At 34.9% G+C, this 72,089-nt stretch overlaps 1 non-coding gene across 1 annotated transcript; it reads left to right on the top strand.

Annotated features, from left to right (window-relative positions):
* Positions 1-43,663: 43,663 nt before the first annotated feature.
* Positions 43,664-43,826, top strand: LOC126002690 (U1 spliceosomal RNA). The gene has a single exon (XR_007493364.1). It is a non-coding gene; the product is annotated as a U1 spliceosomal RNA (small nuclear RNA).
* Positions 43,827-72,089: the final 28,263 nt, after the last annotated feature.

The following is a 72,089-nucleotide window of genomic DNA, read 5'->3' on the forward strand; positions in this document are numbered from 1 at the left end:
TAGAGTTGTGGATTGTGGACATTTGGGGTCTTCTCCTGGCATCCCCTGACGGCTTGCCTCGGCTGAGGCGTGTCTCCTGAGGCGTGGGTTTTCTGTTGGAGTTGTGGATTGTGGACATTTGGGGACTTCTCCTGGTATCCCCTGACGGCTTGCCTCGGCTGAGGTGAGTGTTTGGGGGCCGGAGTTGCAGATCAGGCTGACTGCTGGAGCCCTTGGCCCAGCGGACATTTTGGGACCTCCCCAAGCCTGCATCAACTTGGGAACGTTGACCTCCTTCAGCATTAATCTCTTCAAGGCGAGTCTCCTGTGGCGTGTGTTTTCTGTTGGAGTTGTGGATTGTGGACATTTGGGGAAATCTCCTGGCATCCCCTGACGGCTTGCCTCGGCTGAGCATTAATCTCTTCAAGGCGTGTCTCCTGAGGCGTGTGTTTTCTGTTGGAGTTGTGGATTGTGGACATTTGGGGACTTCTCCTGGCATCCCCTGACGGCTTGCCTTGGCTGAGGTGTGTCTCCTGAGGCGTGTGTTTTCCTTTGGAGTTGTGGTTTGTCGACATTTGGGGACTTCTCCTGGCATCCCCTGATGGCTTGCCTCGGCTGAGCATTAATCTCTTCAAGGCGTGTCTCCTGAGGCGTGTGTTTTCTGTTGGAGTTGTGGATTGTGGACATTTGGGGACTTCTCCTGGCATCCCCTGACAGCTTGCCTCGGCTGAGGCGTGTCTCCTGACGTGTGTTTTTTCTGTTGGATTTGTGGATTGTGGACATTTGGGGACTTCTCCTGGCATCCCCTGATGGCTTGCCTAGGCTGAGCATTAATCTCTTCAAGGCGTGTCTCCTGAGGTGTGTGTTTTCTGTTGGAGTTGTGGATTGTGGACATTTGGGAATTTCTCCTGGCATCCCCTGACGGCTTGCCTTGGCTGAGCTTTAATCTCTTCAAGGCGTGTCTCCTGATGCGTGTGTTTTCTGTTGGAGTTGTGGATTGTGGACATTTGGGGACTTCTCCTGGCATCCCCTGACGGCTTGCCTCGGCTGAGGTGAGTGTTTGGGGGCCGGAGTTGCGGATCAGGCTGACTGCTGGACCCCTAGGCCTGGCTGACATTTTGGGACCTCCCCCAGCCTGCATCAACCTGGGAACTTTGACCTCCTTCAGCATTAATCTCTTCAAGGCGAGTCTCCTGAGGCGTGTGTTTTCTGTTGGAGTTGTGGATTGTGGACATTTGGGGACTTCTCCTGGCATCCCCTGATGGCTTGCCTCGGCTGAGCATTAATCTCTTCAAGGCGTTTCTCCTGAGGCGTGTGTTTTCTGTTGGAGTTGTGGATTGTGGATATTTGGGGACTTCTCCTGGCATCCCCTGACGGCTTGCCTCGGCTGAGGTGAGTGTTTGGGGGCCGGAGCATGGCCGATCCGCTGCACTTCGTGGCCGCGCACTCCACCCAGCGAATGAGTACCACCACAACACGTAGAAAAACCCACAGCGTAAGCATGACAATGGGGAGACTACGCAGACCAACTTCAACCATAGAGAATGAAGATGGAAACTCTGATGACCCAACAACGACCAACTACCTAAGCAGTCTTTCAGAAATGTAGTTTAGAGACGAAATATGGAGGTTGCTAACAGATATCAAAGAAAGTATAAATCAGAGCACTAATAAAAATCAAGAGAATATGAAGATAGAAATCTGAAAACTCCAAACTGAAATATCAGATCAGATAACAGGTCTGAAAAACTCAGTAGACGAATTGAAGAACATAATGGATGAGCTTTCCAACAGGTTAATAGCAGCTGAGGATAGAATTAGTGCTTTAGAAGACGAGATGCATAACAACTTTACACAGCAGAAGAGATTGGAAAAAAGCCTCAAATCAAATGATCAGACAAAGGAAAGTTTACTCATAGAATATGAGAAGATGAAAATAGAAGTTTTTGATAAGCTCAACAGAAACAACTTTAGAATCATTGGAGTTCCAGAGACCCAAGAAGAAAATCTTCAGGAAGAATCAATGGTTAAGAACATCATCACAGAGAAACTACCAGAGTTAAAGAAAACATGTGACCAAATCCTGCATGCCCGAAGAGTACCAGCTAAAAAAGACCCCAGTAGAAACACCCCAAGACACATCATAGTCACCATGATAAAACCCACCGATAGAGATATAATACTGCAAGCAGCATGATCGAAAAGGGAAATTACATTCCAGGGAGCACCCTTGAAATTTACAGCAGACCTGTCACCAGAAACACTCAAGGCCAGAAGGCAGTGGTGGGACGTAGTGGCAAAACTCAATGAAATAAATGATTGGCCAAGAATATTGCACCCAGCAAAACTAAGTTCAGGTTTGACGGATGTATACACGGCTTCACAGATAAACAGCAGCTCAAAATCTTTGCAGACTCAAAACCAGCCTTAAAAGAAAAACTGAAAGATCTACTCTAAAAACAAGACAGAACAAAAAACACACCAAACTTCTACACCAAGATGGCAATAAATCCCATGACAACTATTTCTCTCAATGTCAATGGACTAAATGCACCAGTTAAGAGGCACAGAGTGGCGAAATGGATCAAAAAACTGAAGCCAACCTTCTGCTGTCTACAAGAAACACACCTGAATAGTCAGAATAAACATAGACTCAAAATCAAAGGCTGGAGGAAAATCATTCAAGCAAACAACACCCTTAAAAAAGTGGGGGTGGCCATACTAATATCAGGTGACACAAACTTTATACTCAGAAAATTTGTAAGGGACAAAGATGGATATTATGTACTAATCAAGGGATTTGTACAGCAAGAAGAAATCACTCTCCTAAATATATACGCACCGAATGAGGGTCCAGCAAAGTATTTAATACAATTGTTGACAAATCTGAAGAAGGATATCAATAATAACACAATAATTGTGGGAGACCTCAACACAGGCTTGTCAACATTTGATAGGTCAACCAAATGGAAACCCAACAAAAATATACTAGACCTGCAAAGAGAAATGGATGAAAGAGGCCTAGTAGATATATATAGGGCACTCTATCCTCAGAAACCTGGATACACATTCTTTTCCAATGTACATGGATCATTCTCCAGGATAGATCACGTGCTGGCACATAAAACATACCTCCATAAAATAAAAAAGATAGACATTTTGCAGGCTGCCTTTGCTGACCACAAGGCTCTGAAGTTAGATGTGAACTGCAAAGGGACACAGAAGAAAAAATTTAACACCTGGAAGTTAAACAGCCTCATACTCAATAACCAGTGGGTCCGAGATGAAATCAAGGAGGAAATCAAAAGGTTCCTGGAAACAAATGACAATAAATACACAAACTATCAGAACTTATGGGACACAGCAAAAGCAGTACTGAGAGGAAAATTTATAGCTTTGCAAGCACACATCAGGAAGGAAGAAGGAGCTTACCTGAGTAGCTTAATGACACAGCTAATAGAACTAGAAAGTGCTCAACAAAAGGACCCAAAAATAGGGAGACAGAAGGAAATAACAAAGCTGAGAGCAGAAATCAACGAAGTGGAAACCCAAAAAACAATCCGAAAGATCAATGAAAGCAGAAGTTGGTTCTTGGAAAAAATAAACAAGATTGATAGACCATTGGCAAAACTCACAAAGCAAAAGAAAGAGAGAAACTTGATAACGCGTATTAGAAATGAAAAGGGGGAGATCACTACAGATACTGCAGAGATTCAAAGGGTATTCAGAGAATACTTTGAGAAACTCTATGCCACTAAATATGAGAACCTGGAAGAAATGGATAAATTTCTGAACTCATATAACCTTCCACGGTTGAATAAAGAAGAGGTAGCATATCTAAACACCCCCATCACTATTGAGGAAATTAAAACTGTAATCAAAATTTACCCAAAAACAAAAGCCCAGGCCCTGATGGATTCACGAATGAATTCTTTCAGACCTTTCAAGAGAAACTACTACCAATTCTGGCCAGGCTCTTTTATGAAATCGAAAAAACAGGAATACTTCCAAATAGCTTTTATGAAGCCAACATCACCTTAATACCAAAACCTGATAGAGATGCTGCCAAAAAAGAAAATTACAGACCAATATCCCTGATGAACACAGATGCAAAGATCCTCAACAAAATCCTGGCGAACAGGATCCAGTGCCTCATCAAGAAGATCATTCACTTTGATCAAGTAGGTTTCATCCCAGGAATGCAAGGATGGTTTAACATCCGTAAATCTATCAATATAATACACAACATAAACAACAACAAAAATAAAAATCACATGGTCATATCAATAGATGCAGAAAAAGCATTTGATAAGGTTTAACACCCATTCTTGATGAAAACTCTCAGCAAGATAGGAATAAAAGGAACCTTTCTCAATATAGTCAAAGCCATCTACCAGAAGCCAGTGGCAAATATTATCCTCAATGGAGAAAAACTAAAATCCTTTCCTCTAAATTCTGGTACAAGACAAGGCTGTCCTCTCTCACCACTCCTATTCAATATAGCACTGGAAGTACTTGCTATAGCGATTAGGCAAGAAAAAGATATCAAGGGAATCCAGATAGGAAAGGAAGAAGTCAAGCTCTCACTGTTTGCAGATGACATGATACTCTACTTAGAAAACCCTAAAGACTCTACCAAAAAGCTTCTAGAAATAATAGATTTGTATAGCAAAGTGGCAGGATACAAAATTAACACACAAAAATCAGTGGCCTTTTTATACACTAATAATGATAGGGAAGAAATGGACATTAAGAGAACAATCCCATTCACATTAGTTCCACACAAACTCAAATATCTTGGAGTCAACCTGACTAAAGATGTGAAGGATCTATACAAAGAAAACTACAAAACACTGCTCCAAGAAATAAGAGAGGACACGCGGAAATGGAAACACATACCATGCTCATGGATTGGCAGGATCAACATCATTAAAATGGCAATACTTCCAAAAGCATTGTACAGATTTAACGCGATTCCTCTAAAGATACCCATGACATTTTTCAAAGAAGTGGATCAAATTCATCTGGAACAACAAACAACCTCGAATAGCTAAAGCACTCCTTGGGAAAAGGAATATGGGAGGCATTACTTTCCCCATTTTTAAGTTGTATTACAAAGCAACAGTTATAAAAACAGCATGGTATTGGAATAAAAACAGACCCTCAGATCAGTGGAATAGGCTTGAGTACTCAGAGAAGGTTCCTCAGACATATAACCACCTTGTTTTTGATAAAGGAGCAAGAAATCCTAAATGGAGCAGGGAAAGCCTATTTAACAAGTGGTGTTGGCACAACTGGTTAGCCACTTGCAAAAAAGCGAACTCAGACCCACAGCTAACACCATGTACAAAGGTAAAATCCAAATGGATTAAAGACCTTGATATCAGAACTGAAACTATAAGGTATATAGAACAACATGTAGGTGAAAAACTCCAGGACATTGAGACTAAAGGCATCTTTAAGGAGGAGACGGCACTTACCAAGCAAGTGGAAGCAGAGATAAACAGATGGGACTATATTAAGCTGAAAAGCTTCTGCATCTCAAAGGAAATAGTGCCCAGAATACAAAGGCCACCCACTGAGTGGGAGAAATTATTCACCCAATACACATCAGATAAAGGGCTAATATCCAAAATTTACAAGGTACTGACAGAACTATACAAAAAAAAAAACAACTAACCCCATCAAAAAATGGGGAGAAGAAATGAACAGACACTTTGAAAAAGAAGAAAGGCAAATGGCCAAAAGGCACATGAAAAGATGTTCAACATCACTAATCGTCAGGGAGATGCAAATCAAAACTACTATGAGGTACCACCTCACGCCACTGAGATTGGCACACATCACAAAAAAGGAAAACAAGCAGTGCTGGCGGGGATGTGGAGAGAAAGGAACTCTTTTTCACTGCTGGTGGGAATGCCGTCTAGTACAACCTTTATGGAAAGCGATATGGAGATTCCTTCACAAACTGGAAATTGAGCTTCCATACGATCCAGCTATACCACTCCTAGGAATATACCCAGGAAACACAAAAATACAATACAAAAATCCCTTCCTTACTCCTATATTCATTGCAGCGCTATTTACAATAGCCAGACTCTGGAAACAACCAAGATGCCCTTCAACAGATGAGTGGCTGAAGAAACTGTGGTACATATACACAATGGAATACTATGCAGCCATCAGGAGAGATGAAGTCATGAAATTTTCCAATACATGGATGTACATGGAATCTATTATGCTGAGTGAAGTAAGTCAGAGGGAGAGAGAAAGACGCAGAATGTTTTCACTCATCTATGGGCGTTAAGAAAAATGAAGGACATTTTTAACAGTATCTCAGAGACAAGAGAGATGAGGGCTGGTAGGTGCAGCTCAGGACATGCAGCTCATCACATAGAGTGATGAGTGCAGTTGCAGAGATGACTACACTGAAAACTATCATAAAATGTGAATGAATGAGGGAAGTAGAAAGCCTGTCTCGAGTACAGGTGTAGGGGGGTAGGGAGGAGGGAGATCTGGGAAATTGGTGGTGGGAATGTTGCACCGGTGAAGGGGGGTGCTCTTTACATGACTGTAATCATACAACTATAATCATGTTTGTAATAAAAAAAAAAAGAACCTTTGCAGCCCTTGGAATTCTTGCTCAAACATTTAATCAGGTAATGAAAAGGAAATTACCCCAACCCTTAAAGGAACACTTAGGTTTTTACAGATAAATGATATTAAGTAATAATTCATATGGCTCGTAGCAATTATAGGAAAATACAGGTGAGATTGGTTGGTCTTAGGAAATCATACAAAATTGAGTTGGATAAAATAAAAGTAACATCAGTTTTCTGCCTTCATATTGTGATAATTTTTTTTTAAGTTTTTGTTGTAAAAGGTAGGTAAAAGAGACCACAGAATATCTCAAGAATCCTGTCTTGTAAGGCTATGGATGCGGTCCTTAGCATTTGAACCACATACCCACATGCTTACAAATCTACAAGTGTGATTCTCAACACCACTGCAGTGTATAGTCTCTGGCAACATCAGATGGAATGGGAATAAATAAAAAATAAAATTATCATTTAAAAATATGAAGGAAGGTGCCAGGGTGGTGGCGCAAGCACTAAGGCATTTGCCTTACATGCGTTAACCTAAGACAGACTGCAATTAGATGCCCTGGTGTCCCATATGATCCTTCAAGCCAGGAGCAATTTCTGAACAGATAGCCAGGAGTAACCCCTGAGTGTCACAGGGTGTATCTCAGAAAACAATATATATATGTAAATTATATACAGACCATATAGATAAAATATATTCTATATAAAATAACAGCAAACATTTATTTTCATTGTTCTAAGGGTCCCATTATTTTATTAGTAGTAAAATAAAATGCAAAATTATATCATTGTTCAATCATAATCACAGCATCTCTATAAAAGAATCTCAAAGGGTATCTAGAAATGATGCTAAGGAGATAGCCACAATGGAAACTCTCCTCTTACAGCCTATAAAAAGAACAAAGGAAGATTCTACCTTGGTGATCCATGGGGCAGCTCAGCTGGAAATTTTAGAGATGAGTTTGAATAAAGAAAGTTTTTCTTCTCTTGCAGCTGCTGCTTCTATTTCTCCATTGTCAAATTTGCAGGTTTTTTGATGATTGACTTTTGACTTGCATTGTCTTAGGCAAAGCAGGAAAAGGCTATATATCTTTAGTATTTTATCTTTCTCAAATTAAACTATAGTCAGAAATTCTTCCTGTGTTTTTATATAAAAAAGAAACATTGAGGCAAAAAATGGTTTTGTTCTTATCAACTGTATCTGTAAAACACAGACAAAAAACTCCTTTCCTTTTCTGCTGATATTCTATTGATTCAATGTATTCCAATCATGCTGCTTTAATTCTCTTCTAAACTTTAACCCAGATTTTAAAATGAGTTACTTAAAAAATCACTTTCTCATTCATATAAGTAAAAGTTAAATCTGGTTTTACTCACTATTACCTAAGAAAATACATTTACATACACATGTAACATATGATTAAAAAAAACTCAGTAAAGATTTGGTGAAAGGGCAATAAAACAGCAGCAGGGCATTTGCCTTGCACATGGCCAATCTAGGATAGACCTTGGTTCGATTCCCTGGTGTCCCATATAGTCTCCAGATCTAGGAGCGATTTCTGAGCTCAGAGAGAGGACAAACCCCTAAGTGTCACTTTTTGGGTGTGGCCCAAAAAGCAAAAAAAAAAAAAATTGGTGAAAGATTTCTTAAACGATGACTAAGTAATTCCAATAATATCTGAAATAGTGATTGTCAATTATACTCCATCTCTTGGTCTGATTCATAATTTTCTATTCAAACTTCAAATTCAACCATTATATTTATAAACTCATGCTTAAATTGCAGAGAATTTTTGTCCAATAACCAAAATATAAATCCCATATTTCAATATGTGTTTTGATTATAAGAACCACTCACTAAGTCAGCCAATATGTGCCATGGAACCATAGTGTGTGATTCAGAAAAGTTTGTGTTTCTTTTACTTCTGTCTTCTTTTTACATAGGCAAGTTCGGTTTACATGGAAAAAAATAAGTAGTTTAAATGCTGTCAAAGGGTAGGAGAATTCTCTCAATTGGCTCAGTATTTATACCAATAGTCTTCATTACCTAATAAAAAGAAAAAGGGGTAACTCAATCCAAACTAAATAAAATGTTTAAATATGCTTTCATAGCATTACCAGCATTATCGAAAGTCTATTATCATTCAATCCCATCAGCTTCAGAGTAATGCGTCTGTCAAATCTATCCACTTTGTTTGGTTTCTTTCTTTCCACTTTCTGTTATTCATATTCCTATAATCTTTCACCTAGAAAACTGAAATAGTTTCATAACTGATCTCCATAGATCCACTTTCACCATGATATACTTTCACCTTGGTATTTCCAATTCTTTCATCGCAGTGCAGTCACACCAGTTTTCTGCAAAATGCAAATCATGTATCTTGGCACTGTCAAGGTTTCTCTTTGCAACTTGGAACAAAACAACACTCCCTAACATGTTGTTAAGAGGCTTGCATTAGCTAATGTCCTTCTGCAAAATCATCTCCTGTGATTTCTGTCCCTATTGTAAAACAAGGTAAAGTCTCAGTGACTAAAATAATCATTTGTTTATTAATAATTTTTCAGTGTAAGCAGAAGTTGAAATGACAGCTCATCTCTGCTGCATGTGGGATCATATCAAGTCACTCAGCTGGTGGACACCCTTCCGTCATAGTCATTCATTAATTACTCTGAAAGGCCGTTTTTTTATTATAGGCTAAAGAACCAACTAAAACTTCTTCAAAAACACCCATTCTTTGTTACAGATTGGAATTCTTCACAAGAGAAGCAGAATGTTATAAGCAAAAAACTAAATCTGTTGGGACTTTTAATATCATGCCTGTTGTGTTTTATTCACCAAAATAGCCCAAGCAAACTTATATTTAAGGGAGTTGATATTTAGGCCTCAACTTTAAAGAGTGCTGTAGGAAATAATTTTAAACAATATTTAATCTCTCAAACTGTGTTATTTTTATTCTCATTCTAGTCATTCAGCATGGATCAGCACCATTCTAGAATTCTGTATGATTAAAAAAGATAAATAGAGCTAAATTTACATAATTTATCACAGATTGTTTGTTAACACTAATACCATAATTGCATGGTATTGTGAAGGAGTTTTTTTTAACAGTATGATAGTGGAAATCAGCATTTTATAAACATTTCTAATGAAGATTTTTCTTTATAATTAAGACCTAAATCATACCTTGTTTTGTCCTGGATTTTTTTTCTATGCTTCTCACATCACTGATTCTACTAGTCTATTAGCCAAAAAAATGAGAGAAAAGATGGCATGTAAATACAAAGAGGAAGAGAGAAAAAACCATTCAAAAAATCAGAAAAACTCCAGATAAACAGAAAAATACAGAAACAACATCACTAACTATAATAACTATGGAGACTCTTAGCTCTATATTTACTTTAACTCAAATATATTGCACAAAACGCAATTTATTTGTAAATGTTGATTTTCAAAGGAAACTACTGGGCATCTTATGAAAAAAATAATGTACTAAGTAATTCCAAAGTGATAAGTATGACCAATGAAATAGTGAATATTTGGATATTAACTAATGATATTTTGAAAAATAATTTACATCTGATTACTTGAATTAAAAAAAAAGCAGGGCAGATTCTATATATTAAGGCACCTACTCTTGCACAGGATCAACCCATGTTCAATCTCTTGGACTCTGGACTCTATATGGTCACTTGAGCCCCGCAAGATATAATCCCTGAGCATACAGCCAGAAATAAGCCTTGCATACCACTGGTGCAAAACAAAAAGAAAGCAGACATTAATCAAATAAATTAAGAGGAATTTGAGCACTCAACTAAACTACACTAAGATTGAATAAGTCTTCTTTTATCTTAAGAAGAATTCATTTCAGTTTCTGCAAGTCTATGTTCTCCCTTGGACATGCATCAAATTTGACTGTCTCTATGTATCTTTGCTTGTTTATTTCCACTCTGAAGAAACTTGTGCTCTCTCTTGAACATGTACTTCTCTTTTTCTTTCCCCTTACATCTTTCTAAATAAGTTTCAATAAAAACTTTTATTCTCCTATTAAATAATTTGACTTGTTTTCATGTATAAACAAGATTTGTTGTCTGATCCTTTAACAAGGACAAGTTGTACACATGATAAATTTAATGTGCTAACTAGATCTTTCTTTTTTTTAATTGAAACTATTGTGATCTACAAAGTCTTTAATAGTTGGTTTTCAGGGGCTGGAGCGAAGGTGAAACCGTAGGGAGTTTTGCCTTGCACGATGCTGACCCAGGGCAAACCACTTTTCTATCACCTGGCATCCCATCCATATAGTCCCCAGAACTGGAAGCGATTTGCAATTTCTGAGTACTTAGCCAGAAGTAACCCCTGAGCGTCACCGAGTGTGGTCCCAAAAAACAAACAAACAGACAAACAAAAAATGGTTGGGTTTCAGACATACATTGAATCAGGGGCAGTCCCACAACCAGTGTCAACCTCCCTCCACCAATGATCCCAGACTACATCCTATATCACCACCATATGTCCCTGGCCTGCCAGTATAACAGAGTCATTTAAGTTTAGATTGTTAAAGTTTAGTTCTCGTGATTCTATTCTGTTGAATTTGGCGTGGATATTTAGCTCTGTCCTTTTTTCTCCACCAATGTACCTGAGACCACTTAGTCCATGACCCCCCACTTCTCCTTTTTTTCTTACTAATTTTATTTTTTGTTTGTTTGTTTTTTGTTTTGCTTTGTTTTTTTGGGGGGGTGACAACCGATGGTGCTCAGGGGTTACTCCTGGCTCCACGCTCAGAAATTGCTCCTGGCAGGCTCAGGACCATATGGGATGCCGAGATTTGAACCTATGACCTTCTGCATGAAAGGCAAACGCCTTACCTCCATGCTATCTCTCCAGCCCCTTTCTTACTAATTTTATATAGAAATGCAGATGTATAAAGTAAAGCAAAGTAATTTGTACCCCAAAGTTTTATGAAAAAGGCCAGCACTTATATTTAAAAGATTTAAAGGAAAAAATATATAAGAACATGAAAAAAAAAGTGTGTGACAAGGGATAATGAACATTTTTTTCATGTGTCTGTTAGCCATCTGCTGATCTTTGTAAGAGAACTGCCTGTTCATTTCCACTTTCCATAGGGCTTTTGGAGTTAAAAACGTACTTTGTGAGTATATTGTATAACGTAGATATCAACCCTTTATCTGATGTGTTCAGTGCAAAAATTTTCTCCCATTCAGTTAACTGCCTTCTAATTTTATATATGTTTTATTTTTATTGTCCTTTTTTAGTATATTTATTTAAACACCTTGATTACAAATATGACTATAGTTGGGTTTCACTCATGTAAAGAACACCCCCCCCCTTCACCGGTGCAACATTCCCACCACCAATGTCCCAAATCTCCCTGCACCCCACCCCACCCCACCTGTACTCTAGACCGGCTTTCCACTTCCCTCATTCATTCACATTGTTATAGTTCTCTGTGTAGTTATTTCTCTAACTGAATTCACCACTCTTTGTGGTGAGCTTCATGGCGTGAGCTGAGCCTTCTAGCCCTCCTCTCTTTGTCTCTAATTATTGCAAAAATAATAATTTATTTTCCTTAAAACTCATAGATGAGACCAGTCTGTGTGTGTCTTTCTCCCTATGACTTATTTCAATCTATGTATAGGAAATTTCATAACTTCATCTCTCCTGATGGCTACAGAATATTCCATTGTGTATTTGTACCACAGTTTCTTTTGCCATTCATCTGTTGAAGGGCATCTTGGTTGTTTCCAGAGTCTGGCTATTATAAATAACTTGGCAATGAATATAGGTGTGAGGAAGGGATTTTTGCATTGTATTTTTGTGATTTTTTTCCTTTTTTTCTCCTTGTGAGTCTTGCCAGCAGTATGTCTATCTTGTTTATTCTTTCAAAAAACCAGATCCTGGTCTCATTAATTTTTTGTATTGTTTTCTTTTACTTCTATATTGTTGATTTGTACTCTAGTTTTTATTATTTATTTCTTCTGTTTGTGTTTGGTGTTTGTGTTTGTGTTTGGTGTCTTTGCTGCTTGTTTTCCAGATGTTTAAGGTGTATCTTTAGATTTTTAATTTTGTTTTTTCCTTATTTTGTAATGTATGCCTGTATTGCTATAAATTTCCCCTAAGTACTCCATTTGCTGTGTCCCTCAGCATAATAGTTTTCAGATTCATCCATGTATAAGAAAATTTCATGTCTTCATCTCTCTTGATAGCTGCATAATATTCCATATTGTATATCTGATATCAAGGTTTTTATCCATTTAGATTTTACCTTTGTGCATGGTTTTAGATGGAGGTCTGAGTTCGCTTTTTTTGCATGTAGCTGACCATTTGTCCCAACACCACTTGTTAAAGAGGCTTTTTGCATGTATTACCCCTTTATCATAGATTAATTGATTATATGTCTTGGGAACATTCCTCTAAGGATACCCATGATACTCTTCAAAGAAGTGGATCAAACACTCCTGAAATTTATTTGTAAGAATAAACACCTATGAATAGTTATAGCAACCTTTAGGGAAAGGACTATGGAAGACATTACTTTCCTTAAATTTAATTTGTATTACAAAGCAATAATCATTAAACAGCATGGTGTTGGAATAAAGACAGACTCTCAAAAACAAACAAACAAACAAAAAAGACAGACGCTAGGATCAACAGAATGAACTTGTGTATTCTAAGTACATTCTTGCTGTTGAATGCAATCTGGTCTGTTCCAAAGTATGGCTGTCCCATCTTTTTATTGTTTGTTTGTTATCCAGTGGCTTGTATAATTGTTTTCCATTCTGAGCCTGTGTCTAACATAATATTTTTAAGTGTGTTTTCTGCTGGCAGCACATGTCTGGGTTTTGTTTCCTGATCTAATCCACTAGTCTATGCCTTTTTATGGTAGAGTTTAGTCCATTGACATTTAAAGAAACTTGATAGAAAGGGCAGTTGTGCCTTTATACTGTGTAGTATTGTTGTTCTTACAATTGGGAATTTGGTTTAAGTAATTGATCTTTGAGGAGTTTAGTTAGGGTGGTTTTGGTTACCATGAATATTGTGAGATCTTTTTTGTATAAGAATGTTTTTTGTTTTGTTTTGTTTTGTTTGGCTGTTCTTTTTTTCTAAATTTTTATTTATTTGTTTTTGACTTTTATGATGTTTTTCTTCCTTATCCCCTCTTTTCTCTTAAATTAATATTTATAACCCTCTAGATGGACCCCTCCCAGATTTTTTTGTGTTTTTTTACTTGGGGGGGGTCTTGTTTGTCTTTTGTTTTGTTTTTCTTTTTTTTCTTTCCCTTCAAACAGAACCACATAACTTAAATCATTTTGTTCTGCCTCATAAATTGAGAGGGAAAAATGGATGGTACCAATTCCAAAGAGTTGTATGAATATTGAGTAGAAAAATAAAAGATCAGTCTTAAACACCAAATCCAAAGCCAAAGATAACAGAATTAATATCTATTCTACAAGAAACAGGAAACCACTTATACTAGTAGCCTGGGGGTCAAAGGAGAAGTATGGCACGCATGCTGGAAACAGGGTTGGAGGGAGGACAACACTGATGGTGGGAATGCCCTGGGTTCAATGCCACTATGTACCTAAAATAATACTGTGAAAAATTTCTAATCCACTTTGGTCACAATAAAAATTATTTAAAAATATTAAAAAATGTTTTTAGTCCTCCCTCCCAGGTAAATTAGAGTTTTCCTGAGTAGTGGATTCTAGGTTGAAAGTTTCTTTTAGGGGCCGGGCGGTGGCGCTAAAGGTAAGGTGCTTGCCTTGCCTGCGCTAGCCTTGGACGGACCGTGGTTCGATCCCCCGGTGTCCCATATGGTCCCCCAAGCCAGGAGCAACTTCTGAGCGCATAGCCAGGAGTAACCCCTGAGCGTTACCGGGTGTGGCCCAAAAACCAAAAAAAAAAAAAAAAGTTTCTTTTATTCAGTGTTTTAATATGTCATTTCACTCTTTTCTTGCCTAAGTTTTTTCAAATAGAAGATCTGGTTGATTCTTATTTTATTTACTTTATACTTGAAGTTTTTCTTCTTCCTTACTGTTTTAAAATTTTCATCTCTATTTTTTGCCATTTGGATTGCTATATTTCTTGGTGTTGTTCTATTATGGTCTATTTTGTTTGGCACTCTTTTTGCCCCTTGGATATGTAGAACAGCCTCTTTCCAGAGAGTGGGAATGTTCTCTGCTATTATCTCCCTCACTACTTGTTCTTCCCCTTTCCCTTTCTTTCTCCCCTTCTGGTATTCCTATAATTTAGAGATTATTTCTTTTGTCTTTATTCATTAAGTACCTTACATTTTCTTTCAAAGTTTTGTCTATTCTTTATTTTTTAACTTATTTATCACTGCTGGCTTGTAATTTGTCTTCAATTCACCTCTGTGATTTTCTATCTGTATAATTCTACAACTATGACTTGCTAACGTGTTTTTAGTTCCTTCAATTCCATTTGTATCTATTCTCTTATCTTCTGAAAGAGTTTTTATTGAGTTGTCTGAATTGTTCATATATAGTTTTTTCCCCCCATAGGCTAGAGACTCCTTGATTTCTATTGTTAAAAGATTGTTGATTTTAGATCCTTATCTATAAGGCTCAGGCATTTTGGTGGTCTTGGAAATTTGCCAGGATTTCTCTCCATATTACCAGCTGTAGGTGTCTTAAATTGTTCTTTGCATTTAGTTGTTTGGAATGCTGAAGTATTAGGGTGTTGAAGAAAGTGATTTATTGAACAGATTGTGTAAAAGGTAGCTAGAAATTAACCGCTTTAGAAGTTATTTTTCTAAACAAGCGAGGTTATCTAAGTATGATAAAAATATTGGAAACTAGTTCATTGGTTTGGTCAACTGGGATTTGTGCTGCATATTTTTTAAGAGAAAGAAGTGTTAGATCCAATCTGCCTGGAACTATATGATATAAATTAAAATGTCTTCATTTCAATGTTTGAAAAAAGAGAGTTGATAGGAAGGACTGCAGGTTCCCTGTTCCTGCCCAGACACAGGCCTAAAATGGCCACAGGAGGCATATGAACAGGATTGGTGGTGGTGAAATCCAGAAGTAGTCTGAGGCAAAGCCCTATATACAGCCCCAGTGATATTTGATGGAAGGGGATGAATAAACCTTTTTTAAAACTCTATTTCAATACACAAAATGTATGCAAGTATTTCATAAGCCAACACTGTAATTAGTAAAATCTTATTGGTTTGTCAAAAATATACCTATATGCATGTATGTTTCTACTGAACCCATTAAAATAAACCATTATGATGCTTTATGAAACTTTACAAGATGATTGTTAATAAAATTATATAATCAATGCTTACCAATTAGGCATATAAAATAATTACATGAAGTTTTATTAGCTATATATAGTTTCTTAAATGGGAGATAAAACTTTTTAACATGTGCATAGTTTTTAGAATATATAAAATAGAATATTCTAGTAGGCAAGGTTTGGGCCACACCTAGTAGTATAAGGGTCTACTCCTGTTCTTTGCTCAGTGTACATTACACTAGGTACAAGAGATCTTGTGGTACAAGGGGATTTTACCAAACTGGGGTTTGTCACATGCAAGGAAATACCTAGTTCAGTTTTTAAAAAAAATATTGAATTGCCATGAATTAAATTTATAGTTATTTAATTTATATTTCAGGCATGCAATGTTTCAAATCCAAACCCTTCACCAGTATCCACTTCCCTCCACCAATGCCCCCAGTTTTCCTCCCAACCTTAATCTGCCTTTATATATCTTACATTTGAGAATAATTATTAACACATAAGTGATTGGATTGGGCCACACCTAGTAATATAAAGGGTTCCTGTTCTTTGCTCAGTGTACATTACACAAGGTACAAGAGATCTTTATCTCTTATATCTTACATTATCTTATATTTTATCTTACATCTTTATATCTTACATTTGAGATAATAATTACTAACACACTAGTAACTTGCCAAATGCCTTTTTTTGATCATAAAGTATGGATTATTTGAGACAGTAGTTCTCTAGGTAATTACAAAGAAAAAAGTGAACTGAAATGAAATAGGAGCATTTTACAAAGATGTAGAATACTTCAAGAAAATTTGCTATTTAATTACCAATAAATTCATGTTATAGCACCAATAAATAATCATGCCTAAATGCTATGAGCTCAAGAAAGAAAATGTGTCAGAATAAAAAAACAAAATAGCATGATAAAACACTCATTAAATTGTTAAACAGTTTATGAGATTAATTTTTTAGACTTCATTAAAAATTAATGTTAAAATTTAAACTTATAGAAAGATCAGTGGAAAATGCATTCATTGTAAATATTATAACATAACTAATAAATGTCCCAATTTATTTATATGTAATATACATATGCATGTGACCTAAGTGTTCATTTATGACATGTTAATTAGCTACTATCTTTTTTCACATAACTTCAATTATTTGGAAACAAAGTCTGTTTTAAAAAGAAGAAAATGAATACTCAGAGTTAAATTTTTAGAGAAAAGTAAGCATAAGGAATTCAGAGAAAATTATTGCCAGAAATTGTAAACATACACAGGACTTTTCCTGTTCCCTTAAACAGAAAAGTAAAGATGCCCAAGAGGAAAAGTGAGTCAAGGTGTGAAGCAAATTATTTGTCAGAGATTTCTTTCTGGATATAAAGATTATTCCAAAAAGATAAATTGATGTTAGCCTTGATCTTTTGCATTTGCTTATTTATCCCTTGCTTCCAGACACATTTTTGTTCAAAACATTACACGATTTTTATTCTATAGGAACAAAACACTGCCAGGTTTCTTCTATCAGTTGACCCCTCTACCTGTGTCTCACTCAATTTCATGGCAAGGTGCTGACTTGGCAGAAACTCCATGATTAGTGTCATGGAGAATTCTGCCCCTAACTATAACTATGAGATACTTCTCATTTATATTGATCCATCAGGAAGGATTCCAATGGCCCCAAACCATGGACCCAGATCTCACTTTGTTATTTGATTATCTAACTTAATTCCATTAGACACTGATCTTTAGAAAGCAGAAAACTGCTGACAGAATACTTCTACAAATGCTAAAATTTCCATATGTGAAAAGTCTACAGTTTCATCATTGGCTTTATTAAAAGCTAGTGCTTTTATTTAATTATTAATCAGAGATCATATCTAGTGGAAATAATAGAAAATAAATAATAGAAAAGAAAGTCTTACAAGACAGTGCAATTTATTGGAACTGGCAAACTTATCTTCTTCTTTGAGAAATATAGCATCCTCCAAGAGCATATGCTCTATACAAAGCCAGAGATGTGGTCTCTTCAGAGAATACTTGATATAATGTTTATTACATTTTCTGGAAAAATATCTGTTTTCTATTTATTATGAAATTTGCATGATTGATGGGATTTATATGGTAAATAATGTTGAGTATGATTAAAAATAATAAGATAGTAAGTTACATAGGGAAATAAAAATTTTATATTAATTAATTCATAATATATCAATAAAAAGGGATCTCCAACATATATAAGGGTTTAAGATAATTTTTAAACAAACAAAATACATGAAAGTCAATAAAATTTTAAGGTATAGTTATGTAAAGCTCTTTAATAATAACATGATTATATGACTTGGGGAAATGTTTATCTAGAAAAAGAAATCAAAATCTACTACTACTGTAAATAAACTCAGAGGTGCATGTCTTTCATTGACAAGTCTTCTGTTTTTTTCTCTGAATTTAAATGGTCCCTGAGTACCATCAGTTGGTTTTGGTAGGCCCTAATATGGATGAACTTTAATGTTGAATCCACTGAACTCCCTGAGGATCCTTGTATTACTCCTTCCCTAAAATCTTCTTTTTAGTTGGCTGGTATTGACCCTGTATCAGAGCAAATATAGAAGTTAGACCATATATAAATTATATTATGTATTGCTGCTTTCATTTCCTAAGCAGCTATTGATCATTAAAATAATAAGAAATTTTATTAGCTTTCATTAACTTTTAAAAATGGGTGAATGATATTATACCAGTACAATTTTAAAAAGAAAGTTCTGTGAATATCTAGCGTATTCTTTATTTTGTCCTTCTTTATATAAAATGACCATTATCATTTATCAAAATGACCTGAAAACAAAAAAATGGGGGATGCACATTTTGAGATGTTCAGGGATTATTACTGGAGCTGTGATCAGGGATCACTTCTGGTATTTATGCCAGATATAGAACCTAGATTCACTGTATGTAAAGTAAAAATCTTAACCACTATACTATCTCTTAAGTTCACAAAGACACTTTTTTTAATACTTTTTATTTAAGTAACATGATCATAGTTGGGTTATGGTCACAAACAGAACACCCCCCCTTCACCAGTGTAACATTCCCTCCTACCCTTTTCCCATCTCCTGTCTGTATTTGAGACAGGCATTCTACTACAGTGATTTGTTTTTAAGTTCAGTACATTTTTTTTCTTAAAGAATAAGAATAAAAATAAAGGTGTGACAGTGGCAATCGCCATTGTTTGCATAGGCCCAGAAAAATATGGGAAAAATGAAAAAAAAAATCCTTGGCCTGATTACAAGAAGGCCTCATTCCAGAAGTTTATTGGCATAAGATCAACTCTGGGTTCCAGGCATACCATCTGTCCAATCCAAGTCATTCTCCATGGTCCCGGTGAAACTTTCTCACACTTTAGCTATTGTTGGTATCAGTTCTTATATTTAAAGATTCTGAATTCTATGCATTTCTTTCATTGAAGTCAGGCTGATGTGGAGCATCCTCTAGTTTCAGCACACAATTAGATGCAGAGCGATCTGCCCTGCAAGCAGGCTGTTGCTGAGTTGTCTGGGTGTTGAGACCACTCTTTGGAGTAAGTCAATGTCAGAGCAGTGGTAGGTCTTCCCTGGTAAAGGTTTGGATCCTGGTAATGTTATAGACAATTGTGGTTGTTTCCATAGATGGTATTGTTCAGGTGTGTATGGGCAATGCCCATTCTTCTGAGGCCTAAGCCAAATCATTATGCCAATGTTCATGGTATAAGGCCTAACTGCATTACCAAATTTGTGTTCCAATCTCTATTAGATAAGAACTTATTTGCATATGTATTATTTCCCATTTTAATGTGCCTATGCAAAAAAGAAGCAATGCCACAACATATTGTTGGTGCATCTATGGGCTGACAATAAAGTCCAACATTCCCTGTAACTTGGTTCAAACATGAATTCTATACAGAGATACTCTTCTACCAGTATTGCTTATAAAACAGATCTCAAAGGGGGGAAAATCAAACAAACAATCAAATAACAAAACCAGTGGGCAAAATTGTCACTATATGAGGATATTTGAAAAGAGTTACAGATGTTAAGGGAATACATCTGAGATATACAAAGGAGATACACATGTCCCTTTTATGTTTTAGAAATAGTCAAGAGGGAGGGTGTTATTTCCAAGACACCACTTTGGTCTGTGATTTGGCCAAAGCAAAGAGTGCATGGAGCCATGTCATCCTCGTGTTGCCTGCTGAAGCTTCTGACTCCCCGAGAGGCATTTGCTTACTAATTGCTGGAAGCCGGAAGTTCACCAGTCCCCTCCCCGCCCCTGAAGGAATGGGGAGGAGAGAGAAGGTTGTGGGGGGGCAGCCGAGACTGCATCCTCCCCTAAGCTTGGCCAAAAAGCCTACCGTATGAACCCATGTTGTCCCTTTTTTGCCTGCTGAAGCTTTCGACTCCCTGACAGGCATTTGCTTCCTAATTGCTGGAATCCAGAAGTTCACCAGTCCCTCCCTGCTCCCTAAAAGAACTGGGAATCCTGAGGTCTCCTTAAAACTGCTGCTCGCCAGAACCCACTTGCTAGGACCCTGAGCAGGCCACCAGAGGTAACTCAGGGAACAGGGATAAAGGAGAGAGAGGGCTGTGGGGGGCAGCTGAGGCTGCATCTTCCCCTTAGCTTGGCCAAAAAGCCTACCGCATGGAGCCATGTCATCCCTGTGTTGGCTGCTGAAGCTTCAGACACACACCCCAAAAATACTATGAAAGATATGCAATACACCTTGGCCAAAACAAAAATCATTAGTACAAAAAAATGGTTAAATGTGGGGTTATTAGGAGGTGGTAGTGAAGGAGTAAAGGAATAAAATGAGCTTCTGGAGGTGTTCAAATTATGACAAACAGTTTAAACAGAATGATATTCAAATATTTGTCAATATGTTCCCCTGCGGTTCCAAATGGACAGGTTTAGTAAGGAAACTTGCCTGGGACTTCCTGAAGCCAGAACCTCTTGTGCTGCTATTCCCCATGCTGGCAGAAACTCCAACTCCCAGGAAGGAAAGAGATCCTTCAAGAGCTGGAAGGCCAGAAAGTCAAAGCCCCCACCCAAACCTTCCTTCCAGAGCCAGGTGGGAAATAGGGAAAGCCTAGTGTAACCTATAAGCTCCTCCAAGGGACCCACCTCGCTGGCTTGCCCAGGCATGTGGCCCAGGGGAAGCCTTGGATTTCCAGAGGAAGAAGGTAGAGGGGTGCTGTGGTGATCCAAGTCCCGCACCCCTCCTAGGCCTGGTTAAAAAGGCCCACAAAGACACATTTTAAATTGTATTTTTATTTCATAAAATCTAACCGAACATTTTTTGTAGAACAAGTAATATAAATATTGCAAGTTATCAGAATGATAATATTGTAGTAACAACTAGTGTGAAAATTCACACACTGGTAAATTTATTTTATTTAAAATAATATATATATAATTTTCTTTTTTTTTTTTTTGGTACACACCCAATGATACTCAGGGGTTACTCCTGGCTATGCACTCAGAAATCGCTCCTGGCTTGGGGGACCATATGGGGCGCTGGGGGATTGAACCAAGGTCCATTCTTAGTGAGCGAGTGCAAGACTTACTGCTTGCACCACCACTCTGACACAGAATAATAATATATATATATATATACATATATATACATATATATATATATATATATATAGAGAGAGAGAGAGAGAGAGAGAGAGAGGCAAATGGAAGTACAGTTTCCTGTGAACAATTTCTTGGAAGGTCACCTGGGCCTAAAGTAAATTATAGTATAAGATTAATAAACCATTTATTCTATAGCCCTCATCACCCCTTGCTTTTATAATGTTTGCCTTAATTGACTATATATATATTTGTTTTATTATTTTTTGGGTAACACTCCTTGATAATTTAACTCAGGGGTTACTCCTGGTTTTATACTCAGAAATTTCTCCTGACAGTACTCACAGACTATAGTGAATGCCAGGGATTAAATGCATGCAAAGTAAACACACTACTATATTCTGTGCTATCACTACCATTTCAATATTTTATATATTTAAATGCTTAACATTTATTATTCACTTACTATCTCTTGAGCTCTGAACTAAATATTTTAACTGATAATGAAAGAAATGGTGAAATAAAAATCTTGATTTTTGAGTATTTATTGCCCATTTGAGAAAATCAGCTGGTAAATTCTATGCAGCAATGTACCAATATGCATTGTTTGTGTGAATACAAAATACATGCTGGTAAAATTTGTCATTTTCTAAATTAATTTGGGTTCATATGTTACCACCCAGTTATTCTAACTCTAGGCATATGCCCTAAAGATTATTATTATATACTTTTATTCCTGAAATGGTTTAATAGTTTATTGATTTAAAATAATCACATATTTAATAATGCATACAAAAACATTCAGTAGTCTCATAATGCAACAAGTTGTGAATTTAAATTATCCCTGCCCACAGAAAATGCCATAAAATGATATTAAAAATCTATTAATAAGCAGGCAAAAGACTACCTAGTTTGATACTATTTAGCAAAATTTTAAAATAGAATATAGTCAATATACTTAAAAAGATTTGTGTAAATTTATTTTATGTTTTCATATATTTTACACATTGAGATAACCTAGTTTATCCAACTGTGTATATTATAGGGGTTCAATTATTTTTAAATAACTTTTATTGTGACCAATGTGAATTACAAGTCTTTCACGATTACATTTAAGGTACATATTGACAGTGAATTAGGGCCATTTCCACCACCAGTGTTGTTCTCCCTCAACCCCTGTTAGAGGTATGCATCCCATACCTCCCTCCTTTACCCCCTGGACTGCTAAAGTAAAAGGTCCTCTTTGTGTATAGCTTGTTGTAAATTGGGTATCTTGTTTCTGTTGTTATTGACTTTGGGTTTGGTATTTAGGTCTGATCATTTTTTATTTCCACTCAATGTTCATGCTACTGTTTGCTCTTGATACCATCCACTTTCCACCCCCCTCAATTTATGAGGCAGAACAAGATAATTCAAGTTCTGTGGTTCTGATGGAAAAAAAAAAAAACCTGGAGGAGTCTGTCTCGATGCTATCAATATCACTTTAAAAGAAGATGGGGAAATGGCAACAAAAGACAATAGAACAACAATGAGAGAAAGAAAGAAAGAAAGAAAGAAAGAAAGAAAGAAAGAAAGAAAGAAAGAAAGAAAGAAAGGAAGGAAGGAAGGAAGGAAGGAAGGAAGGAAGGAAGGAAGGAAGGAAGGAAGGAAGGAAGGAAGGAAGGAAGGAAGGAAGGAAGGAAGGAAGGAAGGAAGGAAGGAAGGAAGGAAGGAAGGAAGGAAGGAAGAAGGAAGGAAGGAAGAAAGAAAGAAAGAAAGAAAGAAAGAAAGAAAGAAAGAAAGAAAGAAAGAAAGAAAGAAAGAGAGGAAGGAAGGAAAGAAAAGAAAGAAAGGCAGGAAGAAAAGAAAGAAAGAAAGAAGAAAGAAAGAAAGAAAGAAAGAAAGAAAGAAAGAAAGAAAGAAAGAAAGAAAGAAAGAAAGAAAGAAAGAAAGAAAGAAAGAAAGAAAGAAAGAAAGAAAGAAAGAAAGAAAGAGAGGAAGGAAGGAAAGAAAAGAAAGAAAGGCAGGAAGAAAAGAAAGAAAGAAGAAAGAAAGAAAGAAAGAAAGAAAGAAAGAAAGAAAGAAAGAAAGAAAGAAAGAAAGAAAGAGAAAGAAAGAAAAAAGAAAGAAAGAAAGGCAGAAAGAAAGAAAGGCAGAAAGAAAGAAATAAAGAAAGAAAGAAAGAAAGAAAGAGAGAGAGAAAGAAAGAAAGAAAGAAAGAAAGAAAGAAAGAAAGAAAGAGAGGAAGGAAGGAAAGAAAAGAAAGAAAGGCAGGAAGAAAAGAAAAGAAAGGCAGGAAGAAAAGAAAGAAAGAAGAAAGAAAGAAAGAAAGAAAGAAAGAAAGAAAGAAAGAAAGAAAGAAAGAAAGAAAGAAAGAAAGAAAGAAAGAAAGAAAGAAAGAAAGAAAGAAAGAAAGAAAGAGAGGAAGGAAGGAAAGAAAAGAAAGAAAGGCAGGAAGAAAAGAAAGAAGAAAGAAAGAAAGAAAGAAAGAAAGAAAGAAAGAAAGAAAGAAAGAAAGAAAGAAAGAAAGAAAGAAAGAAAGAAAGAAAGAAAGAAGGAAGGAAGGAAGGAAGGAAGGAAGGAAGGAAGGAAGGAAGGAAGGAAGGAAGGAAGGAAGAAGAAAGAAAGAAAGAAAGAAAGAAAGAAAGAAAGAAAGAAAGAAAGAAAGAAAGAAAGAAAGAAAGAAAGAAAGAAAGAAAGAAAGAAAGAAAGAAAGAAAGAAAGAAAGAAAGAAAGAGAAAGAAAGAGAGAAAGAAGAAAGAAAAATGTAAGGAGGGCCGGAGAGAAAGCATGGAGGTAAGGCGTTTACCTTTCATGCAGGAGGTCATCTGTTCGAATCCCGGTGCCCCATATGGTCCCCTGTGCCTGCCAGGAGCAATTTCTGAGCCTGGAGCCAGGAATAACCCCTGAGCACTGCCAGGTGTGACCCAAAAACCAAAAAAAAAAAAATGTAAGGAGGACTGGTATGGCAAGGTTTTATGGGGGGGGGGGGTTATTGTTGTTTGTTTTTGCTCTACCCCTTCAAACTATATGTAATCTTACCAAAACTATCAACCTAAATGCCAATATTCTTCCACCACAATCTGCTGGGGTCTCTATCTTCCTCCTCTCTCTATAACCTCAACCTTCTCATGAGGTATCAACGGTTTATTTTCTTTTGGTTTTGCCTGTTTTTTTTTTTTGTTTGTTTGTTTGTTTGTTTTTTTGCTTTCCTTGTCTCTATCCCCAAACACTAAATTTTACCAGGGTTTGAATTTAATGTAAGGTAGGATGTTGGCAGTGAAGTGTATATATAGTAGCTTAAGAGAACTGTCATATTCTGATTCATAAGTTATTTGGTGAGTTCATATTTAAAATTTTGAAGTCCTGGAGTTCTAATGCCTTACTATTTTTGTTATTACTATTTTGGTAAAACAAAAATTAGATGTTTAAAAAGTCTCCAATATAAAATGTTTCTATATGCTTGTAACCTCCTCTAGACAAGAATTCCCATAAAGGGAGTGATGAAGTATTTTCCACTTGTAAATTCAGTGCATAGAATAACGTCTTACAGTACATATCATAGTACCCAATAAATATGTGTTGTAAAGTGAATGAATGGATCGAATAGAGCCATTTCTCCTACCTTTGGGACCTATCTTATTGTCTCTCCAGGAAACAGAAACTTATCAGAGAATACTAGTTTGCTCTAAAAGAAAATAAAATGGAGGGAAAAAAGTACCATACTTCCTAGACATACTAAGCAAACACTATTAGGTTGCTCGAAATACCATCACAAATACTACAGACTAGGTGACATAATCAACAAAATCACATTTCTCACGCTTCTGGAGCTAGAAGTTCAAGATCAAGACTTTAGCAGGTAATGCTTTTATTTTTTACTTTTTTTGAAACGACTTCCAGTCTCATGACATTTCCACCAAATTTGACCGGGGGTGCAGAGAAAAACTGCCATGATATTTCAATAGGGCTAAAATTTTAAATTAATTTTAAAATTAAAATTTTAAATTAATAGAGAGGAAAGAAACCAAAAGGCAAGCTCAGTGAAATATCAATATGTGATATGAGATAAGTGAGAGAACTTTGTCCAAGTTGGAACATAGGTAAGATGCTTGAAAGAACACGATGAATGGAATTATTTGAGAGGAAAGATAAGAAAAGGTTTATCTTGCAAACAATGGAATCTTGGTTTTGTTTTGTTTTGGAGCCACACTCGGTTCCAAAATCCAATATGGGATTCTTCTATTGGTGGTGCCTGGTAGACCATATAATAGTAAGGATGGAACCCTAAAATCCTTAGCAAAGCATAAATTTAAGTCCTTTGAGATCTGTATGTTCCCACAAAATAAAACAATTTTGATAAAACTTTGAAAAAATTAAAGGGACCTAAATTAGTGTTAAAAAAAGTCAGTGAGAGTAATGAAAGAATTTAATAGTTTAATAGAATGAAACAGTTCTAATAATTTAGGTATCATATAAGAAAAATTTAATAAATATTTCAGCATTTAAAGGGATTTTATAACATTTATTTAAAGACAAGTCAATTTCCACCAGAACAAAAAATGCTATTTTGGAGGTGCACAACTGGTTTTGCTTAGGGATACTCAATGATCTATGCCCTGGAAGTCTCTCTAACAATGCTCAGGGAAACATATATGGTACCAGATATTAAGCAAGTGACTACTGTATGCAAGTGCTCTAAAACCCTGTACGGAGCGCCAGATAAATAGTACAGGAGATAGTGCTTGTGCTTGCCTTGCTGAGAGAAACCCAAGTGGGAATGCTTGCTCTATATATAGCTCCCCAGATACTGTCAGGGATGATTGCTGAGCATTATTAAACCAGTATTAAGCCCTAAAAGCAAAACTGGATAACCCAACCCTTTCCCTACCCCACCCCACCATTGCATAATCTTTCTGGTAAAACATTTTTTAAATGTAAGAAGAGCGATTCGGTGGTTTAGCAGTAGAATAATGTTAAGAAAATTAAGGGCCACCAAAAACTCTAAATATTATTTTAGAGGTTAATGGATAATGAAACTGCACAGTATGATTAGCAAGATTTGTTCATTTGGGGATTGGTTAAATTGAGAAGATTTGAGTATCAATGGGAAAATATTGGTAGTTGTTTAAAAAATAAAGTAGCAGAGAGAAGCACGAAGAGGCACTTGACCTGTGTGTAGCCCACCCAACTTCCTTTAAGCAGCAAATTAGTACAAAATCAAAATTCATGACTCACTCAAAATTAATGTGATTGTAAAAACCAAAGGAAATCCTTAATAGAGGAATACTTGAGGAGTAGCAAAGATAGTTAAAACGTTGAAAAGAATTAGAAAGAGCAAAAGAAAAAAAGTAGACATTGAAACTAACATGTTTCCTCCTATGTGGTTTATGTGATAATAACTTCATAACATGTATTTACTATGTGACCTGTACACAATAGGATCTCAACAAATGTTTTCTAAAGCCATTTGTGCTTCTGGATATGCAAAAACTCACCCTAAGACACAGAAACTTAGCTCATTTTCTCTCACAGTTCTTTGCAGGGTTCTGCAGTAAGACCAAAAAAATGGAATTTCTGTGTAAGACTCAAGAGCAGATGATTGGGAGGTGGGGAATGTTAGTTGAAAAGCCCAAATATGTGTTTTCCATCTGGCAGGACCAGAATTTAATTCCCCAGCATGACACCCCCTTTTCCCCATATTGGCACAAAGTACCTTAACACTGTTTTATGTGGCCCTGAAGGGCCACTTTGCACTGCATTATTGTCTGTCAGAGCACTTAACCTTCCCTCCTGCTTAGACTGATTCACCTCTAGGATGCCTGAGCCAGGACAACCCTCCCAAAAATAAATTAAAAATAAAGAAGAGATGATTGTTAAAGCAATATTCCCAAAGTGGACCATACCAACCTTGCTTACCCCTCATCCCTCTACCACAGAGATGCTGATACAAGTAGACAGTAATAATCTCTGGTGCAATTAATTATGGATGCTTTCTGTTTGTTCATTTAAAGAAGGCAGATTTTCAGGGAGTACTGAGTGTCAAAAAAGAAATGGTAAGCAAAATAAGTTTGGAAACTTCAAGTTTAAAGGAATAATTGTAACAATAATCAAGGTGGTCATTATTTTAAGAAGAGGAGGTTAATTGCCAGATAATATATAATATTCATACTCTGTTAAATCTTAGTACAAGATTATCTAGTCTATAGATTGCCTTATGTATAAAATAATATCCAAAAATATCAAATAACAAAGACATACATTTACTCTTTAATGTGTCATTTCTAGTTAGTTTTAATTAAGGATACAGTTATTAAGAGGAGAGGTGGAAATTTGCACTGGTGAAGGGGAGTGTTTTATTTATGACTGAAATTCATGAAAAACATGTTTGTACCATGGTGCTTAAATAAATGTATTATTAAAATACATACATACATACATACAGGCATATTTGGACCAAGAAAGGTGATTATTTAGTGTGTACATGTGCATTTGTGTTATATAATACACATAGACAAATTTTGTGTGAAATTATATGTGAAATAGATATGAGATGTGAAATTATTCCCTAATCAAAGTCTATGATTCTAAGTTACTGGTCTTTCTATGCTAAAAGAAACTTTTTTGGTATTTTAAAAATTATTTAAGGAAAAATAAAAGAACTAAAAAGTTGTAATTATTTTAAAGAGCAGTAAAAGTTATAGAAGTAGCAAATAAAGAGGCTGGAATGGTGGTGGCACAAGTGGTAAGGCATCTGCCTTGCACGCGCTAGCCTAGGATGGAACATTGTTCAATCCCCTGGCATCTCATGTGGTACCCCAAGCCAGGAGCAATTTCTGAGCACATAGTTAGGAGTAAACCCTGAATGTCACTAGGTCTGACCCAAAAACCAAAAAAAAAAAAAAAAAAAAAAAACAGAAGAAGAAGAAGAAGAAGTAACAAATAAAATTTAAATCAATACTAAAAAGTAGGAATGAATGAGAAATAGGTCTTTGTGTTAACACTTCCATAGACAATTGCAAAGGATACTTTTGTTATTCACTACAATTCTATCCTTTTCCCTCTTTTTTTCTTTCTTTCCCTCTTGAAAGATATTGGCTATAAAATTCATGTAGCTTCTCAGAAAGTCAAGGATAATGAAAATTTTCAGAAATTTTTAAGCTCCCTTTATCCTGCTTCCCATTAGTTTCAATTTCAAGATTTGAAATCCAGCTAATTGCTTATTGGCTATTTTTAAGATTAACTAGTAGATACTATAATGAAAAGATAACTTTCAAATGGTTAAAAAATAAAAAATTTGGGAAGACCCCCTCAAAAAAAGGGGAGTATAAAGGAATAAAAATAAAATGTTTAATTAGTAATTTACTTTCTATACCAGGGCTACATTTTTATTTCAGGAGAAACATAATAATTAAAATAAAGATGAATAAAAGCACATTTGAAAATATTCAGTTAAAACAGTCATTTAATATATCTAAACAAAGTTTACTATGGATTATATCTGATCTTGCAATTAAGATGTTTTAATTTTTAATAAAATATTACTTAATTGCTACTATAATATAATCAATATTCTTTATTTCTGTGGCATTTTAACATTAAATTCATTCTTTTAAAAATCCAGTTATTTCATAACTGAGTTGTGTTGACCATTTATGATCATATGGATAAATTCTTTTTAGCAATTAAACATACAATAATAGACACATATAGAACAAGTGTGACTAAAAACTATTTTATTCCTTTTTTAATTGAATTACACATGATTGAGACAAAGACTGTGGTATTTAAAACGCTTCTTTCCTTTTTGGCATCGTAAATGACTAGTTTCAGGTTAAAAATCATTTTCTCTGAATATTTTTTACAATAAATTACTTTTAAAATTTTTTTGATATATCTTTTATTTCATATTTCAAAAAGAGGTTAAAAACTATCTGATTTTAAAGAGAAATGTGTCTTTAAAAACCAATCCTTGACCAGAAATCAAAGGATTTATATAAAATAGACTTCTGCTGCCCTCTGTTGGAATAAGAACAATATCATTTTTTATATCATATATTTTACTATTGTCTTTTGGCATTATCACATTGCTAAGGAAATGAAGGACTAGGATTTGATTATCAGATTTCCAATTACAAAAATGTAGAGATTTATTTTAATTTTGTAGATATAAGAAAAGGTAATTCAGCAAATTATTATCCAGAGCCTACTGAATAAAATATAATTTCTCTGGAATAGAACAAATTCAGCTTAGGTTACAAGCTTGCCAATTAAAATAATAATTTATATTCAATATGTGGGGTTTAATGTAGCTTGTATTTACGATTATCTGAGTGAATGTTCAGTATAAAGTATTGGTAATGAAATTGTCATTAACATTAAGAAATATTTAATCTGCCACAATTAAGAATAAGCACTGAATTTATTTTTTAATATATATCACAGTCTCTGGCAATGATAATGATACTTCCCAGTAACATTGTTATCAATCAAAAATAAAACTAAAATATTTGCTAATCCTGAAGATTTAAATAAAAGGTAAATTTAGACAAAGCTCAGGACTTGTCTTACCACTAATCACCCTTCCCTACTTCTACAGGTAAAATTACCACCAAATATATGACTCCAACTATTAGTCTTCAGTAATAATACCTGAATGTTAATCGCCATAAAAACAAAAGAAAATAGACAAAATGGAAATCATCTGATTTTGCAAAAAAAATATTTTAAAAATCTGTACAAAAATGTCTTCAAATCACCATATTAAAATGCAGCTATGACTCTCAAGTAGCCCATTCGTATGGAAGCACTTGAAATTCAACTAAATAAATGACTACACATAATAGTTACAATGAGTAAAAGAGCAATATTTCAAGACTCAGAAATATCTGAAAAAGGAGAAGAATTCAAAACAAAAGCAAACAAAGTATACCTGGAATAAGAAAATGTTAGTGACAAAAAACTACTACTTGCTGAGAAAAACTTTTTTTTTGAGTTCATAAAAAGAAGTCCGTGAAAACCTTACTCATGAAATTATTTTTCCAGTGTGGAGTATAAATTACTGGCAGCAGCTTCTTGTGTGAACAGAAGTCTTGCTGTAATTACCTGATACTGAGTGAATTTCAGAACTCTTGACTATAGGGACTGGAGCAGAGAAGCAAGCAGAAGGACATCTGCTTTGCACACGTTAACCTAGATGGACTGCAGGTGCCTCACATGGTCCCCCAAGCCAGGAAGATTTCTGAGCTCATAGCCAGGAGTAACCTCTGAGCATCACTGGGTGTGGCCCAAAAACAACAACAAAAACAACAAGAAAAAAAACAAAAAACAAAACAAAAATAAAACCTCTTGTCTATAATAAAATATATCAATGACTATGCTTAACACTTTTAGATATTAATATTACATGTAGACTCATCCTTTGACTTTCTCAGTCCTTTTTACTATTTTTTCATGATGCTAACAACACATATATTAACTAATTATTATTAGTAATAAATATAAACACCATCAAAACACCCATTTTCTTTTAAAATTGAATAAATTTAAGTTTATTTCTTGTTTTTATTCAAAATGACAGAATATTTAAACACAAATGCAAGCAAAAATTATCAACTGATTTACAACTATTATATTATTAGAACTAAGTAAAGTTTCTGGGTATCCTTTGGGCTAAAAAAGTCATCATGGCAATAAGCTTAAATAAAGCTAAATTATGTGGTCTTGTAGGAGTCAAAATCCCAGGTGCAGTTAGCCATATTAGATATTGCAGAGTAATCCTAGATATATAGATAAGTAATTTGTTTGGTTGGAGTAGGAAAATTAAATAGACTTTGTCTAGACAGAATGACCTCACTGTATACATTTGCTCCCATAGGAACCAGAATCTAATGAAAATACTCAGTTACTTTATTAAATAAATGTCATTAGCTATGCAAATATGCTGTTTTCTATTGAGGTTCTGGAACTTCTTCTGTAGCATAGCAAATTTCATGCTGCCTTAAAAATTACACAAAATTTCTATAAAGTGAATACATTAAATTTTTCAGAATTCATTATTCTCTTATTTGATACTTTTAATTGATGTTTATTTTATTTATTTTTAAAACTATTTATGAATTAGCAGTGTTCTGTCAGGTTCTTAGACTAAGTAAATGATTTCAAAGCATAATTTATAGCTGTCAAATAAGTAAGAGTAGGCAAAAGTGAGAACATAAGGAACTATTTAATTCTCTTTGATTATTTATTTTAAATATGATGTGTTTATTTATTAATTTAATGAATTTTGGTACTGTTGTTATTTTGATAACTACTTGATCTATAAGAGAGTGTAATATTCAAGTTGAAGGAGATATAAGAGAAAGAAATTATGAGATAGCTATTGAAACTCTTCCTTTACTTTAGTTTAGCCCATATTTCTTTTGTCATACAGAAATTTTTAGTTTAAAGTAGTCCCATTTGTTCAGATTAGATTCAGTAGCCTTTTGCCATTGGCATAACATCATCATTCTCTTGACATAACAAGACTCCTTGGACATCTAAGTCTTGGAGCACTCTGCCTATGTTTTCCACAGTGTACTTTATAGATTCAGATTTGATCTCAAGGTCATTGATCCACTTTGAGTTGACTTTTGTTTAAGGTGTGAGCCAGCTAACAGAACTGGAGAAAATATTTGCACTCAACACATCCATTATCTAGGTTTATATCTATAATATACAAAGCATTCACATAGATTAAACCCCTAAAATCTAAAAACATCATAAAAAATGGAGAGAGTAAATGAACAGACCCTTCTCTGAGGAATACCAACAGATAGTGTTCATCATCTCTTATCATTAGGGAAATCTAAACCGAGAAAACAATGAGATACCATCGGTTTTGGCAGGGATGTGATGAAAAAGGAAATCTCCTACACTACTGGTGGAGATACTGTCTTGCTCAAGACCGAGAGCAGAGGCATAGATGCTTGTTCAACCCCTAAGGAAACAGTATGGAGGATTCTCGGTAAACTCAAGATCTAGTTGCTATATGACAATACTTCTCAATTATTTTCTGTCATGCCCCCCTAGGAAGAAGAAATTATTTTTCGGGCCCCCTGCAAGACTGTAAATAGTATCTTTATTAAAAAGATTTAATCTGCAAAATAAAAATATGTAAAATAATTTGAGCTGATTTTTTAATCAGAGGTGATGTTTGGATTAACGGCTACAATGAGCACTTTTGCAATGCATAGCTTTTCGAAGCAGGATTTGAAGCAGGACACAGCAACTCTTAGCTCCAGAGACATTCAGAGACATAAACACGGGTCTTAGCTTGTTTTGACAGTGTTTACTGAGCTCAAATATGCCTCCTTTAGAGAGCCTCACCCCCCCCCTGGGGGGCACTACACTATTTGAGAAGCACTGCTATATGACCTAGTAATTCCAATTTTTGGATATCTGTTCCCCAAACTGTAAAACATTCATCCAAAAGGACCTATGAACGCCAATATTTACCTATGAACGCCAATAATACAATAATTAAGAGATAGAACCCTACATTTCCAACAATGTATTAGTGGATCATTAGGACGTGGTACATAGGTGGTACATATATACAATGGAATAATACATAGTTCTAAGGAATGATGCAATCATGCAATTCTTTAAAACATGGATGGAACTGGAAGATATGTTAAATGAAATAAACTAGAAGGATAAAACAGCATATGTATATGTAGTATTCAGAATAATTGTATAAAGTAATGCAAAGGATTAAATAGTGATTGTTGAGAACACTCTTGGCCTCAGAGTATAGTAAGAAGAAGGAAAGAAATTGAGTGGAGGGGAAGAAAGATGTGAAATAATGGGGGTCATGGGCCAAAAGAACTTAGATGCATTGTTGGCCTTAAGAAAGGACAAAAATAAACACCCAAACCATAGAATCAACAAAAATAAAAACATGAGGCTCAACCTTTAGTAATCAAACTTAAGAAGGTGCCTGTTATGATGGCAGGCTGGAGTGAGAGGAGAGGGAAGCAGAGGTCTGGTATAGACTCTGGAAACATTGGTGAAGGGAGGTTGATACTTGTGCTGAAATACTGTAGTCTAAAACTTAATCATGAATAGCTTTGTAAATCACAAGATTTTATATATAAAAGCATTTAATTAAGAAAAAAAAAGAACTCTTGGGGCAAGAGCAATAGCACAGCAGGTAGGGCATTTGCCTTGCTCACAGCCAAGAAATCCAAGAATCCCATATGGTTTCCTGAACTTTCCAGGAGTGATTTCTGAGTGCAAATTCAATAGCAATTCGTTAAGTTCATCAGATGTAGCCCAAAACGAAAGAAGGAAGGAAGGAAGGAAGGAAGGAAGGAAGGAAGGAAGGAAGGAAGGAAGGAAGGAAGGAAGGAAGGAAGGAAGGAAGGAAGGAAGGAAGGAAGGAAGGAAGGAAGGAAGGAAGGAAGGAAGGAAGGAAGGAAGGAAGGAAGGAAGGAACTCTTCCTTGATTGACCTAAGTCTAAATAATATAACAGTCAAGATAAATTAGCAACACCAGAAGTGAAAATACTGGAAGGAGACTAAAGGTTATGTTTTTGACTATTTGTATTTTATTTGTAGATTAGAAAAATTTACAAATTTATATCACATTGGAAGAATTATGCCCTTAAAAGTAAAGTTAATATGTCAGCAATGATTTGATCAACTTAAAAACACAAAGCAGTGAATAAACGGCCATAGCAAATAACTTAAGAAACAATAATCATTGTTCTATTAGAGCTCTGAAATAATTAATTTGTGCAATACCTTATGATTTTATTTATATTAATAGGTATTATTTTAGAAAATTATTAGATTTTGCAAAGTGTTTGTAGAAGCTTCATAGCTTATAAGCAAGAGAGTGAGAAATGTGTAAGGTCCTTCATTTAAGAAATTTCTGGTGATTTTTCTGTTTTTAGCAAAGCTGAATATTCTGTGGGTGGTCAAATTTTCAGCATCTGTATCTACAATCAATTTCAGCTGCCAATGGTCAGTTACTCTTGCAACTAGGCCATCCTTCAATGCTTGATATAAAAGCACAGTTTCATTTTAACCCAACTAACTTCATTAGTTTCTGTCGGTACAGAATTACTTTATCAGGTCCTAATTACTTTAGAGCCTATTGATAGTGTGAAAGAATTACAGAGACAAACTGTCACAAAAAGATAGGTTGAGGATGTCTCTTACTAGTTGAAATGTACAGTACCAGAGAAAACATCATAATCTGTTCAAAAGAATTTATAAGAGAGGCAGGAAAGAGATAAATACCACACACCTCAAGTTCTATGTGTGCAGGAGCGCACAGAGATAGGAATCCTCCTTAAGGGACAAACCTAAACCACAAACAACCCATACCTATACCTATACCCTATATAACCCCTCCCATATTCTATTCCCTCCCCCTCCTCCAGAAATCCGACTATTCCTTCACCCCTCAATCCCACCCCTGATATCCCCACCACACTATAAATCTTCACCCTTAGTTCTTAATCCATTACGCGTCAAGACAGACCTCCTACCCCAAGGAGCCAGTACCCACTACCCAAGTGAAGAGATACCCACTCAAGTTCTCACCTCGTTCCAGGCAAGAAAATACAACCAACACCGCGACAGACTCATGCAGTGTGGCCCTCCTAATCACCTCTCCCTAATGTGGACTGTGGCTTGATACCGGAACTAGCTCCAAAAGACCCCCACTGCAAGAACTCTTCCCAAGACCTCCCTGCCTGGATCCCACACCTCACAAAGAAATCTCAAAAGACAATGGGGAAGCCTATACTTGCATCATAAGTATAGATTTATATAACACTACCTCTTATCCTGTTTCTCCCCAAATGTAAAGTGATCTCCTGTATCACTTTCTCCCTTTTTCTTTGTTGTTTTTTTTTAATTTTTTATTCTTGTTAGTTTCCTTTGTTTGTTTCTTTTCTTTTCTTTTCTTTAGTTTTTGTTATTTGATTTGATTTGTTTTTGCTTCTTTTGGGTCACTCCTGGCGGCACTCGGAGGGTGCTCCTGGTTCTATGCTTGGAGAACGTCCCTAGTGGGCACGGGGGACCATATGGGATGCCGGGTTCTGATCCACCATCCTTCTGCAGGAAGGACAGATGCCTGTTCTCCATGCTATCTCTCCTGGTCCCACTTTATTCCTTTAATTATGTCTTTTATTTAATCTTTTTTTAAAGAAACTTTTTTTCTTTTAGATATGTGTGAGCATATATATTCTTAGTTTTTGTCAGGAGTCTGTTTTCTTTTCTCTCAACCCCCCAAATCCACCAGCAATATAATGTAGCACCACTTCCTCCTGCAAAAACATATTAAACAAAGGGGAAATTGTACATATAAAAATAAGCTCTTATCTACTAGAGATAATAACTCATACTTGTTTACAACACAGCGACATCTCCCACCCTGAATGTATATCATATGGAAACAACTTAGGCTCCAGGGAACTAGACACTGACCGTCCAGCCTTGACTCCTGGATCCCAGACATAGAAACGACAGAGTTCTCCACAACAGCTCCAAGAACCAAATCCTCTCCAGGGCATTGATAGTTGCTCTGACACCAACATGCACCAGTTCTAAATTGATAACCTGACAATGAGGAAATGGGAACAACTTGATCTAAGAGCAAGTTGTCCTTCCTCATCAGCTATCAATAAGACAAAACGAGAAAACATGTCACCCTTTGATCCGTGTAAAAGCCAAGATCGCTATATACAGATGAATGGTTGTTGCAACCAAGACTGGACAGTACACATCCAGGGACCAACAACAACAACAACAACAACAACAACAGTAACGAAAAGTTCTAGCCTAGCTTTTGGTCTACGATCTGTTCAACAAGCAAGATCTCAAATTCCAGAGGTCCGACTGAGACAACCGCAACTGAACGGGTCTTCGAGAAATACAACGAAAGACTTTATCCCAGGCTCCATCCTAGGAGCAACATAATGAGCAAGACCACCAACTATAGAAGATGGATTAAAATGACACTGAAGAAGCATAACTGCTAGAACTTCAAAGAAAGATTTCATAAACTCCATTCCTTGAGCTGCACAGCCACCAAGATCTCTAGATACAGAGGTCTGATTTTTACCATCCAAGACAAAGCAGAAGTCTTCCATATACCATGAAAGCAACAAGGGGAGAGTAAATGATCATACAAGGAGTCTATAGTTAATCCCATGACAGTATACTTCATGGGTGGAGAAACCCTATATCTCCTAGGCCAAGGGAATTCCCTCTATAATATCCCCAATAGTTACTGTGCCTATGCGGAAGGGGGGGCACAAACCAATCATTTTTCCACATATTTATTTATCGATTGATTGATTTTTTTGACGTCTTTATTTTGGGGTAGAGATTGAAGTTGATGTCTCCAATATTATTTTATTTTATTTTATCTTATCTTTCTCTTTCTTTTTGCACTTGGGCATGATTTGATTTCAGAACCGAGATTATTGTGTGGTGCTTGTCTTTATTGCTGTAGTGCTCACTGGTTATTTAATTTGATATTTCTTTCTTTATTGTTGTGGTGTTTCAATTACCCTTTTCACATCCTCTCTCAAACTGAGGTTGGAAGCCTCTTAAGTGACTCCACCCATTTTCAGCGTATTTGACTTCTTTTTTTCCTCTTATTTTGTACCCCAATCTATTGCTTTTTTTTTCCTTCAAACAAAACCACATACCTCTATTTATCTAGCTCTGCCTCTTAACTAGAGGGGAAAACAAGGGAGGGTTCCAGGACCAAACAGATAAATGATCACTAATAGTAAGCCAGACAAAGAGGGGTCCACCTACTCTAGCAGCCCGGCAGTGATGGTGGGGTATATGGGTTGTAGAAAGGGAACTGGAATGGGGTAAGGACATACTTGGTGATGCGTATTCCCCTGATTCAATGTTAATATGTACCTAAAATACTATTGTGAAAGATATGTAAGCCATTATGAAAAAAAATTGTGTTTTAATCAGAAACTTTCTTTGACTTACAAATGTATTATTATATTATATTATATTAATTATATTATATGTTATGCTATGCTACTATATTATGTTATGTTAGTTTACCTCATTATGTTAATCAATTTTGCCTCTTGAATAAATTCTTACAATAAAAAAAAATGAAACCTATTATTGGGGCTGAGCGATGGTGCAGAGATAGGGCGTTTGCTTTGCACGCGGCTGACCCAGGACAAACCTAGCTTAGATCCTTGGCATCCCATATGGCCCTGCAAGCCAGGAGTGGTTTCTGAGCACATAGCCAGGAGTAACCCCTGAGCATCATTGATTGTGGCCCAAAGACCAAAAACAACAAACAACAAACAAAAAAGAAATCTATTATTATTTCAAAGGCATTATTGGAGAACCATTTTCAAAGTAGACAATGCATCTCTCACACTGTGTCTCTCGGATATTTTTGGATTTTTACTTAATATCTAATATCGGAATATCACTTACATTATTATGGGGGAAAAGATTTGAATAAATATCTAAATACATTCTTCTGCTTTCAGTTTCAATGTAAGTGGATTCTTGAATAATAAGAGTTGCAAGAGAGATCTTTTTTTTTTTTTTTTTTTTGGTTTTTGGGCCACACCTGGTATCGCTCAGGGGTTACTCCTGGCTATGCACTCAGAAGTTGCTCCTGGCTTGGGGGACCATATGGGACGCCGGGGGATCGAACCGTGGTCCGTCCAAGGCTAGCGCAGGCAAGGCAGGCACCTTAACCTCTAGCGCCCCCCGCCCGGCCCCGCAAGAGAGATCTTTAATGAGAAGTGACCAATGCCTTAATGCAGGCACTGGGTATGTGAGTGTTGAAAGTCTATTGAGAACTACTTTTTCCATAAAGACTATTAAAATTGTTATCTTATATTGGAAATAAGAGTACCAACCCCAGTTATTTAGAGAAAGGAGATGCTTCCTTATTCCAAATTATTACTAGTGTATTAAGAATAAGATTATTGGTTTTGTGATCCTTGATTTATTCCTGATATGGTGGTAGTTGGATGGGTTGCTATAGCTGAATTGGACATTAACTCCATTCTGAAAGCCAGTTTTTTGAGGAGACTAATGCTACTCTATGCATAAGACAACCTAGTTTTCACTCCTCTCTAAGATATTTACTGGAAGTACTGAATTAAAGGTAGCTACTTTCAGTACGGGAGCAATAGCAGACTGGGAGGTTGTTTTCCTTGCACGCAGCAAATCTGGGTTCAATCCTAGGCATGCCATATGGTTCTCTGAGCCTGCCAAAAGAAATTTCTGAGCGCAGAGCCAAAAGTAACCCCTGGGTACTGCCAAGTGTGACACCAAAACAAATACAGAGAAAAAAGTTGCTACTTTTTCTTTCTAGTCAACCAATTCAAAAACATGTTATTATCTTAATAATCTTAATTCTTAATTTGAATTACACAAACGTGTTTGCTGATCAATTCTGTGCTAGACATTCATGTAATCTTTGAGAATTTTAGCAGACTTAAATTTAATACAACTGGCCTATGCTCAGAACTGACCTATGGTCTGAAGAAAAATCACATTTATCATAAAAATCAACTTAATTCATCAGTGGCCAGATTATAATTTTGATCAAAAACTAAAAGAAAAGTGACTAATAACCCATTGTGAATTATTGATATAAATTACTGCAGCTACCTAATGTGAAATATTTTCTTCATAATGACAGAGACATATTTCCTGGAACAATTATGTGGTCTTTAACCTCAAGAATTTTTATTTTATTTTAGCCATTCTTTTTAGTGAAACTTTAACTGGGGTCTTAATATGCACTTTCTAAGTAAATAAAGATATTTAGTACACTTAATAGAATAATGTGTCATCTGATTAGGTCTTCTTATCTGTTCTAGTACTTTTACCATTTCTATTTTTACTTTGATCTTATTCTCAATTGGTGGGGTTTTTATTTTTTTGACGTTTTTAAATAGTTTGTTGATGAGAGGCCTTCACTTAATATATATTTGAGATATGTCTTTCTCAGGGGGCAGAGCAGAGGCACAGCAGTAGGACATTTGCCTTGCATGTGGCTGACCTAGGACAGATTGCAGTTCAATCCCCAGCAACCCATATGGTCCCCCAAGCCAGGAGATACTTTAATTTTGCCTCGATAGTGATAAAATTAATTTTTGTAAGAATTTCCTTATTTAAACACCTTGACTACAAACATAATTGTAGTTGGGTTTCAGTCATAACAAGAACACCCCCCTTCACCCGTACAACCTTCCCATTGCGACTTCTGAGCTCAGTGCCAGGAGTAACCCTTGAGCATCAATAGGTGTGGCAACACAATAACCAAAAAAAAAAAAATATATATATATATCTTTCTAACTGATAGCTTATTTTTATTCCCAAAAACGAATCTCTTGATGATAAATCATTGATCTAATTAATAATTTTATATTAAATCTAGTTATTAAAACGTAACACTAAATTTTATCTAATAATCATAAAAATAAATAAACAAATCACTGCATAACCCACAAGGTCAAGAATATGCTTTATATTTTCCAAAATTTTTATTTTTGACTGAGACTTGTTCAATGTACATGCCTTACATGTCTGAGGTGCTAGATTTAATCCCAATTACTGCAAAAAATGTTCAATTTAAAATAAAAAATAGAACAAAAATATATCATTAGACATAGATTTAGAATGTATTTTGAATATATTTAAGATCATTTGGCTAAATGCTTTTTCATAAATATAATATTTTCTTTTACTCAGATGCTTTCTGTTGATGGACATCAGATGGTCAATTTCATATGGGGTAAGTCTACATTCCACTGTTGTTTCATTTCTCTCTTTATCTTAAACTTACATCATTATCACACTACCTAATTTTGGCAATATATTGGCACTTTTAGATCATACAATATTTTAGCACAATAATAAAAATTTATATAATATTACTAATTTAATCATATTCAAAATCTAAATTATTCTTATATTATAAAATATTGATCAAATGTAGAGTAATTTCAGACATAGAGCACATAAACATAAAAATAGCTTCTCAGAATAATTTTTTTAAATCCTAAGAATCCCATATTTTAATGATTTAATATAGTCTGCCTGCATTTTTATCAATAGCCACTCCTACTTATTGAGTCTAATTTTTATGTAAATAAATTTTTCATCATAACTTGAGATGATTTTTTTATATAAAATCTTTATTTAAGCACCATGATTACAAGCATGATTGTATTTCGGTTTCAGAACACTCCCCTTCACCAGTTTAACATTCCCACCACAAATGCAATCCCCTTCCCAATCCTTGCCTGTATTTGAGACAGGCATTCTACTTCTCTTACTCATTAAGATTGTCATGATAGTTGTTAGTGTAGTTATTTCCCTAACTGCACCAATACTCTTTGTGGTGAGCTTCATATTGTGATCAAGTCCTTCTGGCCCTCATCTCTTTTGTCTCTGGACATTATTACAATTATGTCCTTAATTTTTCTTAAAACCCATAGATTAGTGAGACCATTTTGTGTCTATCTCTCTCCCTCTGGCTTATTTCACTCAACATAATAGGTTCCATGCATATCCATGTATAGGAAAATTTCATGACGTCATCTCTCCTGATGGCTGCATAATATTCATTGTGTATATGTACCACAATTTCTGTTGAAGGGCATCTTGGTTGTTTCCAGAGTCTAGCTATAGTAAATGGTGTTACAATGATTATAGGTGTGAGGAAGGGATTTTTGAATTATAAATGGCCAAAAGACACATGAAAAAATGCTCCACATTACTAATCATCAGGGAGATGCAAATCAAAACAACAATGAGGTACCATCTCACACCACAGAGACTGGCACACATCACAAAAAAAACAAAAACAATCAGTGTTGGCAGGATTGTGAAGAGAAAGGAACTCTCATTCACTGCTCGTGGGAATGCCATATAGTCCAGCCTTTATGGAAAACAATATAGAAATTCCTCAAAAAACTGGAAATTGAGCATTTATATGAACCAGCTATACCATTCTTAGATATATCCCTAGAAACATAACTCAAGCATAGTTTTTAACTAAACATAACTAAGAAAAGGCAAATGAAAAGGAAAAAACTAAAAAGGAACAAAAGGTGATAAATTTTAGATCATATTACACACAGGAAAATTAATAAATAAAAGTAATGAATAGATAAAAGCATTGACATTAGAGACATTATGTTTAATGAAAAAGATTTATTACCTTGAAATATTTTAACTGGAAGAGGCAAGACCACAAAAAAAAAAAAAAGGAGAAAAGTGCACTGTAGGGCCCGGAGAGATAGCACAGCGGCGTTTGCCTTGCAAGCAGCCGATTCAGGACTAAAGGTGGTTGGTTCGAATCCCGGTGTCCCATATGGTCCCCCGTGCCTGCCAGGAGCTATTTCTGAGCAGAGAGCCAGGAGGTAACCCCTGAGCAACGCCGGGTGTGGCCCAAAAACCGAAAAAAAAAAAAAAAGAAAGAAAAGAAAAGAAAAGTGCACTGTAAAAAGCTCCGGACTGTAAATTCAGCATAAAAGAAATACTAGGGGCTTGAGTGATAGCACAGTGGGTAAGGCATGGGGTTCCCTAGTCACCCCCAGGAGTAAGATTTGTGCACAACCAGGTATGACCCTCAAACCAAACACCAGAAACAGTAAAAGGACTCCATGAGAGGCTCTTGAGTAAAATAATGGTAGCAGTAATCTGCTGAATGTCCCAAATGAAGAAATGACTACAGCAAATGAAGAAAAGGGATACAGTGATTTAATTAACCACACTGGTGCAGGACTGAAGAAGTGGGTACTGAAGCTGAATGAAGGCACTGACTGCTGTCTTCTGGGCAGCGGAAGCCCACAGTAGGCACAAATTGAGTGCCTCGAAGCCTGAAGGTTTCAAGGACATCCATGCACCCAGGATGTCTCTCAGATCTCCATTTATCCAAGAACTAAACGGAAAATTGATCTTGTGCTCATCAGATGTACAGGAAAGAAGAGCCTGGCAAGGAAGCCTATGCTTGGCTTGTGTGGCCACGGGTAAGGAAAAATATTGGTTTATACTGGCTAGAATGGAGATGTAAACTTCAGACACTAGGTAGCGCCAGACCAAATACAAAGTACAAAAGATAGCACATCCACCCAACCCCAGCTCAGGGCAGTTAACTATCTAAAGAACAAGCCAAGTGAAAGTATCTTGGTTCTGGAATGCTACAAATCCAGCTACAGAAATAAAAGCCCAGTTTGAAGTGCTGGTAGCTATAAACTAGACTCTCACCCATTACCCTTATGGTACAACAGATATAATAAATAACAAACATACAAATTAATATTTATTACATCTTAATGATCTACCTTATTAAGTGAAGTCAATACCCCAACTTTGGGGCCAGAGCAATAAAACAGCAGGTAGGGCCTTTGCCTTGTACTTGGACGACCTGGGTTCAATCCTTGACATTCCAAATGCTCCCCAAGTCTGACAGGAATTAGAGTCAGGAGTAATCTCTGAGCACCAACAGTGATGGCCCCAAAACAAACAAAATAATATCCCAACTTTAATGAGTGAAATTAATAATAGTCTGCAACTTTCACCCAACACCAACCACCTCTATAGTCTCTAGTCTCATAGATGATAATCTAGATTCACCTTGAGAGATGTTCAATGACCTAAAAGAAATGATGATTCAAGTATTACAATAAATAATGAGAACATATGAAAAAGGAAATAAAACCGCAATCCAAAATGATAGAACTGAAAAGAACAGTAGGTGAGAAAAAGAGGGGTGGCCTCAGTAGCATAGGGGCAGAAGCTGAGGACAGAATCAGTGATCTCAAATAGAAGACACAGGCCATTAGCAATATAGAACAAAAAATAGAATGCTCTGGACAGAAATGAGCAGCATGGCAGTTAACAAGGAATAATATATGTTATAGGAAAATCTAAAAAAAAAAAGACTCATAAGATAACAAAGATCAACCCATCAAAGAAATTTCAATTAAGACTTTCCCAGGGTTGATGATTACGAGCAACCAGATTCAATAAGTAAAAAAGGTTCCCAGTAAAACACACCCAAACAGAAAAACTACAAGACATACTCTAATCAAAAATGACTGTCAAAAACTGAATTCTGCAAGCAGAAACATCAAAGAAAAATCTTACATACAAATGATCCTTCATAAAGTATCTATCAATTAAAACTATAAATGATAACTACCTGGTAGGGGAGATACCATGATCACGAAGGTGGTTTCCCCAGGGCGAGGCTCAACCATTGCACTTCGGGTGTGCTGACCCCTGTGATTTCCCCAAATGTGGGAAACTCGACTGCATAATTTGTGGTAGAGGGGACTGCATTCACGCTCTCCCCTAAAAAAAAAAACAAAGTATAAATGGAGGGATATATCAAATACTCTTGATGAAATAACATCTTAATATACTCTATCCAGCTGGAAAATCATTCAGATTCAAAAGAATAAGAGAGACATTCCTGGTCAGGGGGGTCCATAGCGTTGACAGTTTTACAAGAAGTAATGAGTAGTTTTCTTTAAAAGATAAGACAAACTGGGACCAGAGTGATAGCACAGTGATAATGCATTTGCATTGCACAAGGCTGAGCCTGGGCAGACCCTGGTCTGATCCCTGTTATCCCATATGGTCTCCCAGCCTGCTAGGAGTGATTTCTGAGCCCAGAGCTAGGAGTAATCCCTGAGTGTGGCTGGATGTGCCCCCCCAAAAAAATAAATAAAAAAAGCTTATCTCCTAATAAGATAAAAGAGATAAGACAAACTTCACAAACATTCATAATAAATATTTTGTCTCAATAATATCGCTTAACATCAACATGACTTAATATCACTTAACATTGGTTTAAAGTCACCAATGAAGAAATAGTGTCAAGATAGAACAGAAAACTGTACCCAACTTTCTGCCACACCAACTGTGATATCTGTAGGGCTACAAAAGCAGCCACAGTGATCCACCAACATGGAATTTAGAGTAATAATAATTTTCCTTATAGTATATTTATTTATGCACCTTATGGCAAATACTAAGTTCCTGACATATGCCAGCCACATATCCCAGAGACCTGGAATTCTTAATGGACAAAAACAAACAAACAAACAACAAAAATATAAAACTAGAACCCTGTCCTCAGGGAAATGATATCTAACAGAGAGAGGTTAGTAATACTAAAAAGATAAACAAGTACTTGTTTTTGTGATTTAAAAAATGTTAATTTGTCTAAAAAACAAGACTTTTATCTCTGAGACAAAAATGTAAACTTCTGTATATGTCACTTATTCATTGGCCTTCCTATTTTTATAATGTTTAATTCTCTGTAAACTTTAAATACTGTATCTGATCATAGAAAATTTATCAAAAAATTTATCAAAATCCCATGACATATTTTTTGGTTATACAAGTATTTGACAGCAGCCTTACCTGAGAAATTATTTGGCTTCAATTAATATACTTAAATTTTATGATGTGTAATTTTTGTCTATCATTTTGCATACCAAGTCAGTCTTACAAATTTAAAAATCAAACCTACAAACTTTCAAGATAATGTAATGTTAATGAATACTAAAAGTAGCATTTAAAGAAAAGTCAAGATAATACATCAACACATTATTAAATTACTAATATTATAATTTTAATTTTTAGAATTTAGAGTAGTTTGGGGCATCCTCCCAAATAATGGTCATGAGGCCTGGCTTAGGCCCTATAAAGCAGGGATTACCTGGGCTACCCTAGAGGTGCTGAGGAACCTCTTGTATCAGTATGATACCTCAGTATCATACCTGGCGATACAGCGATACTAGGGGATCATGTGTGGTGATTTTGGGGAAGAAACACAGATTTTTTTACCACTGAACTATCTCCTAGCCCCTAATATACTAATTTTTTATAGGTTCCATCAATTTATGTATGCTCTTTTGTTTAAGCAGAGATTGACCTTTATCAACCTTTATCAACTTAAAAATGAAGTGATAAAGGAGTTGGTTAAAGCATTTATTCTATCATCATTATCAACAATCCCAATATTTTCATTATCTTTGCTTATAGATGTGGCTAATATATTTTTTCAAAAGTTTTTTTTTTTATTGAACTACCATAAAATACAGAGTTTAAAAGTTGTTGACGGTTGAGTCATTCAATGTCCCAACACCTATCCCTTCACCAGTGTTCATTTTTTGCCCCCAATTTCCCCTGTTTCTTTCTCACTTATCTACCTCAAACTGCCTCTGTGGCAGACAATTTTCTTCTCTAGTTTTCTCTACTCTTCCCTTGTTCCTTTTAATAGCCTAATTTCTTGCCAAAATATTTTAAAAAATAAAGGATGCAGTAGGTATAGAATAATAAAGATAGGGTAATGTAAATGTTTCTTTATATGTATAAGTCTAAAAGGAAAAACAAGTATACTATAGGAATCAAAAGATATTATTCTTTCTATAATTTCTATTGTAGGCTAATTGCTATCCTTTCTGAGAACTCTTTTTTTTTTTTTTTGGTTTTTGGGCCACACCCAGTGACGCTCAGGGGTTACTCCTGGCTATGCGCTCAGAAGTCACTCCTGGCTTGGGGGACCATATGGGACACCGGGGGATCGAACCGCGGTCCATCCTAGGCTAGCACAGGCAAGGCAGGCACCTTACCTCTAGCGCCACCGCCCGGCCCCCTAAACTCTTGAGCTAAATTTTTTTATACTAGAAATCCAATCCCTGTTGTTTAACTTTTATGTTTCTCTGGCATGGTTATCACATGCAAGCAGATACTAAATTTTTAAGTATAATTTCCTAGCATTTTTAATTTATCCAAATCTTGCATAAAAACCATAAAATAGTTTGTTCATAGACAACACAGTTTTAAAAAATCAACATATTAATTTAAGTCCTATTATTATAATTTTTGTTTTATTTTGCATTGCTGGAAACCATACTTAGATGTTCCTATTGCAGGCCAAGTATTCAATCACTGACTTCATCCCCAGCCCCAACCAATGAAATCATAAAACACTAAATCATTGATTCTTTTACTTTATTACTTCTTATCCAGGAATACAAAGGAAATCAGTGATACTAAGACACATTGTGCTTGAACTATTAATATAAAGTAAATTAAAAGGTACAGAGTAGTATATAAGAGATTTATAAGCTACCAATTCTACAACTTGAGATAAACATTCCCATAGTAAATAGTAATTTTGGGGGGGGGGCACACCCAGTGATGCTCAGGGGTTACTTCTGGCTATGCGCTCAAAATCGCTCTTGGCTTGAGGGACCATATGGGATGCTGGGGGATTGAATCGTAGTCTGTCTTAGGTCAGTTATTGCAAGGCAATTGCCCTATTGCTTGTGTCACCACTCCAACCCCTAGTAATTTATTTTAAAGCGATGCTTCAACCAAATAAAAATTTTAATAATGAAAAGTTTAAAATTTCACAGTAGTTTGGTATAAATCTGTGTGTGTGTGTGTGTGTGTGTGTGTGTGTGTGTGTGTGTGTGTGTAAGATCAGTGGGCAGATTCTGAGCATGAGCAATCTCCTGGGACATTAATTATATTCAATACTGCATAACTATGACATCACCTTTACTATGTAAGCACTTAAGAGTAGGGCTGTGTCTAAAACTTGCCTCTTTTGAGACTATATATAACCAGTTGTGCAAAATAATATATTTTTTCCTTTATCTTATTTTTTTTAAGTTTTGGGCTACACTTAGAAGTGCTGAGAGCTTCCAATTATCTCTGTGCTCTGGGATTACTTCTGGCAGTGCTTAAGGGCCCATATGTGGTGCCAGGAAAACTAACCCAGGTTGGCAGCATCATCACAAGAACCTTGCCACTGCACTATCTATCTAAACAAGCATGACTGAAATAGTAAATAAATCCTTCCACTAAGGTTTGACTGAAAGTCATTGAGGACATTTATCCTAATGCAAAGTTGTTGTATTTTAAGCTACACCAAAGTCAAACTATCACTAAGTTGAATCTATATAAATTTTAAGATAGATTAAATTCAAAAGTAGTGTTTTAGAAGTTTCTAAGATTTATTTTAATTCTCTACTATGTATCAAAGTGATTTTGTACCCATCTTTAACAGAGCAGCCAATTATAAAGATTATTAAGTTTGTAAAACATTTCTTAAAAGGAATTAAATATTTCCTTCAGAAATAAGAGAATGCAAAAGGAAGCATGCCAATTTGATGTGGAGTACCATTAGGGGTCTTCTATCTGGGAAACGTCCAAGTTTTAGTGCAGTAACTTTCTCTGCGTTTTTCAAATGCCTGCCACGTCACAGTATGTGCCCGACACTTCTTCTCTCCAATAACGTTCAAGGGGTCAGCATAATAGAAAGGTGAGTCAAAGGCCACAATGGGGGAGGCGATCCCTGGCCATCAGCTATTTTATTATCAATTCTGCTTCCTTAAGGGGTTTAAAACTGTCATTCTGTTCAAAGGTTTAAGCACTTATGACAGCCTTAGGCAGCAAAAAGATAGTCGATTTTCCACCATAATATTGTAATAGCTCTTGTGCTATAGTGAGTTATACTCTCATGAAATTTCTGGACCCAGCGAAATATGATTTCGAGTATGACAACTGCAATACTTAGAAATGATCTTTCCTTCACCTTCCATTGTAATGGCCTTCATTTTATATTTTCTGGATTTAAATAAAGGTAAATAGAAGCTTTGAAATGACTTAACACAGCTTAAGCAATCTGATAGATGATAGTCTGAGTATAAAGATAAAAAAAATAACCTAGGACAATATAAAAGTCTATTTTTTATTTAAAATTTTTTAAATATTGTCCATTCTAAATTTATATTAAAATGTCATAATGTCCTTATGAATTTACTAAATAAAATACATGTGCTTAAATATTTATGTTATTTATATTATGCCTAAATATTCACTTTCATGGAATTTTATTATTTCAAATGAAGATTATATACTTAATCTCAGTTTGAGTTAATTAAATAATTTTAGCACTAGTACTGTTGTAATGATGCCAAATTGTTAAGTAAATCCCCATTCCTTGAAGGTTAATTTTAAAAAGGAAAACAATTTTCTACAATAAATGTAGCTCATATAAAAACAAAGGTAAAATATAAATCATGTTAGAAAAACAGAATTCTTTTGTAATTGATAGCACTTCAAATAAAAATCAATAGATATTAAAAAGCTTTGTCTACTCATGCTAAGTATGTATAGTTTTATAGTCAGAACTTTTTAGTCAAAAGCAACTTATATGTAGAAAATAATCAGATATCTTTTAATTACAGAATGAATAAGTTTTAGAGTTCTATTTATAAGGTGGTAATTGTAATATATAATACTATATTCTATATTTAAATATCTCTAAGAAAGTAGGCCTTAAGCGTTCTCACCAACACACAAATATTAATGACAAGTGATGCTGTGTTAACTTGATTGTTATCATTATACAATGTAAATGTATTCTGAATCTCCACTTAGTATACCTTAAAAAAGCTATGTATCCAACTTAAATACATATGCTTTCATTTGTCAATAATTCTTCAACAAAGCCAGAGAAAAAATAAAATATACAAATATATTATTGATATAGTTACCACTTACAAAGTCTATATACCTTTTGAAAAGTAAGGACTTAGCAATAGATTCAATAAATTATATATGCAATAAATTTAAATCTTTATTATCACTAATGTGAATAAATTAAATATTAAATACTAATAACTTGCTTCTTTCTCATTTTAACCAGTACTGCAACTTCATACCTTTTCAAAATTATTTTTTTGTTTGTTTTGCTTTGCTTTAGGGCCACACCTAGCAGTGGTCAGGAGTTCTTCCTGGCTCTGTGCTTGCTCAAACATTACTCCTGGCAGTCTTGGAAACCATAGGAGATGCTGGTGATTGAACCCAGGTAGGCCACATGCAAGGCAAGAACTCTACCCATTATGCTAACACTCGGGCCCCAAACAATATATTTTCTAAAGTTGTTTAGATTCAATATTAGCATTTTATTTAAATAGCACAATAGCAATTCAAAGGAATAAAGAAATAAGATCTGTAATTAACATATTTATTTCATAAACTTTTCTAATATTATTATCTATATAAGAATACTAACAGTGGACCGGAGTGGTAGCACAAGCAGTAAGGCATCTGCCTTGTAGGCGCTAGCCTAGGATGACCTCGGTTCAATCCCCTTGTGTCCTATATGGTCCCCCAAGCCGGGAACAATTTCTGAGTGCATAGCCAGGAGTAACCCCTGAGTGTCACTGGGTGTGGCCCAAAAACTAAAAAAAAAGGCTTTTTAAATATTTTTTACTAAAAATAAATATATTTAAATAAATCTAGAATTATACTTACCTGAAGAAGAAAGTTGAAAGCAAAGCTGAAAGGAAGTGAGGTGTGATATATAAAAATCCAGAAAATTTATAAAACTTACTTTTTCAATAACTTAGCCTTGGCTAGGCAGATTTTATTTTATAACTTTATCATCTTATTTAATCCATTTCCAGTAAATATACTATTATTTCTTTTGTCAAAGTAATATGTATAATACATGATGTATTTTAATAACAGTTATCTTTTCCTCATAACCATACAGTGGAATAGGTTTCAATCATTTCAATGAGAATTCTAAGAGTCATTTCCAAATTCATTTACTTACAATGACTACTCTCCAAGAAGAGGGTTTTATACCACTTCTTTGCATTGCTCTTTTATAAAAAGAAATATTGGAGCCAGAGCGGTGGCACAACGGTAAGACTTTTGCCTTTCATGCGGCTGACCTAGGATGGACTGGACCTTGGTTTGATCCCCCAGCGTCCCATGTGGTCCTCCAAGCCAAAAGCGACTGCTGAAAACATATCCAGGAGTAACCACTGAGCGTCACTGGGTATGCTCCCCCCCAAAAATAAAAAGAAGCAACATTATTTAACCCTGAAAATTCGATGCCCAAACAGTCTTTATTGCTGCAATTGCTTTGAATTTAATGGCAGCTCAATATCTGATTTTAATCCTCACAAAACTTAATTGCATTGTTCCTTAAATCTCATAAAACTATATGATATGTATTTAAATCATTGTAAAATAATCAGGGAGATATTCATATTTCTATGCTCAAATCCTGCTAGTTGAATTAGGGCCCAAGAATTGTAAGAATTAAGGGTTTTTTTCCCCCACGATTAGAATCTCATTTTTATCTCTTCACCCTTGGACCATAAGAGTAACTTAATTTTTAAATTAAAAATTTTAAATTGCTTATATTCATGGCTTCCAGCATCATGAGAAGGATCAATTCAGTAAAAAGAATTTAGAATCGTGCAAATTCTCACTCATCCTTGAGAATTTGCAAGTAGGTGAGTATTCCAACAAATGTGCCCAGTTTCTAACCTCCACAGTATTGGTATAAAATATATAGTTACAAACACATTTTAAAAACAATAGGATTAAATTTTTAGACTTTACCATAAACATTTTTAAATAAGCAGTTTATATATTTGGAGAAAATATTTTAAAACATGCATTTAATAACATTTAAATGTATATTCAGTTTATGTAAATAATTGCTGAAACTTTTTAGTAAGAAGACAGTTCAAAAAGAGCCAGAGCCAAAGCACAGCGCATGAGGTGTTTGCCTTACATGTAGTTGACCCAGGTTCAATCCCCTGCTTCCCATACCTTGAGCCTTCCAGGAGCAGTTTTTTTTTTTTTTTTTTTTGGTTTTTGGGCCACACCCGGTAACGCTCAGGGGTTACTCCTGGCTATGCGCTCAGAAGTTGCTCCTGGCTTGGGGGACCATATGGGACACCGGGGGATCGAACCGCGGTCCGTCCAAGGCTACTGCAGGCAAGGCAGGCGCACCTTACCTTTAGCGCCACCGCCCGGCCCCACCAGGAGCAGTTTTTGAGTGCAGAGCCAAGAGTAACTCCTGAGTGCCACCTGATATGCCCCCCCCAAAAAAAAAACTAAAAAAAAAAAGATACACCAATATTTGGAGCCAGAATAATAGCATAACGGGTAGAGTATTTGTCTTGCACTCAGCTGATAGAGGTTCAATCCCCAGCATCCTATATGGTCCCCCAAGCCTGCCAGGAGTAATTTCTGAGCACAGAGCATTGGGATTCACTGGGAATGTCAACTGTCTGAAAACAATTTATATTTGAATATAGAACCAAAAATTTATACAAAGCAACTCACTAATTTGGATTGAGAATTAGATAATGAAAATATTCAAAATTGACTTTAGTGATTTTTGAAACTTTCTATAGCCAACTAAAATTGTTGTGTGAACAACGTAGTCAATTTACTTCTGCAATTTGGAAGGAATAGAAGTCACCCACAGAAGAAATTGGAACTAAACTGTGAAAAAAAGGTATAATACTTGCTGCTATAGGGTAATATTTTAGAATGTCGTGGAGATGCAAAAAGGACTGATTAGGTTATAAAAATCTATCAAAGATGGCATCTAAAGTAAGATGGAATTTGACTTAGGTCTTGAATATTTTCTGGAGTGAGAAATAAAAGAAAAAAACATATGTCTGCAGTTATATGGTTGGCATAAAAATCAGGTTACAGAAGCTACTTACCTTAAAAATAATTTTAAATATCCTGTATTTTGTAGCAAACCCTATCTTTTCCGATGCTCTCCTTGGCATTAGCTTCTTGGATTCAGAAACATATTAGTTCTCCAAGGAAAACAAAGTAGAATACAAATCTGATCCCAGAAATAGCTTTCAACCCTTACCTCCATTCTTCTTAGTCTCCAAAATTTCTCATGGGGTGGAGACTCCATTAATCAAAGAAATGTTTGCTAATAAAGTCTGTATCTTATATTTTTCTCCTTTTTACACATATATTTATTATTTTAAAACTTGGGGAGCCAAAATAGTACAGCAGGCAAGGCACTTGCCTTGCATGTAGCCAAACTAGGTTTGATTCCCCAGCACCACATATGGTCCCCCAACTACCACCAGGACTGGTCACTTTAATCCCTGAGAATTACAGGGTATGGTCCAAAAATCACCACCAAAAAAATATTCTGGGATACACTCCCAACTGTGTTCAGGGATCATTAATAGCTGCTCTCAGGGGTCTAACTGTGGTACTGGGGAACAAATCACAAGCAATTTACCATGAGCACCCTACAAGTACTATCTTTCCAGCACTAAATTTATTTTTATTGAGGTAGTATTGGCTTACACTACTGTAAATGTTTGCAGACTTCAGAGGTATGATATCATTATATCAGCTTTACCACAAAAGTGCCAAAATCATTACATCACCATCCATCCATAGGGCCCTTTCAGTCTATTTCCTTTAAATGTGTTACCAGAGTGTAAGGATATTTTTTCCATTGTATTGTATCTTTTCATTGCTTTGTTTCTTTACATATTACAAATGGCTACAATCATCCAGTGTTCTTTTATCCCTTTGTTCACTTCACTTGGCATTATAAACTCAAGTTTCATCAATACTGTAGCAAAAGAAGCAAGATTTTAACTATTTTTATATTTGACTAACATCTACTATATATACATATATGATTTTCTTTATCTGTTTACCTGTCATTGGTCAAGTGGGCTGTTTCTAGACCTCCACTATTAAAACTCTCATTGTAATGAACATGACTTTTCATTCTAAATTTGGGTTATTTTGTTCAGTGGATTTTACTAGAGAGCATAAATACTAGTTTTACACATAAGTTAATTCTATTTAGAATTTTTAGAAGAAATGCTCATAAAGTATCCCTATACACATGCTGAACCAACTTACATTTCTACCAGTGATGAATAAAGTTCCTTTTCTTCCACATCTCTATTATCGCTAGTTATTTCTGGCTTTTTTGTCATTGCTTATTATCATTGGTGATTTTTGGGAATTGATATTTTATTGTCCATTTGCAATCCACAATTCTTTAACTCTGCCATTTTTTCTTTTGAGTAACTCTTATTTGAGTTAGCTGCTATTATTGTGAAACAAATTTACATCAAAGAATGTGACTAAAATAACAACCATTGTTGTATTTAGGGTTTTGTAGATTAGGATGTCAAATATTCTCTGATCAGGGAATTCTTCTAGTCCACGCTGATTACAACCAGTTGGTGATGCAAATACCTGGTAGAGTTAACTTGTCTCTCTAAGGTCCAAATGGTTCTATTTGTATTTTCACTAACATTGCAAAGATTTTCCATGTTCAAGAATGACTAAGTGGCTTGATTCAATTTGAGGATGTCAAAATATATGCTAGCTTTTAGCTAGCAGAGCTGTCAAAATATCCAATAGTCTTACCTAACACTGTAGGGTTCCAGAAAAGGTGCTCTAAGTCTATTAGGGAAAACAAAATTTCTCTTTAAGTTCTGGACCCAGGAAAATGATAGAATAATATCTGTTCTTTTGAAAGGATACAGAAGAGGCACCAGAGCACAGCAGGAAATGCATTTGCCTTATACAAGGCTGACCTAGGTTTTATCCCTGATATTCCATATGCCCAACAAGCATCACCAGTAATGACCCCTGTATGCAGAGTCAGGAGTAATCCTTGAGTGCCACCAGGTATGGCCCAAAAACTAAGAAGGAAAAGGAAAGGAAAGGGAAGGAAAAGGAAAGGAAAGGGAAGGAAAAGGGAAGGAAAGGGAAGAAAAAGGGAAGAGAAGGGAAGGAAGGAAGGAAGGAAGGAAGGAAGGAAGGAAGGAAGGAAGGAAGGAAGGAAGGAAGGAAGGAAGGAAGGAAGGAAGGAAGGAAGGAAGGAAGGAAGGAAGGAAGGAAAAGGAAGGAGGGAGGGAGGGAAGGGAGAGGAAGAAAGGAAAAGGAAGAAAGGAAGAGGAAGGAAGGAAGGAAGGAAGAAAAGAAAGAGAGAAAAGAAAGATGAAAGAAAGAAAGAAAGAAAGAAGAAAGAAAGAAAGAAAGAAAGAAAGAAAGAAAGAAAGAAAGAAAGAAAGAAAGAAAGAAAGAAAGAAAGAAAGAAAGAAGAAGAAGAAAGAAAGAAAGAAAGAAAGAAAAAAAGAAAAGAAGAAAGAAAGAAAGAAAGAAGAAAAAGAAAGAAAGAAAGAAAGAAAGAAAGAAAGAAAGAAAGAAAGAAAGAAAGAAAGAAAAGAAAGAAAGAAAGGAGAAGAGAGAAAGAAAGAAAAAGAAAGAAAGAAAGAAAGAAAGAAAGAAAGAAAGAAAGAAAGAAAGAAAGAAAGAAAGAAAGAAAGAAAGGAGGGAAGGAGGGAAGGAGGGAAGAAAGGAGGGAGGGAAGAAAGGAGTGAAGGAGGGAAGGAAGAAAGGAGGGAAGAAAGAAAGGAGGGAGGGAAGGAATAAAGGAGAGGGAAGGAAGAAAGGAGGGAGGGAAAGAAGAAAGGAGAGAGGGAAGGAAGAAAGGAGGGAGGGAAAGAAGAAAGGAGGGAGGGAAGGAAGAAAGCAAAGAATAACAGGAATAATGAAGAACCAAAATCAGCTTTTAAGACAAACTATCCTAAAAACTGAATGTTTTGGTTCTGAAATGTCATGGAAACTAAACTATTCCCTTCTAAACTAATCTACTCTAAACTAACAGAATCTAAATCTTTTATTCTAAACTTTTCAAATAGTCACATGTTAGCTTCTTTAAAATCACATGGACAGGCTCTGGGAGAAGGCAGGCATTGATGTGGGAATATTGCACTGGTGAAGGGCGTGTTCTGTTTATGTCTGAAACCCAACTACAGTCATGCTTGTAATCATAGTGCATAAATAAAGATTTCATAAAACATTAAAAAAGTAAATAAAATCTAGAATAAGTCCAAAAAATTCACATGGACAGCCATGAAGAGAAAATCCAGTTTATTCAGAGAAATATCCTTCAGTAGAGAGAACTTGCTCTTAGATATTATTCTGCCATTTCTCTCAAAAACATACACATCTACTTCTAGAAAATCTATATGCACATCAGATCTTGCCCAACCATAGGAAAGGTTTGTCTTGAGATCACCTCTCTTATTAGGGAGCCGGCATCTCTGTAAAATGGCATTTCTACTCCAACCTGGCTTTTAACATTGTCACCATGTTGGGGGACTCAGGAAGAACCTTTGACAATGGTTGTATTTGCTTTTGATGTGGTAATCTTTATATAAATGGATATTCAAAAAGTACACTCTAGTGTTTGAAGTGTCTAAGTGTCTAAGCAGGCTTCAATTATATGATTATTTGGGATACATAATTTTAACTTAATTTTTTAAATCTATTAATGTTTTTTGTGGCAAAATTTGGCCTCACATAAAGTTAGCAAACAGGTGATAAAAAACTGTTCTATCTCGTAACCCTGCTATATTATATTATGACTATTGACAAAAGTAAAATGTATCAATAGCTTGTACTAGATACCTACAGGCTAGGAATTCTTTATTATATTTCCAGGGTTACTTAGAAATTATATTTGTATATAAGTAACATTTGAAGTAAATAAGCTTTCTGTGTCTGATTTTTCTCGCTGACACAATACAATACTTGTTGACCAGTTTGTTTGAATATCTAAATTTCATAAACATAAAGATAATTACAATTCCTTGGTCATAAATCACATTAAAATGGCTAAAATTATAAAAATCTGACATTATTTCTACAAATAATCAGCACAGTAGTCTATGAAATAATTCAGAAAAATGTAATTTGATGCCACAGAACAGGATTCACCTCTCTCGACTAATAGTCCTCTATCATGTAGTAAGACTTTTCCACGACTCACAAGTTCAAAGAAATTGAAATATAGAAAATTTTGAATAATACAAAGAACCCTTGCCTTCTGCATTTCCAAAAAAGAAAAATATGGGGTTGCTTTGGAAATAAGAAACACTGAAGGAAAAAAATACTATTTTTCTGTGAACCAGGTGGAATATTTTTTTTCAGCTCTTAGGAAATACTGTAACCAGCCACCATAAAAGCCTCCCAGGACTGAGATGTTTAAAGGTGAGCAGTCCCAGCCTTCAGCCAGGCAGTCTGGGGGAGGGGTGAGTGAGTCGCTGTGCAAAAGAACAGGGAGTCATGTGGTCCAACTGTAAAATAGAAAAATTGCATGTAATTATTTTACAAGCAGAGTGGGATGATGTGAAAGGAAGAACTAATGATGATGCACTCAGCTTGTTAGAGGCTTTTCCTTCTGGGGAGTTCAAGGTTACAAGAAGTGCTGCTCACTGGAATTTTTTTCTTGCCTTTCCCCAGATACATAATGTTACAATAACCCTTGCACAGAGGGGGTTAATGCTGCAAGGAGGTTTTTAAATAATTTCTGTGACCAAAGCCGGAGATACAAGCCTGGCAATAATTCTCCCTGACTTCCAGCATCCTGTATTGATTGATTAATTATTCCACCAATGAACTAACAGGTATTGACCTTATCTGGTTGAGTAGCATTTAGCCAAAAGTCAGTAATCTACATCGATCACTTAATGGAACATCAAAGCTCAGCATTCTGACAGGTTTATGTCATTCAGCAAAAATCTGTCTATGTTTTGCTGATACCTTGACCTTTTGTATCAAGCAGTCTTTACAGAAAACGAGAAGCAATGACAAAATTAAATCTTGGAAATAATGCTTTGTTATGCAAAAGGAAGTTCTCTTGGACTATTGCAAATAGCTCCTGCAAAGATTCCTTTGATGGTTTTCTTTGCAAACTGGAAAATAGACATCATGCTTGCATTGCAATTCTGCTGAAGCATGAAAATATCACAATGAACTCTGGGATAATGAACACTGTCGGAAAGCTTTATAAGGTACCAGTGAACAAGCCAAACTCCAGGGGAATTGATTGGTAGAAAAATATGAAAAGAATTGAACCAATGATTTAGAATGGGATGAAATGGGTGCTATCTTCCATTTCCCAATCAAAATCTAGTTTCCTGTGATAAGAAGTCCACTAATCCAAATCGGATTACCATATAGACCTCAAAGACTAGATTGAACTTTGTTGTAAGGATAAATTGATATGATCTATACCCACCTTTGTGATGATTGTTACATTGGTTATTTCTCCTCCTCATTAAATTGGGGATATTCTCCCCCAGACATAATAAAACTAGCACGGGCATTGGTCATTAGAATATTCTATCTCAAATCATCTCCTATGATTTTAATGCTACTCTAGTCTCATTATGACTGAATACATCACCTCAAGGATCAAAGTCAGTCATCTCAGTGTCCTGCTATTCTTTCCCAACTACTTTACCACCGTACCTTTACCACCATACCCCTTTTAAATTCAATACAAAATGTTTACTCAACCCCCTACCCAGTTAAAAAGATAGTGGCATTTTTAATGTCCTTAATAAATTTACTTATACTCCATATGAGAGATCACTGTATTTGTCTCTCTCCTGGTGATGCATTTCACTAAGCATGATACCCTCCTAGGACGAATCTCACAGGATCCATCTTTTCTTATAGCTGAGTAATATTCTATTATGTCTATAAATTTCAGTTTCTTTATCTGGTCATCTGTTCTTGGACACTTGGGTTGTTTCCAGATTTTGGCTGTTACAAATTATGCTGCAATAAATATGGAGTATAATAGGTGTATAAATATTCTTTCAAATTAATGTTCTTTCCATTTTCATAATGGATGCCAAGATATTAATCACTGAGTAATAATGGAAGCTCAATTCTAATTTTTGAGAAGACTTATTTTTTTCATAGAGGCTGCCTAAGACATTTCAAGCAAAAGTCAGGACAAATGATTAAGGATTCCTTTTTCATAAAAACCAACCAGTAATAGTTATGAACTTTTTTTATGTGTATTCCATTCTCACCCCTGTGAAGGGAAATATTGTTACATTTCCCTGATATTGTAATAAAGAGCAGTTTTTCCCTTTACTAATTATATTGTTCAAGATACATAAAATAGGGGCCGCGAGGTGGCGCTAGAGGTAAGGTGTCTGCCTTGCAAGTGCTAGCCAAGGAAGGACCGCGGTTCTATCCCCCAGAGTCCCATATGGTCCCCCCAAGCCAGGGGCAATTTCTGAGCACTTAGCCAGGAGTAACCCCTGAGCATCAAACGGGTGTGGCCCGAAAAACCAAAAATAAAAGATACATAAAATATTTCCATAAATAAATAACAATTGCTCATTAAAAAGGCAATATAAAGATTTTACTCTGACCTATGATAATTATATTCTCATTTATTATTGCTGTGCCAAGGAATATATTATATGCTATAAGTTTATCAGCAAAAAGTAGATGTTGGCCAGTGACAAAACTAAGATTACTTGTATCACTTACATCTCATTCTTCTTTATTGAATATAAATAATTTATTTTAAAATATGATAGCAGGGGCCAAAGCAATGGAGCGGCAGTAGGGCATTTGCCTTGTATGTGGCTAACCCACGATGGATCTGGTTTGATCCCCTAGAATCCCATATGCTCCCCTGAGCCAAGAGCCATTTTTGAGCGCATAGCCAGGAGTAACCCCTGGGAGTCACAGGGTGTGGCCCAAAAACAAACAAAAAATGTGATAGAAAATTTCATAAAAAAGTAACATGGTGCAATGGCCTTTTTTCCCAACATAAAATCAAATCAAAATTAACATAAAAAAAGATACTCCACAATATCCTTATATGACCTCAGGGCATAATTTGTTTGCTGCATAAAGTGCCAATGCGTTTGGAACTAAAAATTAGTTTTACTAAAAATCTGACCTAATAGGCTCAACACTTTTTTTTGTCATAATTAAGGTGGGGGAAAGCATTTAAGAATTCTGCAGAAAAAAAGAATGAAGAATTTCATTAGGACATTTTATAGTTCTTTCAAAAATTACTGAAATTCATAAAATGTTTCAGTATCCTAAATTGACAGTTTTTACATTAGACTTATTATTTTCTTAAACATGAAGTGATAAAATAATAAAAATCTGGTGAGAAAAGCAGTGCGTCTTTTGTTATGATTTTGCAGATAATATGATTTATTTTTTCTAAAAATTGTTTTTACATTTGGCCAAGGCATATTTATTAAAATGGACTGTTGACTGACATTGTTTAGATTTTGCATTCATTTTGTATAAACTAGAGAATTTTGTCTCCTTATATATTTTGCTCCACAATATAAACTAGTCAATTGAATTTACATTAATGCTTATTTGTCTTCATAATATGAATAGAAACCCTATATGCTAAGTCAAAGATAAATGATTATCCTTGAGAAATAAAGATGGGAATTACTTTTCCAAAAGCACTTATCCTTGAATAATTTGAAGAAGAATAACATGCAGCATCTTGGCAAAACAAATTAGCAGAATAAACAGTCATACATTTGAGTAGGATTGCTTTCAGCTTGGGAAAAAAGTATATAAAGTACTATAATGTTTAGTAGAATATAAAACAACATAAACTTTGTAAATTCAGGCTAATTATTAATTATCTGAAAGTACAAATCATTGAAGAGAGATATTAGGAAGAGAAAATATAATTGTATAAAGCCCAATAAATAAGATATCAATATTTGCCTGACCCAAATGTGACATTATTTTGCTGCAGTTTAGGGACTCCTATATGTTTTGCTCTTTGGACACTTATAGGCTCTCAATAATTATCAGAAACTCAAAAACTGATTTATATGGATTCAATCAACTAATATTTATCATAATAAAATGTGAACTAGACTTTTAAAGAATTTATATATAGGTGTTTCTAATGAAAAATAATACAATTTACATGTAAAATTAACTATTTTTAAGAAAGTAGCTGTTTTCAAACTATTCAATGAAAAATTATAATTTATTATTATTAATATTAATAATATATTATTAATATGTCTTAACATAAGATAAATTTATATATTTAAATATAGTATTTGTTGTAGTAAATAAATAAAATAAGATCTAACATGTAGTGATAGCTTGAAAAAAGACAAATATTTTAATTTCAGTTACCTTAGGTCATTATTGATATTATTTTGGGGCACAATAGCAAAACTTGATAATGTACTTTCCAAAAGATCACTTACGGGGCCAGCGAGGTGGTGATAGAGGTAAGGTGTCTGCCTTGCAAGCGCTAGCCAAGAAAAGGACCATGGTTTGATCCCCCAGCGTCCCATATGGTCCCCCCAAGCCAGGGGCAATTTCTGAGCATGTAGCCAGGAATAACACCTGAGCATCAAACAGGTGTGGCCCCAAAAACAAACAAACAAAAAAAAGATCAGTTACAATTGTTGATTTTCTAACCATGTCAACAGCATTTTAGACTCTATTCAAATAAAATTCTTCATTTGATCTTTATGTAAGAAACATTTTAATTTTCAATTTTGAATTATTTTTCTATAAATATTTAATAATAAAACTTTAATTATTTCAAATTATGTCTTAAACTTTTGAAATGGTCTCAGAGGTTGGGAATACATCTTGAAAGTATGAAGTCTATGCCTGGCATATGCAAATCCCTGAGTTTGAACCACTTATAAATAATAGTGATGATACTGCTATAACCAAGATTTAGAAAAGTAAATTTTAAATACCTAAGTTTATTTATGCAATTTATTTCTTTTTTTCCTGGTTTCTTATTTTTTAATTATATTTATTTAAACACCATGATTACAAATAGGATTGTAGTTGTATGATTTCAGTCATATAAAGAGCACCCTTTTTCACCAGTGCAACATTCCCAACACCAATGTCTCAAATCTCCCTCCTTCCCACCCCACCCACACCTTACTTGAGACAGGCTTTCTACTTCCCTCATTCATTCACATTGTTAGGATAGTTCTTAATGTAGTTGTTTCTCTAACTGCACTCATCACTCTTTGTGGTGAGCTTCATGTCATGATCTTCACCTTCCAGTCCTCATCTCTTTTGTCTCTGAGAATTATTAAAAAAAAATCTTTCATTTTTCTTAAAACCCATAGATGAGTGAGACTATTCTGCATCTATCTATCTCCCTATGACTTATTTCACTCAGCATAATAGATTCCATGTAAATCCATATATAGGAAAATTTCATAATTTAATCTCTCCTGAAGGATGTATAGTATTCCATTATGTATATGTATCACAGTTTCTTTAGCCACTCATCTGTTGAAGGGCATCTTGGTTGTTTCCAGAGTCTGGCTATTGTAAATAGTGCTGCAATGAATATAGATGTGAGGAAGGGATTTTTGTATTGTATTTTTGTGTTCCAAGGGTATATTCCTAGGAGTGGTATAGCTGGATCATATGGGAGCTCAATTTCCAGGTTTTGGAGGAATCTCCATATCGTTTTCCATAAAGGCTGGACTCGATGGCATTCCTACCAGCAGTGAAAAAGAGTTCCTTTCTCTCTACAACCCCGCCATCAGATGCTGATTTTATGGTACTTTAGATTTATCTTCTCTCTTTTTTTTTTTTTTTTTTTTGTTGCTTATTTGGTTTTTGGCCACACCTAGCATTATTCAGGACTTAGTTCTGTCTCTTCACTCCTGGCCAACTGAGGGAACCATTTTGTGGTACTACGGCTAGAACCCAGGTGAGCTGAATATAAGGTAAGCTCACCACCCACTGTACTATCTCTTTGGTCTTAGATCTATTTTCTTATTATTAGTCCTGTCAGATCGGAAAAACAAGGAAAGTACATATTTTTCCTTTACTTGAACCTATTGTTGCCAATGAACTTGAGAGAGTATTCCATTCAATATATAATCTCAGCAAGTTTCAAAAGTATACATAGAACAGTTATCATGTTAGTGCAGTTTCCCAGTCCTCCAGTAAAATGGTAGATCATTATTATTATCTTCAAATTTTAAAAACTCTGGCACTTTCTTTACTTATACAACTAGATAGACACATAACTTAATAGATGCATTTTCTGTGATGAGGAAAAGTAGCCTTTTAGTACCTCATTGCTACTAAACTGGGCTTTATGTACAGAAAGTTACTTTATACGAATAATAAACCTAACATGAAAGTTATTTCTGGCAGCTAATTTACCTTTATAGTTTATGAAAGTACCTTCTTCATAATAGTGCCTTCTGATTCTACTTTCCCTGAGCTCAGCAATCAGTGTCAATTACTTCTGGTTTCCATAGAAATGAGAAAACTAACCAATTTTAAATCTTTCATGGATTCATGGACTAGTTTTCCAAATAATGTAGTTTGGAATGACTGTTTACAAGAGATATAAGGTTTGAAACTGATGTCAATCATTTTAACCTTCCAGGTGATGTAAAAAATTTACCATAGTTTTCATTAATAATATATATATATCTAAATTCAAAAATGTAGAGTTCAAACACTAAGAGGGGATTAAGTGACCCTCCCTTAAAAGGTTGTTAAATTAATTGTATAATTTGAAAGCAGCTGTTGAACAGTTATGAACACTGAGTTATCAGTACACACTGGTTAAAGTTTACCAGGAGCTTTTGTTTTGCACTCCTATTAAAATATTTAATTTTTTATAAAAATATTTCTATGATTTTGAATACTTAACCAAAAATAAAAAAGAAATAATTGTTAAAGAATAAAATTTAACATTGTCATGATATGTCTTTAAGTGCATTCATATTGTTATCTAATGATTCCCACTATTAGTCATTGATTTTCAATTACTTATTTTGCTGTTAGAACTTGCTGAATTTGTGATATAAAGTTAATATAAACTGGAAAGGAGACATAGCACAGTGGTAAAGGTTCTTGTTTTATGAGTACCCAACCAGGGTTTATTCCCCAGCATCTAATCAATGTGGTCCCCCCAATTGCTGTCAGGAGTAATTTCTAAGTACAGAGCAAGTGACTTATGAGCACTGCTGGGTGTGATCAAAGAAACTTTAAAAAAAATTCCAGGAGCCACTTTCCTAAATATTCTACAGTTTTACACGAATTATGCATTCACAGGTCATTTTTAGAATTAATTAATTTTCTAATTAAGATAAAATTATTCTGAGTAATACAGATCAAGTCCATCAATAAATGGAATTTTATCAGTTGAATTGCAATTTTTAAAGATCTATGACTGCCTTTAAACCATTTATTAAGTTCTTATTTTGCTTCATTCTTATTGAATTGCACTAGACAGTATAACAGCTATTCTGCTAGATTTTTATAACATGATTTGAATGCATGTGAAATAACAGAAAAGCCCTAAACTTCAAATCAAATTTTTCAAGAGATTATGAGTTAATCAGAAGAAGTATGATTACTATGTGGTCTTAAGATGTATTAAAAATGTGAATAAATACATTTTTAAAATTCCTTATATATTTGAATTGAGTTAGTAGGCCTTCTTAAGACAATAGTGTTACCTTTTCTATTCAGAACCAATCTGATGGGGTGTTCTCTGATACAAGGTGTCTCCCACTTGTTTGCAATTTGATGATATAATGTACTGTCATCAAAGTTATTTCATCAGTAATGCTAAAGTTAATAAAATTATGACTTACACCAAGAAAACTTAATGCTTTCAATCTCTGTCTGAGTAGTTATATACCTTGGTAGCCTTGCTTGTTCTTGTTCCACATTTGTTAATGTCCGAAATTTACCATATCTGCAACTCGCTGTTATCTAGTGTTTCAAAAGACAAGTTAAAAAAAAGCAGCAGGTCCAGCTGAAATATTTTCTTTCAATAGAGGCAAGCTGCAGGCATAAAACACAATAGTAAAATATAGAATGGAACAAAGTAAAAGGCCTTTATAACAAATCTTTGTCATGCCACTGCAAGTATTTCATAACATCAGCTACTGTTTTTCTCAATTGACATCATAGAGGTCTCAGTTAATGAAAAGAGACACGGAACATATTGCATCAAATAGATGCTGGATGGGAAACAGAAAATGGATCCTGAATCAGGCCCCCCTAGCTAAAGCAGTCAAACCTCTGAATAGCAAAAGGACTAATGTGTTTTAGCTGTTCTCCCCTCCAGCCATAAACCCAAGAGCAACCTTGAAAGGGTTTTCTTTTCTAGGCTGCTCACCAACCCCCTACCCATTTCACCCCACCGTGAAAGCCAGTCAGTAAGGATCAAAAACATTTCCTTTTAAATGAATCATGGCAATCCAATAAAGATGCAACACGCAGATTATGTTCAAATCAATGACAGAATCATAGCCAGTATCAGCAGGCCTCAGGGAACAAAAATTGCTCACAGTCAGGGGGTGTCTGTCCAATAATGAGCTCTGGGCCTAAACACAGAGCCCATGCTATGCTCTGGGCAAAATCTCTCCAGCCTCTACTGTTCTGGCTTTTTTAAGTAACATTGGGATGTTGTAGTTTTGTGCTCATTCTTACCCTCCCCAGATGGGCCATGACGGCTTAGCTTAGCTTTTCAAAGAGGACCATCAATAATACACTTACATTTTGGGAAACACAGGCAGACAGGGCAATACTAACCTTTAAAATTAAAGGTTCAGATAAATATATGGCAGCCTTGATTTAAGAGTTCAGTTACTGAATATGATTATTTAGAATCCTGAAAATTGTCAAAAAAGGTCTTTAAAATGTTTACAGCACCATCAACAATTATGTTGTTTCTTTACATTGTTACTCATTTCAAATATGGGGGGAGAGCTTCTTTTCTATGTTTAAAGCTAAAGTATGAGTCTTTTATACCTTACTATATGTATAATATACCCTTTGACTCATAAAATATTTAGCAGCAACCATTCTACAAGCCTCTTATTCCCCTATACAGTGTCCCTGATATTTACTATTATTCTTTACATTAACACTGAAAATTTACTTATCAGCATGGGAATTATCACTGGTGACAGTAGACTCAGTGAAGTTTCAATCAACAAATCATGGACTATGTTTCAGAAGACCCTTACTTTCATTTCAGTTATTCCAATTTAAGAGAAGTCAGTTATCCTCCCAGAACCCTTGTCTCTTTATGAACCACATCTTTTCAGCTCTAAATGTCTATTTTCAGATCTAAACATGTGTTTCCCATTAAGAGAAAAGCAATCTCAAGCCTTTCACATTTAATCCAAAGAAAGGTCATGACTTTCATACCCTCTCAAGAATATTTCATGTACTATATATATTTGGAAACAGTTAATCTACCAAGGATTATTTTCTTAATCCCATTAAGTAAATTTCTTTGAGATATATCACTCTAATTAAGTATATGATAGTAATATCTGTTAGTATTAGTCAAATTGTCAAAATAATAACTAATAATCAAATGCTTATTGGAAAAGTAACTTATTTTTTTCATAAAAGTGATTTATTTCTGTAATTTCTTTAAAAATATTTTTATAATAATTTTTGGAAAAGTAACTTCTATGGGTAATCCTACATACACTAAATTCAACAGTTCATTATATCCCCTGTTCATATTTAGATAGATGATCTATTTGAGCAGACAGGACATATGGCATAGTTATCCTTTCTGGCTAGAGAAAACTAATTTATTCTAAATAGAAAGAACTTATCAGATCTAGACAGATCTCTAACACACCTGTAAGATAATTTAAATTCACAATATTAATAAAATAACAAATTTCCCTCTCCTCGAAATGATAAATTAATGTACTTTATTGAACAGACCTTTGCTTATCTGATTCGCTTTAAAAATGATAAACATGTCTCCATAAATCTGAAGGCAAACCAGAAGTCACCATCCCTCTAATTGAATCAAAGCTTATAGGAGTCAGAGATAAGAACACATTAAACAAATGAGTATAGTTTGCATCTCAAAAGTGGATATAAAATTCACCTTAAAAGTTTATAGGGTAAATTAAAAATATTCAGAACAAATGAAATGTGAAAAAAGTGCGTAATTAGTAAAAATTATCCCCATTTATGACTAAACTCCAACTTAAAATCTCATATAAATATAAATAAATATAAAAATATTTATTTTTATAAATATTCAGACAGTTTTATAATGCTTTACTTGTGCACTTATGGCTACCAAGTTGTTTTCAATTTAAAAAAATTTCTCATTGATAACTTTTCTATTGGTAAACTTTACTTTCATTTATGATCAGTGTCTTCATTATGCAACTACAAAATTATCTGTCTCTGATTTACAACTTTTTAGAGAAAAAAAAGCCACTTAAAGTTACATGTTTATTCACAATTACTGCTCTCATCATTTAGTTTATTTGCAGTAGCATTTTGTTCTTTTTTTGATTTGCCCAATTGCACTCTGGCTGCCTTCTAAATGAGACTACTGCTTCATTTCCTTTAAACTTTTAGTCATTATTTTTGATTTTCTACTTTCATGTCAATTCTACTCAGAGCTGTCCCTTTTCTGACCATATCTGGAAAATGTTTTTATTAAAATTGTTTCTGGCTCATTCTTCCTTCCATTTGACAGGAGGAAATCTCATAGTAACTTAAAGGAGAAAAGCTTGGGTCTTCCTAAACAATCAAAAATAAATTTCTGATAAATTTTTATGAACAATGACATTTATATCATCTGCAGTCATGGATCCTTGACACAATATAATTAGCAAGAAAACCAAAATATTTCTTTGGCATTAGAGTGGTAATTTTTCTGTGTCATATCTTGAGACATTTCAAAACTATATTTTTTTGAAATAATTTAGGTGGATGCTACCCAAAAATGGTGAATCCTCTTTAGTGATGTTTATAATCTTTTGTTTATTATTAAATTGATATATTTTTTGGTTTGGGGTCCACACCTGGTAACACTCAGAAAATAAAATAATGTATGAATTGTACAGTACCTAACAAATTGACAGTACCTAACAAATAAAGAATATATAAGCATACAATGCTCAAAATTATTTTCTACTATTACAACTTAATAACTGTAGATTTGCTCCAACATTATCAGTGTCTCAGAGCAACAACCATGTCATTTTTTCTCATGGGTATGCTCTCAGAAACCACTCCTGGATTGGGGGACCATATGGGACGCCAGGGATCCAACCATGATCCACCCTAGGCTAGCACATGCAGGGCAGACCCCCTACTGCTGGCACTATTGGTCTGGTCAAAAATATATGTTATTTTAAGGTAAAGAAAATAAATACAAAATAAAGAACCATAAAGCTGTGTCAGATAAACAATATGTGGTAGCTATACTGAAAGGAGAATTAGTTTAGTATCCAGGGAGAAGTTTGGAGGTATAAATATGCTTTTAATACTTCCAACTTCAAATTTTCCAAGGATATTTTTTACCATTCTAGTTAGAATACATTATAGACTCTTGTTATCTAACAGTCCTAAACTCTCAGTTCTTACCAGTAAATTTATCTAATCTCATACATCAGTACTAACTACAACTCACAAAGTAAATCCTGCTCTATTCCCAGGATTCCATTGACATGATTGCTTCATGCTCTTATTTAGGCAAATAAAAAGCTTGGTTTCAACACAATATTAAGTGATTCTTGTTTCACTCTCTCTAGGAAACTCTATATTCAAATATACTCAGCCACTATTTCAATTATATCTGTATGTCACCTCCTTAGAGACAACAAAACAAAACAAAACAAGAAAAAGAAAAATTTCATTGTAAGTATTCCCTAGATACATGTATACTTCATTTTTCCATAATACCATAGAAAGTAGATCCTATTATAAAATTATTACAAACTATGTAATGTGAACTAAAAAGCTTAAAAGAAAAGAAAATAATGTATGAATAGTACTTAGTACAGTACCCAACATATAAAGAATACATAAGCATACAATGCTCAAAATTATTTTCTATTATTACAACTTAATAATTGTAGATTTCCCCTAACATATTATCAGTGTCTCAGAGCAACAACCATGTCATTTATTCTCATTGTTATCTTACTGTTAGCACCTGGGACAGCTCCTGAATCATTAGAAGTTTCCACCTAATTTTTTCTACCAAGCAATAGAACCTAATGTATTAGCAAGATCTTAACAAAATTTTTAATAAAAAGTAAGTTTGAGGTTCTGAATAAGACTCCTATTATGAAGTTAAGCTAGCAGCTATCATTTTCCTTATTTATTATATTTATTAAGACTATAATGTGGGGCCAGAGAAATAGCACAGAGGTAGTGCATTTGCTTTGCACACAGCCAATCCAGGATAGACGGTGGTTCAAATCCTGGCATCCCATATGTTCCCCCGAGCGATTTCTGAGTGCAGAGTCAGGAGTAACCCCTGTGACCAAAAACAAAACAAAACAAACAAAACAAAACAAAACAATCAAACAAAACAATCAAAACAAAACAAAAAGACTATGATGTATTAAAATCTGGTGTTAAATGCAACTGAAGACCTAAAGTTAGGCAGTAATAGATGCAGTTTCTACAACATAAAGATAAAGCTAAAACAACTTACAGAGAATAGAAATGTGACAGTACAGTGAAATAAATACATAACTGTTTTGAACATGGTGACTCAGATTTTATCAATTATAACATAAAAGAAGAATTAAGAAAGTAAATATTGACTATAATGTAAGTGAGGAAGAATGATTTACAATCTGTAGTACACACTTAGTTCCTTGAATTAATTGAGACTAGTCTACAGTTTGTCATGCAGTTTTCACCATGCAAATATTAAAGTACAACATCTCATTTTCATAATGTATTTTAAAAATTAAATTGGGGTGTTTTTTTGGGGGGGGTCACACCCAGCAGTATTCAGGTGTTACTCCTGGTTTTCTTCTCAGAAATTGCTCCTGGCAGGTTCAGGGGACCATATAAGATGCCAGAATTTGAACCATCGTCCTTCTGCATGCAAGACAAACACCCTACCTCCATGCAATCTCTTTGGCCCTAAAAATTAAAATATTTTAAAATTTAAAATGCTTTAAAATTATATAAAATTCATTTGCTATAAGTATGCTAAAGAATAAAATTAATAACATTCCAGATAAACAAAAATGTGCAAACTATTTTAATTAATTAAAATAAATATACAATATAAAGGAAAACAATGACTATTTTAGGACATTAGGAATAAAATCTTCACACAGATATAATAAAGCAGTAAAAACAAAATATTTAAAAGCATTTTTATCTTTTATTTTTAAAAGCTTGCCATATCGGTTTATAGCATATAATGAAGCCTAGTTTCTAAATATATTGCAGGACTTTAGATTTTGGGACAGCTAATCTTTCAGAAGCATGCACAAAATTTCTTTACAGCTACAATAAAAACAGATAAGTTTGTCTTGCTTAAGTTTTTTATCCAAATATACAAAATCATGAGAAATCCTTTACACATTCTTTATCTTAAAAACAAGAATCCTATATAAAATTAGGGTTAATTAACTTTTTAACCGGCTTTATTAAATTGTGCTTTCCGGTTAATTACTACATATTTCAACTAGATTATTTTTAAAATCATCAAATTAAATTGTATGTATCCAATAAATATGACTTACATCAAAATTTACTTTCTGGACTTTCATTGAAAACCATCTTTAATTAGGAGGAAGGAAGTGCTATTTTTCTGTAGATTAGTAGCTAAATTACATCACTTCATTCCCTGTTGTTGAAATTCCACGAATTGGACTTCTTCACCTAAAATAGTGCTTTCATTTTAAATAGAGATTCATACATCATTTGTTTCTCTTATAGATTACCCTTACATCTACTATTGTAATCATATCATCAATTCCATTAAAATGTATTGTAGGGTCAGATAGTAAAGTAGAGAAGTACATGCAGTTAACTTGCATGGCTGTGATGTCATAACCCTAAGTCGAATTCCTGGCATCATCTATGGACTCCTGAGCACTGACATAGGTTTCTCTGATAATTACCAGGACCTATTTGGGAAAAATATCTATATTTTAAAAATATATTTATTAGAAAAACTAGAGAGGCCAGAGCTGTGGTACGAGCGATAGGGCATTTGTCTTGCATATGATCTAGGACAGACTGCAGTTGAATCCCCCAGCATTCCATCTGGTTCCCCAAGCCAGTAGCAATTTCTGAGTACAGAGCCAGGAGTAACCCCTGAGGGTCAGTGAAGGGGACCCATAAAACAAAACAAAACAAAAAATAGAAAAACTGGAAAGTAAAAAAAAAAAAAAAAAAAAAAAGCTAGGGGCCCGAGCAGTGGAGCAAGCTGTAAGGCGTCTGTCCACCTTGTGCATGCTAGTCTAGGACCAACCGCGGTTCGATCACCCAGTGTCCTATATGGTCCCTCAAACCAGGAGCAGTTTCTGAGCTCATAGCCAGGAGTAACTTCTGAGCATCACCAGGTGTGGCCCAATAAACAAAAGCAAACAAAAAAATCTGAAAATAAAAGCAAGCAAAGCCATATGCATTAATTTTAATGCAGGAAAATGTGGACCTTGCTAATCAAAGAGGCATGTGCAGCTCACTCAAGTTGCTCAAAGTCACAGAGCAGGGCAAATAGCAACAAATCCACACTCATGGAGTAGCTCTCCAGTGATGACACTTGAATCATGACTTCGCTTTTAATTATGTAAACTTTTTTTTCTAAGAATTGAATATACTAAAAGAGAACTACATTTTGATGAGAATAACTTTTTTTTAAAAAAAAAACTTACTTTAGTAGTATTGTCTATTTAATTGATATATATATATACCAAGTAAATAAAGGATTTACAAATATGCCATAAAAATAATGCAATGTTCTAAAGGAGATAGATTCATTGACTAATATTCACTGACAAAGTAAATATTGGCACAAGTAGATTATACTTCAGCAGACAAAAAAACAGACTACCTCATTAACCTGCAGCTCATCTCTGACAATGGTTTTATTGGACGCACAAATAAAATAGAAGAGAAAGAACTTGAGCAGTTAAGCGTTGATTCTGTATATGTTAGCATATATTTTGTAACACTTGGAATTATTGCTGTCCTAATGCTCAAATACATTAAAGTTATAAATATTTTAGTGGAATAACTGCATTGGGGGGGAGGGGTTGAGCCACACCTGGTGACGCTCAGAGGTTACTCCTGGCTATGCGCTCAGAAATTGCTCCTGGCTAGGGGGACCATATGGGATGAAGAGGGATAGAACCGCAGTCTGTCCTAGGTTAGTGCTTGTAAAACAAATGCCCTACAGCCTGCACCACCACTCCAATCCCCCCCACTTACTGCATTTTTAATTATGCTTTATTTCTCAAAGATATTTCTTAAGAAAAACGTCTCCAAAATTTTAAATAAATGTATCTTATAATGATTTACATCTCAGAATTCTATCTTTAAAAATTATTGGGTAATGTATTAGGAAAGAAGCACTATGTTAATAAGCATAATGTGAAACAATAATCAAAATACATTTTTTAGATCTTTTTATTGGGGGGGAGGGTGTGCTTCAATGTTTGAAATAGAACCGGGGCCCGTCCAGGGTCGGCTGCATGCAAGGCAAACAGCCTACCACTGTGCTATCACTCTGGCTCCCAAACTACATTTATATTTATTTCTCTTTAATCAGCCCTTTAAACTTTAGTCATTCATCATTTCCCTCATGGCCACATACACAATCAGTATAGAAATAAATAAAAATAGAGCTTTCTTAAGTGAGTGAACTCTTGTTTTATCCTTATAAAGAAACTTCGGAAGTTTGTGAAATTCTTCTCTCTGAGGAAGTTATATTAGTTATTAAAATTTTTTTGATTTGTATTTTGCATAACTTTGAGGGGGAAAATGGTCATTTTCTCCTGAAACTTGAACTCTTGAGGTATGAAAGGAATTCTTGGTTGCCTTTTTTCAACCTATGCTCTTATTCCTACCTTAGTTATTTCTTCTTTACTTTTATGAAAAAAGACAAGAAAATTGGGAGAGGTAAAA

This window comes from Suncus etruscus, chromosome 2 (assembly GCF_024139225.1).
Source record: "Suncus etruscus isolate mSunEtr1 chromosome 2, mSunEtr1.pri.cur, whole genome shotgun sequence".
In the NCBI taxonomy this organism is placed as follows: Eukaryota; Metazoa; Chordata; class Mammalia; order Eulipotyphla; family Soricidae; genus Suncus; species Suncus etruscus.